General features: G+C 47.2%; 1 protein-coding gene and 1 pseudogene across 1 annotated transcript; both read right to left on the bottom strand.

Moving 5' to 3' along the window:
- Positions 1-11,185: 11,185 nt before the first annotated feature.
- LOC147967526 (uncharacterized) lies at positions 11,186-20,725 on the bottom strand. The gene is made up of 5 exons (XM_087523171.1): positions 20,266-20,725; positions 15,214-15,357; positions 14,903-15,159; positions 11,678-14,842; positions 11,186-11,302 (listed from the first exon to the last, which is right to left on the bottom strand). The coding sequence occupies exons 1-5, from the start codon at positions 20,723-20,725 to the stop codon at positions 11,186-11,188; spliced, it is 4,143 nt and encodes a 1,380-aa protein (XP_087379297.1).
- A 7,808-nt stretch (positions 20,726-28,533) lies between these two features.
- On the bottom strand, positions 28,534-37,122 carry LOC147967525 (uncharacterized; annotated as a pseudogene).
- Between the last annotated feature and the right edge of the window lie 34,750 nt (positions 37,123-71,872).

The following is a 71,872-nucleotide window of genomic DNA, read 5'->3' as shown; positions in this document are numbered from 1 at the left end:
GAAACATGAAGCTGGTGTTATGCTTATTTGAACAATTGACCGGATTAAAGATTAATTTCCACAAGAGCGAATTGTTCTATTTTGGAATAGCCAATGAGGAACAAGAGGCATACAAGCAATTGTTCGGATGTGAATTGGGGGCTTTACCCTTCACTTATTTGGGTATACTGATTCACCATCGTAAACTAACAAACAGAGAATGGAAGAGCATTGAGGATCGTTTTGAAAAAAAACTGGGATGCTGGAAGAGCAAGCTGATGTCTTATGGAGGCCGTTTAATTCTCATTAGTTCGGTCCTCACAAGCATGCCCATGTTTCTTCTGTCTTTTTTCGAGGTACCAGTTGGAGTTCGGAAAAGACTTGATTTCTATCGGTCCCGCTTCTTCTGGCAAAGTGATGATCTAAAGAGGAAGTATAGACTCACGAAATGGGACATTATTTGTAGACCGAAGGACCAAGGGGGTCTCGGTATCGAGAATCTTGAGGTGAAGAACAAATGTCTTCTCAGCAAGTGGCTGTATAAGCTATCTAGTGAGACCGGGGTGATATGTCTCCAACGTATCTATAATTTTTGATTGCTCCATGCTATTATATATTCTGTTTTAGATATTTAATGGGCTTATTTATACACTTCTATATTATTTTTTGGACTAACCTATTAACCGGAGGCAGAAAAAGAATATCAAATGGAGTCCAAACGGAATGAAACCTTCGGGAGCATGATTTTTGGAACAAACGTGATCCAGAGGACTTGGAGTGGACGTCAAGCAATCAACGAGCAGGCGACGAGGCAGGGGGCGTGCCTACCCCCTGGGCACGCCCTCCACCCTCGTGGCTCCACCGACCTACTTCTTCCTCCTATATATATTCACATACCCCGAAAACATCCAGGAGCACCACAAAACCCTATTTCGACCACCGCAACCTTCTGTACCCAAGAGATCCCATCTTGGGGCCTTTTTCGGAGCTCCGCCGGAGGGGGCATTGATCACGGAGGGCGTCTAAATCAATTCCATGGCCCCTCTGATGATGTGTGAGTAGTTTACCTCAGACCTTCGGGTCCATAGTTATTAGCTAGATGGCTTCTTCTCTCTCTTTGGATCTCAATACAAAGTTCTCCTCGATTCTCTTGGAGATCTATTCGATGTAACCTTCTTTTGCGGTGTGTTTGTCGAGATCCGATGAATTATGGGTTCATGATCAAGTTTATCTATAAACAATATTTGAATCTTCTCTGAATTCTTTTATGTATGATTGGTTTATCTTTGCAAGTCTCTTCGAATTATCAGTTTGGTTTGGCCTACTAGATTGATCTTTCTTGCAATGGGAGAAGTGCTTAGGTTTGGGTTCAATCTTGCAGTGCTCGATCCCAGTGACAGAAAGGGAAACGACACGTATTTTATTTTTGCCATCGAGGATAAAAAGATGGGGTTTACATATTGCATGAGTTTATCCCTCTACATCATGTCATCTTGCTTAAGGCGTTACTCTATTCTTATGAACTTAATACTCTAGATGCATGCTGGATAGCGGTCGATGTGTGGAGTAATAGTAGTAGATGCAGGCAGGAGTCGGTCTACTTGTCGCGGACGTGATGCCTATATACATGATCATGCCTAGATAGTCTCATAATTATTCGCTTTTCTATCAATTGCTCGACAGTAATTTATTCACCCACTGTAATACTTATGCTATCTTGAGAGAAGCCACTAGTGAAACCTATGCCCCCCGGGTCTATTTTCCATCATACAAGTTTCCAATCTATTTTATTTTGCAATCTTTACTTTCAATCTATATCATAAAAATACCAAAAATACTTATCTTATTATTATCATCTCTATCAGATCTCACTCTTGCAAGTGGCCGTGAAGGGATTGACAACCCCTTTATCGTGTTGGTTGCGAGGTTCTTATTTGTTTGTATAGGTACGAGGTGACTCGCTGATCTCCTACTGGATTGATACCCTGGTTCTCAAAAACTTAGGGAAATACTTACGCTGCTTTCCTGCACCACCCTTTCCTCTTCAAGAGAAAACCAACGCAGTGCTCAAGAGGTAGCAAGAAGGATTTTTGGCGCCGTTGCCGGGGAGATATATGCCAAGTCAAGACATACCAAGTACCTATCACAACTCTTATCCTTCACATTACATTATTTACCATTTGCCTCTCGTTTTCCTCTCCCCCACTTCATCCTTGCCGTTTTATTCGCCCTCTTTTCCTTTCTCCCTCTCTTTCCATTCGCCTCTTTTCCGCTTGCTTTGTCATTATGGCTAGTCCTTTATCTACTCCTTTGTCTCCCGAGAATGAAGTTTTTAATTTTAAACAAAGGGAGGGAGAAAATCTAAAAGATGCTTGGTACAGAATTTGCAATGCGCAAAATAGATTTACTAGGAAGCAATCTACTTCCGTTATTCTTCACAATTTTTATGTAGGCATCACTCCTTGGAATAGATATATTCTTGATACCATTACCGGAGGAAATTTCTTGGGTAGCCATACTTTTGATTCTTATAATGCTATGATAGATTTGTTTGTCCCACCACCTCTTTTGGTTAATGGAACTATTTTAACTTTGGAACATGTGATGCAATGGCTTGAAATTATTGAAAATAAAGTTGCCACCGTAGAGTTAATTGAAAATTTGGATAGAAAGATCCATAACAAAGTTACCCAATACGGATCTAAGTAGGAGTTGCTCTTAAATTTTTTAAAGAAAAGGGACCTATGGTTAATGAAAAGATAGATCAAGATTCCACTAGAATTGATAAAATTGAGAATATTATTACCAACCTAGGGCCTGCCTTGAAAAACACTCCTCCTAATGCTAAGATTTCCAAATTGATGTATGTTCCTAAAAATAAGGGTGAAACTTCTAGTAAGGGAAATGCGGACCTCAAATCCATAAGTGTTCACCCCAACTTTCTCACTATCCTTAAGGAACCTTTTGCTACAAACGATTTTCTCGATTCATGCCTTGGAGTTTGATAATTAATAAAAATAAAGAAACTACTAGGAGTTGTAGGTGTCTTATTGAAGAATTGCCTACCAAAGATGACAATACCTAGATCTATCTTCGCTGTTATGCCTAGCTAGGGGCGTTAAATGATAGCGCTTGTTGGGAGGCAACCCAATTTTATTTTTATTCCTTGCTTTTTGTTCCTGTTTAGTAATAAATAATTTATCTAGCCTCTGTTTTGGTTGTGTTTTTTGTGTTTAATTAGTGTTTGTGCCAAGTAAAACCGTTGGGAAGACTTGGGGAAAGTCTTTTTGATCTTGCTGTAAAAAATAGAAACTTTAGCGCTCACGAGAATTGCTGCCATTTTTTATTGGAGAGTGATATTTAGTTAATTCTTTTTGAATATGATTAATATATAAATTCCTCACGTCCAGCAATTTATTTTAGAATTTTTGGACTTCCAGAAGTTTGCGTTAGTTACAGATTACTATAGAATGTTCTGTTTTTCGTGTGTTGTTTGCTTATTTTGATGAATCTATGGCTAGTAATGGAGTTTATAAACCATAGATAAGTTGGAATACATTAGGTTTAACACCAATATAAATAAATAATGACTTCATTATAGTACCTTGAAGTGGTGTTTTGTTTTCTTTTGCTAACGGAGCTCACGAGATTTTCTGTTAAGTTTTGTGTTGTGGAGTTTTCAAGTTTTGGGTAAGGATTTGATGGATTATGGAACAAGGAGCGGAAAGAGCCTAAGCTTGGGGATGCCCAAGGCACCCCAAGGTAAAATCCAAGGACACCAAAAAGCCTAAGCTTGGGGATGCCCTGTAAGGCATCCCCTCTTTTGTCTTCGTTCATCGGTAACTTTACTTGGAGCTATATTTTTATTCACCACATGATATATGTTTTGCTTGGAGCGTCTTGTATGATTTGAGTCTTTGTTTTTTAGTTTACCAAAATCATCCTTACTGTACACACCTTTTGAGAGAGACACACATGAATCGAAATTTATTAGAATACTCTATGTGCTTCAGCTTCACTTATATCTTTTGAGCTATATAGTTTTTGCTCTAGTGCTTCACTTATATCTTTTAGAGCACGGTGGTGGTTTCACTTTATAGAAATAATTGATCTCTCATGCTTCATTTATATTATTTATATAGTCCTTTAGAACAACATGGCAATTTGCTTTTAGGCGTAATAAAAAGCTTTCATATAAGTGCATTGAATACTAAGAGAAGTTTGATACTTGATGATTGTTTTGAGATATGGAGATAGTGATATCAAAGTTGTGCTAGTTGAGTAGTTGTGAATTTGAGAAATACTTGTGTTAAAGTTTGCAAGTCCCGTAGCATGCACGTATGGTAAATGTTGTGTAACAAATTTTAAACATGAGGTGTTATTTGATTGTCTTCCTTATAAGTGGCGGTCGGGGACGAGCGATGGTCTTTTCCTACCAATCTATCCCCCTAGGAGCTTGCGCGTAATACTTGGTTTTTGATGAATTGTAGATTTTTGCAATAAGTATGTGAGTTCTTTATGACCAATGTTGAGTCCATGGATTATACGCACTCTCACCCTTTCATCATTGCTAGCCTCTTCGGTACCGTGCATTGCCCTTTCTCACCTTGAGAGTTGGTGCAAACTTCGCCGGTGCATCCAAACGCCGTGATATGATATGCTCTATCACACATAAACCTCCTTATATCTTCCTCAAAACAGCCACCATACCTACCTATTGTGGCATTTCCATAGCCATTCAAAGATATATTGCCATGCAACTTTCCATAGTTCCGTTTATTATGACACGCATCATCATTGTCATATTGCCTTGCATGATCATGTAGTGGACATCGTATTTGTGGCGAAGCCACCGTTCGTAATTCTTTCATACATGTCACTCATGAGTCATTGCACATTCCGGTATACCGCCAGAGGCATTCATATAGAGTCACATCTTGTTCTAGCATCGAGTTGTAATCATTGAGTTCTAAATAAATAGAAGTGTGATGATCATCATTAATAGAACATTGTCCCAAAAAAGGCCAAATAAAAAAAGAAGGCCCAAAAAAATAAAACAAAAATAAAAAGGAGCAATGCTACTATCCTTTTTCCACACTTGTGCTTCAAAGTAGCAGCATGATCTTTATGATAGAGAATCTCTTGTTTTGTCATTTTCATATACTAGTGGAAAATTTTCATTATAGAACTTGGCTTGTATATTCCAACAATGGGCCTCCTCAAGTGCCCTAGGTCTTCGTGAGCAAGCAAGTTGGATGCACACCCACTTAGTTTTTTTGTTGAGCTTTCATACATTTATAGCTCTAGTGCATCCATTGCATGGCAATCCCTACTCCTTGCATTGACATCAATTGATGGGCATCTCCCTACCCCATTGATTAGTCGCGTCAATGTGAGACTTTCTCTTTTTTGTCTTCTCCACATAACCCCCTTCATTATATTCTATTCCACCCATAGTGCTATATCCATGGCTCACGCTCATGTATTGCGTGAAAGTTGAAAAAAGTTTGAGATTACTAAAGTATGAAACAATTGCTTGGCTTGTCATCGGGGTTGTGCATGATGAGAGCATTTTTGTGTGAAGAAAATGGATCATGACCAAACTATATGATTTTGTAGGGATGAACTTTCTTTGGCCATGTTATTTTGAGAAGACATGATTGCTTAGTTAGTACGCTTGAAGTATTATTATTTTTATGTCGATATAAAATTTTTATCTTGAATCTTTCGGATCTGAACATTCATGCCACAATAAAGAAAATTATATTGAGAAATATGTTAGGAAGCATTCCACATCAAAAAATCTATTTTTATCATTTAACTACTCGAGGACGAGCAGGAATTAAGCTTGGGGAAGCTTCATACGTCTCCAACGTATCTATATTTTTTGATTGCTCCATGCTATTATATATTCCGTTTTGGATGTTTAATGGGCTTATTTATACACTTTTATATTATTTTTGGGACTAACCTATTAACCGGAGGCCCAGCCCAAATTGCTGTTTTTTGCCTATTTCAGTGTTCCGTAGAAAAAGAATGTCAAACGGAGTCCGTACGGAATGAAACCTTTGGGAGCGTGATTTTTGGAACAAACGTGATCCAGAGGACTTGGAGTGGACGTCAAGCAATCAACGAGGAGGCCACGAGGCACGGGGGCGCGCCTACCCCCCCGGGCGCGCCCTCCACCCTCGTGGGCCCCTCGTGGCTCCACCGACCTACTTCTTCCTTCTATATATATATTCACATATCCCGAAAACATCCAGGAGCACCATGAAACCCTATTTTCACCGCCGCAACCTTCTGTACTCAAGAGATCTCATCTTGGGGCCTTTTTCGGAGCTCCGTTGGAGGGGGGATTGATCATGGAGGGCCTCTACATCAATTCCATGGCCCCTCCGATGATGTGTGAGTAGTTTACCTCAGACCTTCGGGTCCATAGTTATTAGCTAGATGACTTCTTCTCTCTCTTTGGATCTCAATACAAAGTTCTCCTCGATTCTCTTGGAGATCTATTCGATGTAACCTTCTTTTGCGGTGTGTTTGTCGAGATCCAATGAATTGTGGGTTTATGATCAAGTTTATCTATGAACAATATTTGAATCTTCTCTGAATTCTTTTATGTATGGTTGGTTTATCTTTGCAAGTCTCTTTGAATTATCAGTTTGGTTTGGCCTACTAGATTGATCTTTCTTGCAATGGGAGAAGTGCTTAGCTTTGGGTTCAATTTTGCGGTGCTCGATCCCAGTGACAGAAAGGGAAACGACACGTATTGTATTGTTGCCATCGAGGATAAAAAGATGGGGTTTATATCATATTGCATGAGTTTATCCCTCTACATCATGTCATCTTGCTTAAGGTGTTACTTTGTTCTTATGAACTTAATACTCTAGATGCATGCTGGATAGCGGTCGATGTATGGAGTAATAGTAGTAGATGCAGGCAGGAGTTGGTCTACTTGTCACAGACGTGATGCCTATATACATGATCATACCTAGATATTCTCATAATTATTCGCTTTTCTATCAATTGCTCGACAGTAATTTTTTCACCCACCATAATACTTATGCTATCTTGAGAGAAGCCACTAGTGAAACCTATGGCCCCCGGGTCTATTTTCCATCACACAAGTTTCCAATCTATTTTATTTTGCAATCTTTACTTTCAATCTATATCATAAAAATACCAAAAATACTTATCTTATTATTATTATTATTATTATTATTATCATCTCTATCAGATCTCACTCTTGCAAGTGGCCGTGAAGGGATTGACAACCCCTTTATCGCGTTGGTTGCGAGGTTCTTATTTGTTTGTGTAGGTACGAGGTGACTTGCGCGTGGTCTCCTACTGGATTGATACCTTGGTTCTCAAAAACCGAGGGAAATTCTTACGCTGCTTTGCTGCATCACCCTTTCCTCTTCAAGGGAAAACCAACGCATGCTCAAGAGGTAGCACAGGGCTACATGGGCTCAGATTCTGCGTAATAAGTACCTTCATTCCAAAACTTTATCTCAGGTGACAGTGAGGCCGATGGATTCGCCTTTTTGGAAAGGACTGATGAGAGTTAAATCATTCTTTTTTAATCGGACAAAGTTTGTTATTGGGAACGGTACTTCTACGAGATTCTGGGAGGATACATGGCTAGGGGATACGCCCCTCGAGATTCAATATCCTTCTCTTTATAGCATTGTTCAACGGCGAGATGCAACCATTGAGACAGTGTGTCAGTCCACACCTCTTAATATTCAATTAAGGAGAGCGCTAGCCGGAAACCATTGGGAAGCTTGGCTCCATCTTGTGAGAAGATTGATGGATGTTCAACTAGCTCAACGACCTGATAAGTTGTGTTGGAAGCTAACTAGGAATGGTGAGTTTACGGTCAAATCCATGTATTTGGATGTTATTAACTCTAGCTCTATTCCTAACTCGAAGAATGTTTGGCATGTTAAAGTACCCTTGAGAGTTAGAGTGTTTATGTGGTTTGTACACAAACAAGTCATTTTAACTAAGGATAACTTGATAAAACGCAACTGGAATGGATCCACTAGATGTAGTTTTTGTGATCGGGATGAATCCATCAAGCACCTCTTTCTTGATTGCCCCTTGGCAAAAATTCTTTGACAGTCTGTACACATAGCCTTTAATATTACTCCTCCGACTAATATCAACATGTTATTTGGGACGTAGCTTGATGGGGTTGAGCCCCAAGCTGTGAGACACATTCGCATAGGAGTATGTACATTGTTATGGGCTATCTGAAATTACAGAAATGATTTGGTTTTTAACAGAGCATCAAATACTCATTTTTTGTAGGTTATCTTCCGAGCCACTGCGTGATCCGTATGTGGTCGCTACTCACTCTGACGAAGGCCAGTGAGTGTTTGGTTACTGGGTCTATCCGATGAGAGATGGTAGCACGGGTTATTTTCAAACGGTTTGGATGACGGTCATGTAATAGGATAGGCAATTAGTTTTCCTATCTTTCTCTTGCTAGCCGGTTGTGGCTTTAGTTTTGATCTGTAGCTCTTTTTGAGCTTTTTTTGTACTCTGTTCAGACTTTGAGACGATTGTTGAACTATTTTGCTTGGCAATAAAGGTGGCCGTATGCATCTTTCTGATGCAGAGGCCGGGGTATCCCCTTTTCAAAAAAAAAATTGTTCTTTAAAACCAGGGTCCTTAGCAATCTATCAAACTTGGTGGCAGTTTTGATTATCACTGAGTAAAATAAACTTCAGGTTCCTCTCGGTGAATGTGTTCACTAGAAAAAGAATCTCCTAATTGAGTTCTGGCATATGATCTCTTATAGACCTCAGCAAAACTCTCATATAAAAAGTTTTGATTTTGTCTATGAGAGTTCTGGCTTATCCTAACTTTCCATGACAACCTCAGAACAAAAGTTTTGATTTTCAAAACGTTCAACCGAAAAAGGCTCTCTTTCCGCTTTATATATAAAGCAACAAACATAAAACCAACGATACAACACACCAACACCACACACGCATGCAAGGCATAAAAGAAACACCTCCACACCACACAATACACACATACAAGGCGAGATAGAACGGTGCACAACAACAACGACACTCCAACACAGTCCAAGCTAACAACAATACAATGGCAACCCGCTTGAAGCTGTCAGAGTTCTCCACCATGACAGAGGCATGGTGAAGAGACGAAGCGGCACCCGACAGAAGAGACGAAGAGGTAGACCACAAACCGTGGGCTTCAAGGGTATGGCACTAGAGCGCCAGCACCTTTCGATCCAAAAGGATCAGGTTTTCACCTGGAGCCTACCAGCATGGACTAGAGCCTCTATCACGACTGACCTATCATCTCTAGATTTCAGCAACGGAAAGGCCAGGAGCCCCCTGCCTCCCTCCCTAGATCTCCCCTACCACCACCGACCGGCCACAATCGCGTCGTGCATCAAGCCACCGTCGCCAACCGCCAGAGCACACTTCCAGCCGCCGGATCGAGCAACCAGATGAGGTAGAGAAGGGGATGGTTGTGGCCACCTCCCTAGATCTTGCCGGACCACAATGGGGCAGATTAACTGACCCACCATCAACGCGCCTTCGCCTCCACCGGTCACTGCAGAGGCAGCTGCCGTAGCCCGAGCCACCCCCAGCACGCGCCGCGCAAGGGTGCAGATCTAGCCATCACCGCGCCCGCACACCGCTGCCACACCGGGCTCGCTCGCCACCACCCAGCCCATCACGCCATCGTGCAAACACCACGCGAGCATGTAGCGGCATGGCCTCCGCCCCAAGCCAGCGACGTGTCCCATCCCGGGGGGCTCGGCCCACACCAAAATTGCCGAGAGGGCAAACTAGGAGGCTATGTCGCCGCTGGTCGGGCCTTGCCCTTCCGCGTCCTCTGGCGACAGCGAGGAAGGAGGAGGAGAGAGGAAATGTAGGGTTCATTCTCATCACCATTCTGGTTGCCAAATCCACTCATGAATTTAGAACAAACAGAAGTAAGATCACAATACCAAAGATGGTCGCATAATGTAGCGTAAATGAATATTGAGCTTGCACTTGAGATGTGAGTTATCCTTGCACTTCATTATTGAGATGAACTAGATAACAATTGAGGTACACAGAGATAGTCCACAATAATATGTGAGTTCCAGCTACTACTGAAACTCAACTGCCGTCCATCCTCAAGCATGGTGCGTCATCGTCAATCAATGCGAGGGGTTTCTCCTTGAAAAAAGTCCATTTTAAACCTTAAACTTGTAGAGGTCGAGCGGAATGAATCCGAAAGTCGAAATCCCGGTCGATTGCACCTTGAATTCTGCAATCCTGGTCTAAATCAAACCTTCGGGTCATTTTCCAAATAGGGATTATTGACGTGGCAAAGAATGACCGGGATTGGGGAGGAAATGCCTGCAGCGCACGCGGGTGGGCCGGCCCAGTTCACGGCAGCGCATGCTGCACGTTGTTGCTTCTGTTTTTTCATTTGTTATTTGTTTTTTTTCTGGTTCTTCTTTCTTTTCGTTTTTATTTTTCTATTTCTATTTCTATTTTTTTCTTTTTACAGTTTCTTTTTCCCTATAGTATACAAAGTTCATCGCGTGTTACGAAAATGTTCATTGTTTATTTAGGAATGTTCATGGTATATTACAAAAAAGTTCATCATGCATTATAAAATGTTCATCGTATATTAGAAATTTCTCAATGAATATAAATTGTTCCCTATGTTTTTGAAATTTTTTCAGTGGTATATTGCACAAATGTTTAATGTGTATTAAAAAAATTCAACGTGTATTACAAATGTTCAATGCATATTCGAAAATTGTTCAACACATATATTTATAGTTTTTCCAAAATGTTTATTGTGTATAATTTAAAATGTTCATTGTATATTAAGAAAATGTTCAACGGATATTACAAAATCATGCAAACATAATATTCGCAAATGTTCAAAAGTAGTTCGATACATAATGTTTCGCGCCGTGAATCTATATGTTTTTTTAGAACATAGACGTCAGGGACGTACAGCTTTAAATTAATAAAGCCCTCCACATAGGCAGCGTGCACAAACAGAACAGACCAAACAAATGGATCCGAAGCTAGTCATCCAAGTTCTAAGGCATGCCATAAAAGGCAACGACGGCGAAATAAAGTGCATTACATGGCATAGCCAGCCAGACTAACGAGCGCGCAGGCTCGGGGGAACCCAAGACCAAAAGGACTGCCCATCCCTATGAGGCAGCAAACGGAGGTGACGGGGCTCGAGACGCCGAGTAGACGGAGCGAAGACGTGCGATAGCTTGGCGATGAAGATCAGACTCCTGTTGCCTTCCCAGCGGTGCCCACTGCTGCAAGAATAAGATGCATTTGAAGATTACATCAGCGGGGTGAGAGGGAAATACTCCCTCAATAGTAAACTTGTTACAGATATGCCATAAGGCCCATAACATGGCCGAAGCACACGTCCACATGATCCGATGCAGAGGGCCCTGGATCGATGATAGATATGACACAAGCTCAGAGCGTGCGCGTGGATCCCAATCCACCCCAGCAGCCTCACGGACCGCGCTCCAAGCAAAGCGCGCCAAAGGGCACCGGAAGAACACGTGGTCAGCATCTTCCGCGTCAGCACACAAAGCGCAAGGACCGGAAGCAGGGCCATTGCGCTTGGCTATATTGATAGAGGTAGGAAGGCGATCTTGGCATAGTTGCCATAGGAAGACCTTAATCTTAAGCGGGATTCGCGCCTTCCAAAGCCCCGTGGCTGCCATCGGGGCATGGCCGCGGCACAACTCTCTATACAGGGACTTGACAGTGAACTTGCCAGAGCCCGAAAGTCTCCAAGAGACCACGTCTGTGGAGCCCGATAGCCGCACATTCGCTATCAGAGCCCGCAAGCTCTCCCAATCTTCCAGCTCCGGCCCCAAAAGCTCCCTTCTGAAGTAGATAGGGGGCGGAGTGGCACTAAGAGCCGAAGCAACCAGTTGGTTGGGCTCAACCGCGATGGAATAGAGATGGGTAAACTCCGACCAAAGAGGATGCTGGCCTATCCAAACGTCGTGCCAAAAACGCATGGAGCGGCCGTTATTAACAGTGAACCTCGCACCCCTGGCGAAGTATGGTTTGAGGGATTGGATAGAGGTCCAGAAAGGGGACCCATGAGGTGTTGCCTCAAAGAAATTCCCATGCGGGAAATACTTGGCACGAAGGAGGTCAACCCAGAGGCCGGTCCCTCCCTGGGACAGCTTCCATATCCACTTGCACATAAGCGCAATGTTCATCAGCTTAGAGTTGATGATCCCAAGGCCCCCCTGAGCTTTAGGTCTACAGACGGCTTGCCACTTAACCATGTGGTATTTCCGTTTAGGGCCCGCTCCTTCCCTAAAGAAACGTGCCCGCGGGGTGTCCATTTTCGTGTGGACCCCATCAACCATCAAGAACATACCCATGGCAAACATGGGTAGGGACGAGAGGCTGGAGTTAGTAAGAATTAGTCTTGCCCCTGAAGACATAAATCGACCTCTCCACGGACAAACCCGGTCCGCCACCTTGGTGTTGAGAGGTTCCCAATCAGCAATCGAGCATTTCTTCTCTGCGATTGGGAGGCCGAGATAGGTAAACGGGAACTTCCCAAGTTTGCAATTAAGCAAGTTGGCCACCCGCTCACTTTCGGCCGCGTCCATCCCTATGGACACCACTTCACATTTGTGGAAGTTAATTTTTAGTCCGGACATGAGTTCAAAACACAGTAGGATGGCCTTAACCGTTGCGATAATGTGTTCGTCCGGCTCAAAAAGGAGAAGAGTGTCATCCGCATACTGCAGGTGTGACACACCTCCTGGGATCAGATTACCGACCACTCCCCTGATGTGGCCAGCAGATCGAGCTTTGTCTAGCATGGCGCCCAAGGCGTCCGCCACAAAGTTGAAGAGCAACGGTGAGGCTGGGTCCCCTTGACGTAGCCCCCGCTTGTTGCGGAAGAAGTTCCCTACTTCTCCATTCACCGCAATCGCCGTTTGGCCTCCCGAGACCAATTGCATCATACGGTGAACCCAAACCGACGAAAATCCTCGATCTAGAAGGATTTGTCGGAGAAACTCCCAGTTCACTCGATCGTACGCCTTCTCGAAATCTAATTTCAAAAGAATTGCTGGTTGGCGAGTGCGTTTGAGCGAGTGAACGATCTCTTGGAGGGCCAACGGCCCCTCCAAAATGTTGCGACCACGAATAAAAGCCAATTGCTTCCTACTGATAATACGATGAGCTACCGGAGACAAGCGCGTAGAACAAGTCTTAGAACAAATTTTAAACGGGACATTGATAAGCGCAATAGGACGGAAAAGTCTAATGTTATCTGCGCCCGACAGTTTGGGGATAAGAGAAAGAATCCCAAAGTTAAGGCGAGAGATATCTACTGAGCCACGCATGAACCCATTACACACTTCGAAAATAGGACCTTTGAGCACTTGCCAAAACCTTTTGAACATCGCCACCGGCCACCCATCCGGACCCGGGGCGGTGTCAGTTTTCATCCCAAGGATCGCCTGGTCAATCTCCTGGGGAAGGAAAGCGAGTCCCATGCCTTCATTCTCCTCGTCCGTAACCCGCAGCGCGGGATCCCAAACATCCGACCTCAGCCGAGCCCGGGACTCCTCCCTGGAGCCCATCAACTGGATGTAGAAGTCATAGATGTGGCGGACGATGTCCTGTTGACGCAAAAGGAGCCCCTGCTCAGATTGCAGTCTCAGGATGGCGCATTTACGGTGCCGGCTGTTAGCATAGGCATGAAAATATTTTGTGTTCGCGTCCCCCTTGAGCGTCCACTTGATTCCACCGCACCTACGCCAGTACTCCTCCTCCGCGCGTAGGAGGGCCACAACTTGGGCTTCTACAGCGTAGCGCTGAGCCCAGTCTTGCTCCGAGAAGACCTGTGAGTCCGCAGCAGCGTCCATGCGGGCGAGGTCCGCGACCAAACGCGCTCGGAGCAACTTATCCTCACGGCCCTGGTTGGCCCCCCAGCCTTTGAGCGCCGCACGCATTCCCGCTCCTGCGGCAATCCAGAAATCCATGGGCCCACGCGTGTGTCCGATCCGGGCAACACAAGTCTCCCACTTGGAGAGGAAGATTTGCTCAAATTCTGGGTGCTCAAACCACGCAGTTTCAAAGAAAAAATGAGGTCTTCGTTTTAACCTCTCCTCCCCCGAGGAGAGGATTAGGGGGACGTGGTCTGACCCGATCCTCATTTCAGCGTGTAGGGAGCACAAGGGAAATAACATTTCCCACTCCGCGGACATGAAAACTCGGTCAAGCACTGACCGAACCAGCGTAAGCTGCTTGTTGGTCCAAGTGTACCGAGCGCCCACGCGGGCTACTTCCCTAAGGGCCATTGATGCTATCGCATTATTAAACATGGACACCCTTGTCCAGTTAATAATCCCGTTGTTCTTATCCGCTCCCGAATGGATTAAGTTGAAATCCCCACCGACTATCAGTGGCAAGTTACGCACACCCAAGGCCGCGACCTTCTCCTGTAGTTCCCCCAAGAACTCATGCAAGTGCGAGTGGTTGGCCGGGCCATAAACCACAATGACCTCCCACTCGCGGAGAGTCGTGCGATGGCGGACGTGTGCCGACACAAAGAAACGACCGGCGTCCCAAGCCACCACCTCACAGCAAACATGGCTGATGCCAAGAAGCAGACCCCCCGAGTGGCCCACCGCAGGCACCCAGTGCCATGCAAAGCGTTCGAGCGGATCGATGGCTAGCAGGTCTCGGTGAGAGAATTCGGCCTTGATGGTTTCCTGCAAGCCAACTACGTCGATATCCTCAACGCGAATGAATTCTTTTAGCTGGGTCCGCCTCCCAACATGGCCGAAGCCTCGGATGTTCTAGAAGATGAAACGCATTTAAATTATGCGATTGCGGAGGCGGATACCGCGAGCGGTAACCGCTTTGGCCACTCGCCGTGTCTTGACAGGACCACGGGCCGAGGGGGACGGCGCAGCCCCTGCTGCTGAGTCCACCCGATCGGGCTGCGCATCAGGCAACAGAGAAGCCCCTGCTTCTTCTGCTACTGGCGCAACGCGGGCCGCCGCTTCCTGGGCGAGCGCGGCCTGCGCGATTTCCTTAGAACGGATGAGAGACAAGAGCTCTCGAGCCTCACCCTCATCAGACAAATCAACCCTACTATCCGCTAAAATACCCCCTAGACGCTCATCCGAATAATCATCAAAAATCATAAAACGGGGTAGGGGGTTACCTTCGGTCTCCATGTTCTTCTGGGCCACCAAGAGTTGAGCGCGCCGAAGAGCAGGAAGGTTGCCCTTGGCGCCCTTCGAACGAGAATTTGCCCGCTCCTGCGCCACTGGGGTCGCCACCACCACGTTGGAGCGCCAAGGGCAGCCTGAAACTTTTTCACATAAGCGTCGCAGCCCCAAACTTTTAAGAAATGACAGCTTAGGTTTCTCTAAACCATAGTTCATACGGTGTCATCTCATCGGAATTACGTGGTGCCCCTTTTAAAGTGAATGTGGTTGTCTGTAATGCCTAACCCATAAACTATCGTGGTAATTTGATAAGAGACATCATGGTATGCATCATATCCAATAGGGTGCAGTTATGATGTTCGGACACACCATCACACTATGGTGTTCCAGGCTGTATTAGTTGTGAAACGATTTCCACAATGTCTTAATTCTGTGCCAAACTCGTAATTCAGATATTCATCTCTATGATCATATCATAGATATTTTTATCCTCTTATCACGACGATCTTCCAACTTCACACTGAAATTACTTGAACCTTTCAATAATTCAGGCTCGTGATTCATCAAGTAAATATACTCAACATCTACTCAAATCATCTGTGAAGTAAGAACATAACGATATCCACTACATGCCTCAGCACTCATTGGATTGCACACATCAAAATGTATTACTTCCAACAAGTTGCTTTCTAGTTCCATTTTACTGAAAACGAGGCTTTCAGTCATCTTGCCCATGTGGTATGATTTGCATGTCTCAAGTGATTCAAAATCAAGTGAGTCCAAACGGTCCATTTGCATGGAGGTTCTTCATGCATATACACCAATAGACATGGTTCGCATGTCTCAAACTTTTCAAAAATGAGTGAGTCCAAAGATCCATCAACATGGAGCTTCTTCATGCGTTTTATACCGATATGACTTACGTGGCTGTGCCACAAGTAGGTGGTACTATCATTACTATCTTTTGGCATGAACATGTGTATCACTACGATCGAGATTCAATAAACCATTCATTTTAGGTGTAAGACCATTGAAGGTATTATTCAAATAGACAGAGTAACCGTTATTCTCCTTAAATGAATAACCGTATTGCGACAGACATAATCCAATAATGTCTATGCTCAACGCAAACACCAATCTCGATGGTAGAGGGAGCTTACGATGCTTGATCATATCAACATTGGAAACACCTCCAACACATATCGTCAGCTCACCTTTAGCTAGTCTCCGTTTATTCCGTAGCTTTTATTTCGAGTTACTAACACTTAGCAACCGAACCGGTATCTAATACCCTGGTGCTACTAGGAGTACTAGTAAAGTACACATTAACATAATGTATATCCAATATACTTCTATCGACCTTGCCAGCCTTCTAATCTACCAAGTATCTAGGGTAATTCTGCTCCAGTGGTTTGTTCCCCTTATTACAGAAGCACTTAGTCTCGGGTTTGGGTTCAACCTTGGGTTTCTTCACTAGAGCAGCAGCTGAATTGCCGTTTCAAGAAGTATCCCTTCTTGCCCTTGCCCTTCTTGAAACTAGTGGTTTCACCAACCATCAACAATTGATGCTCCTTCTTGATTTCTACTTTTGTGGTGTCAAACATCGCGAATATCTCAAGGATCATCATATATGTCCCTGATATATTATAGTTCATCACGAAGCTCTAGCAGCTTGGTGGTAATGACTTCGGAGAAACATCACTATCTTATCTGGAAGATCAACTCCCACTTGATTCAAGTGATTGTTGTACTCAGACAATCTGAGCACAAGCTCAACAATTGAGCTTTTCTCCCTTAGTTTGCAGGCTAAGAAAATCGTCGGAGGTCTTATACCTCTTGACGTGGGCACGAGCCTGAAATTCCAATTTCAGCCCTCAAAACATCTCATATGTTTCGTGACGTTTCAAAAAACGTCTTTGGTGCCTCAACTCTAAACCGTTTAACTGAACTATCATGTAGTTATCAAAACGTGTATGTCAGATGTTCGCAACATCCACACACAACGTTCGAGGTTCAGCACACTGAGCGGTGCATTAAGGACATAAGCCTTCTATGAAGCAATGAGGACAATCCTCAGTTTACGGACCTAGTCCGCATAATTGCTACTATCAACTTCCAACTAATTTTTCTCTAGGAACATATCTAAACAGTAGAACTAAAGCATGAGATATGACATAATTTGCAAAATCCTTTTGACTATGTTCAGGATAATTAAGTTCATCTTATGAACTCCCACTTAGATTGACATCCCTCTAGTCATCTAAGTGATTACATGATCCGAGTGAGCTAGGCCGTGTCCGATCAACACGTGAGACGGACTAGTCAACGTCGGTGAACATCATCATGTTGATCGTATCTTCCATACGACTCATGTTCGACCTTTCGGTCTCTGTGTTCTGAGGCCATGTCTTCACATGCTAGGCTCGTCAAGTTAACCCTAAGTGTTTTTGCATGTGTAAAACTTCTTACACCCGTTGTATGTGAACGAAAGGATCTATCACACCCGATTAACACGTGGTGCTTCGAAGCGACGAACTGTAGCAACGGTGCACAGTTAGGGGAGAACACTTCTTGAAATTTTAATGAGGGATCATCTTATTTACTACCGTCGTACTAAGTAAACAAGATGCATAACATGATAAACATCATATGCAATCAAATAGTGACATGATATGGCCAATATCATGTAGCTCCTTTGATCTCCATCTTGGGGCTCCATGATCATCTTGTCACCGGTATGACACCATGATCTCCATCATCATGATCTCCATCATTATGTCTTCTTGAAGTTGTCTCGTCATCGACATGCAAGTCGTGATTCCCTTGACAAGAACATGATCAATCTCATACATCACATATATCATTCATCACATCCTTTTGGCCATATCACATCACATAGCATACACTGCAAAAACAAGTTAGACGTCCTCTAATTGTTGTTTGCATGTTTTACGTGGCTGCTATGGGTTTCTAGAAAGAACGTTTCTTACCTACACAAAACCACAACGTGATATGCCAATTGCTATTTACCCTTCATAAGGACCCTTTTCATCAAATCCGATCCGACTAAAGTAGGAGAGACAGACACCCGCTAGCCACCTTATGCAACTAGTGCATGTCAGTCGGTGGAACCTGTCTCACGTAAGAGTACGTGTAAGGTTGGTCCGGGCCGCTTCATCCCACGATGCCTCCGAATCAAGATAAGACTAGTAACGGCAAGCATATTGAACAAAATCAACGCCCACAACTTCTTTGTGTTCTACTCGTGCATAGAATCTACGCAATAGACCTAGCTCATGATGCCACTGTTGGGGAATGTAGCATAAATTCAAAATTTTCCTACGTGTCACCAAGATCTATCTATGGAGAGACTAGCAACGAGGGGAAGGAGAGTGCATCTACATACCCTTGTAGATCGCTAAGAGGAAGCGTTCAAGTGAACGGGGTTGATGGAGTCGTACTTGTCGTGATTCAAATCACCGATGATCCTAGCGCCGAACGGACGGTACCTCCGCGTTCAACACACGTACGGAAGGGAGACGTCTCCCATGCCTTGATCCAGCAAGGAGGAGGGAGAGGTTGATGGAGATCCAGCAGCACGACGGCGTGGTGGAAGTAGCGGGATTCCAACAGGGCTTCGCTAAGCGCTGCGGGAGGAGGTAGATGTGTCACGGGAGGGAGAGGGAGGCGCCAGGCCTTAGATTGGTTTGCTCCTCCTTTTTCCCCACTATATATAGGGCCAAGAGAGAGGGGGAGGCGCAGCCCTTGCCCCTTCCTCCAAGGAAGGGTGCGGCCAAGGGTGGGGAGGAGTCCATCCTCCCCAAGGCACCTCGGAGGTGCCTTCCCCTTTTAGGACTCTCCCCTTTTTCTCTTCTCTTGGCGCATGGGCCTCTTGGGGCTGGTGCCCTTGGCCCATATAGGCCAAGGCACACCCCCTACAGCCCATGTGGCCCCCCGGGGCAGGTGGCCCCACCCGGTGGACCCCCGGGACCCTTCCGGTGGTCCCGGTACAATACCGATGACACCGGAACTTGTCCCGATGGCCGAAATAGCACTTCCTATATATAATTCTTTACCTTCGGACCATTCCGGAACTCCTCGTGACGTCCGGGATCTCATCCGGGACTCCGAACAATATTCGGGTTACTGCATACACATATATCTTCATAACCCTAGCGTCACCGAACCTTAAGTGTGTAGACCCTACGGGTTTGGGAGACATGCAGACTTGACCGAGACGTTCTCCGGTCAATAACCAACAGTGGGATCTGGATACCCATGATGGCTCCCACATGTTCCACGATGATCTCATCGGATGAACCACAATGTCAAGGACTTAATCAATCCCGTATACAATTCCCTTTGTCTATCGGTATGTTACTTGCCCGAGATTCGATCGTCGGTATACCGATACCTAGTTCAATCTCGTTACCGGCAAGTCTCTTTACTTGTTCCGTAACACATCATCCCGTGATCAACTCCTTGGTCACATTGCGCATATGATGATGTCCTACCGAGTGGGCCCAGAGATACCTCTCCGCTTACACGGAGTGACAAATCCCAGTCTCGATTCGTGCCAACCCAACAGACACTTTCAGAGATACCTGTAATGCACCTTTATAGTCACCCAGTTACGTTGTGACGTTTGATACACCCAAAGCATTCCTACGGTATCCGGGAGTTGCACAATCTCATGGTCTAAGGAAATGATACTTGACATTAGAAAAGCTTTAGCATACGAACTACACGATCTTTGTGCTAGGCTTAGGATTGGGTCTTGTCCATCACATGATTCTCCTAATGATGTGATCCCGTTATCAACGACATTCAATGTCCATGGTTAGGAAACCGTAACCATCTATTGATCAACGAGCTAGTCAACTAGAGGCTTACTAGGGACATTGTGTTGTCTATGTATCCACACATGTATCTGAGTTTCCTATCAATACAATTATAGCATGGATAATAAACGATTATTATGAACAAGGAAATATAATAATAACCAATTTATTATTGCCTCTAGGGCATATTTCCAACAGGCACACCCCAGAGCTTGACCCACACATCTGGCATGATTTCGGCCTTGGGCTCCTCCTGCAGCGCTTCCTTGATCTCCGCCATGATGTCATTGAGGGAAAGGTAGAGTTTTCCGCTTTGCGTCGCCATTCGCAGCATGGCCTTGTTGGGGAAGACGACGGAGAACAGGTCGTCCCCGACGACCGTCACCTGCCAGTCCCATTCCCCCTCAAAGAGGTGAGGGAGCTCCGCCTCCAAGATGGGAATGGACAGCTTGCCGGGCGCCGCTGAGATGAATGCCGCGTCCGCCACCACTAGGGCACGGACCTCCTCACCCTCCGTCTCCACGTAGGGAAGGCAGAAGAAGCCCTCACCGGGGATGGCGTTGCCCATGATCTGCAGCAGCAAAGGCCGCCCGCGCGTGGGACAGTGCGCCGACGTGTGCCCCTCCTCGTGGCAGACGATGCACAAGGGATTGAAGTGGCACATGTTCTAGTAGTGGCCCACTCGACCACATTTGAAGCACTCCGGCCCGTCGGACTCCTCCACTGGGATCGGGGCATCGGCCGAACCCTTCGATGTCGACGGCCCAGCCGCCAGCGGCGACAACGCCGAGCTGACCCCCTTCTGCTTCTGTTTCTTGGCGAGTGGATCCCCAGCCCTCTCGCCGCTCGGAGGAAGGAGGGATTCCTTCCTCTTGAGCTCTTTCTTCTGCTCTATGTAACGCCCCGAGACCGATGTGCCAAGTGTCCTCCAGTTTTTCGTTGTTGTTGCCTTGTCATTGCTTGCGTGTCATGCATTGCATATCATGTCATCATGTGCATTTCATTTGCATACATGTTCGTCTCATGCATCCAAGCATTTTTTCCGTTGTCCGTTTTGCAATCCGGCACTCCTATGTCACCCGGTGTCCCTTTCTACCTTTTTCGTGTGCGGGTGTTAAACGTTTTCGGATTGGACCGAGACTTGCCAAGCGGCCTTGGTTTACTACCGGTAGACCGCCTGTCAAGTTTCGTACCATTTGGACTTTGTTTGATACTCCAACGGTTAACCGAGGGACCGAAAAGACCTTGTGTGTGTTGCAGCCCAACACTCTTCCAATTTGGCCCAAAACCCACCAAAACCCTCTCCATCATCTAGAGCGTTCGATCACGATCGGGTGGCCGAAAACCGCACCTCGTTTGGACTCTCCTAGCTCCCTCTACCTATAAATATGTCATCTCCCCCAAAAATCTCGCGGTTGAAACCCTAAAAATTCTCTCTCGCCCGCCGGACATGTCCGTCCCGGGGCCGGACAGGATCCCGCCGCCGCGCCCAGCCACTCCCAGGCCGCCACCTGGCCTCAGCCGCCGCCTCTCCCGCGCGGGCCCGGGAGGCCCAGGTCCGGCCCCCCAGGCCCGGTGCGCCGCCGCCACCGCCCGAGGCTCTCGCCACCCCGCGCCGCGCTCGATCCCCGCCGCCCCGTCGTCGTCAACTGGTCGCCGCGCTGCCCTGCCGGAGCGCGCCACCGCCGCCATCCAACTCCGGCCATCACCGGCGACGGGCGCCGCGCCGCTCACCGACCCCGCCGGCCGCCTCACGCCTCCCGCGTTCCCAGGCCGCCGCCCCGCGCCGGGATCCGGCCGGATCCGGCGAGATCCGGCCCAGATCCGCCATCTCCGACGAGCTCCACCTCGAGCCGGCCACCGCCTCCCCTGTCTCCGGCGCCAACTCCGGCGAAGGTCCGGCTCCGCCTCGATCTGCGTGCACCCGGGTCCGAACCCTAGATCTGTTTTCGGAGTGGTAATTTCGCTAAGTACCCGAGATTCCCAATTTCATATGCCCATGTTCATCATGTCGTAACTTTGCATCTGTAACTCCGTTTTGCGCATGCAGCATATTAAAATGTTCGTCTCAGAGAGCACATCATTTCATATCATTGCATCATTTTCATTTGAGTTCTTTTTGATGCCCGAAATGCTGTTGGAAGAGTGCTATTTGAGTTTATTATCAGATCTGCTGCTCCAAATAGCTATTTGTCATTTTTGCCATGATTAATGTGTGCATGATATGCTCTTGAGCTCTACATGTGTTTTGTTATATGCTATGCCATCTTTCCAGAGGTGCTATCCATGGTTTTTTGTGATATGTGTGGTGACTAGCACAAGCTTGCAAAGTAGTGCATTCGTTAATGCTGATTTCAGGGACTTAGCAATTCCACTAAGTCCTTAATCTATATTTATCAATATGCCCTATGTTCTTGTTGTTTCCTAGTGATCCGTGCCTCTTTTGAGGATGATCAATAAGGATGTTTTGTTAACCTTGTGGTGCTCTATCTATCCATGTCTTTGTTTGCATTTATGGAGCACCCTAGCTTGAGTCAATCGAGCTCTACTTTTGCTATTTCGTGAATCTGGGCAGATTGTCTACTTGTTAGCGATTTTGTCGAGGATGTTGTTGTTGATCCGTGCATGCTATGTTGTTGTTCTTGCCATGTCTACCTTATATAATGTGTACTCTTGATGGGTGTATGTCTAGTTTGTCATGCCTTACTCTGTAGTGAGTGCATCGAGCTCGTAAACATGCCTAATTGATATCTGATTTGCATGCTCCAGTTTTTCTCTAAGTCTGTAATCTGATTATGTTTTTGCCATGTTTTCAATTGTATTTTCTGATCCCTTTTGGCTCAAGGTCATTAAGGGACTTTTGTTAAGCTCTTTGAGTAGCTCCATACCATGCCTTGCTTTGCCATGTTAAGTTCCTGTAGCATATAATTTTCTTGCTCCAAAGTGTGCTATCTGATCTGAAATTCCAGGCTAGTGTTAATTTCACCAAGTCTGAAATTTGTTTATCAATTGCATTTTTGCCATGCTTGTTTGAACCTGTTAATGGATGAATTGGCCGTAGCTCAGTGTTCATCTTTTGTCAAGCTTCACGAATGGATCCGTGCCGTGTATTTTGTTGCCATGTTTGAGTGTTGTAGAATATTTAACTTGTTGCATTTAGATGGCTACTTGCTGTTGATCGCAGACCGATGCCATATTTGTTTTGCTTGCCATTTCCAAACCGTGCATCCGTTTCCGGTGATCTTTATATCGATTTCAACCGAAATCACCTCACCTTTCCAGTGGCACTCTTGGATTTCCAAGTTGAGGCCAGGTTCTTTCATTCCCTTGCTAATCATGCATATGCATCGCATACCGCATCCCGCATATCATACCATGTTCATGTGTGGTTTGTTTACTATGTTGTGTGCTTCTTTCCGGTGTTTGCTTCTTCGGGTTGGTTCCGGTAACGTCGCGTTTGTGAGGACCCGTTTGTCTACGTTCGTTTGTCTTCTTCATGGACTCGTTCTTCTTCTTTGCGGGATTTCAGGCAAGATGACCATACCCTCGAAATCACTTCTATCTTTGCTTGCTAGTTGCTCGCTTTTTTGCTATGCCTATGCTGCGATACCTACCACTTGCTTATCATGCCTCCTATATTGTTGAACCAAGCCTCTAACCCACCTTGTCCTAGAAAACCGTTGTTTGGCTATGTTACCGCTTTGCTCAGCCCCTCTTATAGCGTTGTTAGTTGCAGGTGAAGATTGAAGTTTGTTCCTTGTTGGAACATGGAGATGTTGTTCCTTGTTGGAACATGTTTACTGGTTGGGATATCATAATATATCTTATTTAATTAATGCATCTATATACTTGGTAAAGGGTGGTAGGCTCGGCCTTATGCCTGGTGTTTTGTTCCACTCTTGCCGCCCTAGTTTCCGTCATATCGGTGTTATGTTCCCGGATTTTGCGTTCCTTACGCGGTTGGGTTATAATGGGAACCCCTTGACAGTTCACCTTGAATAAAACTCCTGCAGCAAGGCCCAACCTTGGTTTTACCATTTGCCACCTAGCCTTTTTCCCTTGGGAGTCACGCATCCCGAGGGTCATCTTTATTTTAAACCCCCGGGCCAGTGCTTGTCTAAGTGTCGGTCCAACCCAGAGCACCGTGCGGGGCCGTCCCTTGGCAACTTGGGTTACGTTGGCTCCCGTACGCTTAGCTTATCCGGTGTGCCCTGAGAACGAGATATGTGCAGCTCCTATCGGGATTTGTCGGCACAGCGGGTGGTCTTGCTGCACTTGTTTTACCATTGTCGAGGATGTCTTGTAACCGAGATTCCGAGTCTGATCGGGTCTTCCCGCTAGAAGGAATATCCTTCGTTGACCGTGAGAGCTTGTGATGGGCTAAGTTGGGACACCCCTGCAGGGATTTGAACTTTCAAAAGTCGTGCCCGAGGTTATGGGCAGATGGGAATTTGTTAACGTTCGATTGTAGAAAACCTGAAGTTGACCTTAATTAAAAATACATCAACCGCGTGTGTAACCGTGATGGTCTCTTTCCGGCGGAGTCCGGGAAGTGAACACGGTGTTGGAGTTATGCTTGACGTAGGTTGTTCTAGGATCACTTCTTGATCATACTTTTATCGACCGTGCTTTGCCTTCTCTTCTCGCTCCCATTTGCGTATGTTAGCCACCATATATGCTAGTCGCTTGCTGCAGCTCCACCTCATACCTTTACCTTACCCATAAGCTTAAATAGTCTTGATCGCGAGGGTGCAAGATTGCTGAGTCCCCATGGCTCACAGATTACTTCCAAAACCAGCTTGCAGGTGTCGATGAGCCCGTGCAGATGACGCAACCAAGCTCAAGGAGGAGCTCGAGGAAGATCTTGTCCTTTATGTTGTTTCGTTCTAGTTGATCAGTAGTGGAGCCCAGTTGGGGTCGATCGGGGATCTGTGTAGCATTTGGGGTAGTCTTCTTTTTATTTTGGTTCCGTAGTCGGACCTTGATGGTATTTGGTTGATGTAATGCTTTATTCATGTATTTGTGTGAAGTGGTGATTGTAAGCCGACTATGTATCTCTTTCCCTTATGTATTACATGGGTTCTGTGAAGATTACCTCACTTGCGACATTGCTTTCAATGCGATTATGCCTCTAAGTCGTGCTTCGACACGTGGGAGATATAGCCGCATCGAGGGCGTTGCACTCTAGGCCACGGCGCCGGTATTCCTCCTTCTTCTTCCTTTTGCGCTCGCGCTCCTCCATCTTTTTCCTCTCTTGCTCCGCGAGCCACCAGGGAGGCGGCGTCCCCCAGCCCGCCTCCTCCGCCGGAGGCGCCGGCATCTTGGAGAGTGCCTTTGCCCTCAGATCTTGCTCATGCTGGCGCTTGGCCGCCGGGATCGGAGGCGACATGGGTGGCTTCTCCACGCGGCGGGATCCCATCCTCACCGCGGTTGCGAACGAGCAGGTGAGTGGGGGGGGGGGGAGGGAGGGACGGAGCGGAGCAGACGACGAGCGAGATGCCCGAATCGCCGCACCTACGAGTGGGATGCGGAAAACCCTAGCGACAGATCTAGGGCACCCTTTGACAGCCATAGCCACCTATTAATAGGCGGAAGCGGCCGCGCATCCACCATCGCGTTGGGCCCGGGCCTCAACTCTTGCGGGCGTAAGGCCACCGGGCCAGGCTGACTAGGCCCAAGCGCTGAGGAGCGCTCCTGCGCCCCCACTGGCGAAGATGCGAACGGGTCGGCCAATGGGCCCCCCAGCCCACGCGCTGGCAGACTGGGCCAGTCCAATAGGCCCAGCAAGGGAACCAGCCCGGGCGACGACGGCACCGAAACCCTAGTCAGGGTCCGCTCCTTCCTGGTAGGAGCAGCCCCGCCGCCGACGCCGACCCCTGTCGACGCCGGCGAGCTCACCGAGCCCGAAGGCGGCGCAACCAACACCAGATCAAGGCGTCCCTCCTCCGGCAGGACACGCGAACGGCCCTCAGGGCCCGCATCCACGCCCCTTGGCGGTCGCCAGATCCGCGACGCTAGGCGGCGCCCGCCATGCCCACCAGGGGCGAACGCGCGCCGACGACCGGCCATGAGAGAGCCCCCCAGCTCCTCCGCACGGGCGACAAAGTCACCCACCGAGCACGCCATCGGCGGCCTCGGCGCAACACCATCACTCACCTGACTACTTACCTGAACGGACTCCTCCTCTTCATCGTCGGAGTCGCCACCCCCCACCCCCCAGCGCCCAGAACCTGCTTCCAGAGGGGGACGGGCCAGGGGGCCGCCCGCTGGGCGAGACGCACCACCGAGCATGCCCCACCGCAGGACGCACCGCCGTCCATCCCTCCGCTGTCGCCCGCGGAGTCGCCCCCCTGGTCGCCAGGTCGCACGGGAGCCGTTGGGTCACTCATCCTCTAATTTTTGATCAGTTCGTGAATCTATATGTTGGACTTAGTGGTTCAGTTGGCAAGTTCCAACAACTAACATAACTGAGGTCGCGAGTTCGTGTTGCTCCAGCATAACTTTTCCAGATTTTTTTTGCGTGCCTACTGTTCAATAGCTACAAATGGGCTTGTTTTTATATACTTTAAAATAATTCGAGCAATCAAAAAAATATTTACAGGATTTGAAAACAAAATGGAAATTTGAATTTCTTTTCATAGGTTTCAGATAAGGTTCACGAATTTAAGAAAAAACAGAAAATTTAAAATAAAAATATAAAGGAAAGAAAAGAAAAGGAAGAAAAAGGGAACAAGTGAACACAACGCAAGTGGTGTCCTGGTGGTTTGTTGATTCGATCGACAACAAGTGATTTTCTGTTCGAGCCACCACCGCGTGCTAATTTTTTTAAGGAAGAAAAACTAAAGCGGGCCGGTTCAGCGGGGAGAGGGTGTGCGCCTTTTGGAATTTTTGTTATCGAAAGAAAAATTAATCTAACGGGCCAGCCCAACAGACGAATCCCAGTTCAAACGATGTCAGGGTTTGATTTAGACCGGAATTGCATAATTTAGGGTGCAATCGACCAGGATTTTGACTTGGGGGTTCATTCCGCCCGACTTCTATAAGTTCAAGGTTTAAAATGAAATTTTTTTCCTTTCTCCTCTGCTGCTCTATCTAATGTTGAAACCACATCAAGCCACGTCACTGGCATGACCAGAAGCATTGTATTAAACACGCAATACTCAAATTCATCAGGAGGAAACTCAGAATACATAACATGCACCTATACGCGTGTGCGTACATGGAGAAAACCACGAGCAGTTACCCATATGACGACACATCAATCACCTCACAACAACAAGTAGCTGGTCCAAAAGATTCACTCAATTACTTAGTAAGGGCAACTCCAACCGGCTGACCCAAATGGACACACAACATGTGGCTTTTCGTTCGTTGGGTTGGCCAGGCGGACACCAGCATCTGGCATTGTGTGCCGGGCTGTAGGTGCACTCAACAAGGCAGACACATTTCAACATTTTTAAATTTAAAATACTTCACATTGCCACCAAAAATCCCGGTTTACAATAATTGAAATTTAAAAAATTTATCAAAAAAATTGGAATTAAAATATACATAAATAAAACCCTAGATCAAGTTGTGGCCGTCGCCCCCGTCAATCATCTGGTTGAATGTTCATCCGGTTTGTGCTTTCATTGTGTTATCAAGTCTGCCAACTACGTTCCTGCAGTCATTTACCAGCCATTAGCAATTTCCCGATTCCTCCATAACTACGAGAAAATGATTATGTTGTTCTGCACTAGAATATGTATCGTTGTTACATAAGTGGAATTCTAGCATTCCCTCCTTTCGTCTATGAGAACGTGTCCGAGGGAGGCAGGAAGTGACACTAGCTCACTTGTTTTAACGTATTCTCTTTCAAGAGCAGGCACGAATGTAATCCGGTTGGATTCATAACTGAGAAGAGCAGTCCATCAAGTTCCAATCGATCTGATTGAACATCATCCTCGTTTGTGGAAGCCTCATCTCCTACTACATGGCGTCCTTGGCGCCACAGACAATGTTTCTTGTAGTGAAATGATGCCTCAGGGCCCTCTGCATCTTGTGTTCAGAAGGTTGGATGCCGTTGTAAACTTCCCAATGTCTTCCATGTCTACAAGTAATCAAACAACGGCAAGGCGAATGGAAATATACTTTTTTTTGCGGGGAGGCGAATGGAAATATACAAGAAAGTGTTCAGAGCTAAAAGCATATACTAAAAATAATAGAGGAGGAAAAACTACAAAGCAATTGGCAGTATAGAACGAAATGCTTTGGATGATGACATAGACCAACAATACCATAGGAGGAACTTGATATATAAGGGGAAATGATCCGGGTCCTCAGCCTTCATGATGAAATAAGTAAGGTAGATGGCAAGGACTCAGTTAGATGTATATACAAGGGTACTGAATCGGACACAGAGCAAACTCAATCAAGCAATAGTTCCCAGGTTTAATACTTCGAGGTACAATAACAACAAAAACAGCACCAAGCAGCTGCTGCTTATTTGACGTTCTGCCACAAGCTCATGGTTACTTAAAGCCTCGTTTTGGTAGCTCTGGTTTACATCAATCCTCGCATCGATCATCACGCAGTCGGCCAGTTACAGATTCATGGCAGGAACTCACATCCAATGCCTAGTTTACATGTATATTAAGACCACCTCTTACTCGGTAGTTTTGATATGGTTAGGTCCGTATCATTGAATCCATCCATAACAGCCTTCGCGGAGTGAAATTCTGCTCTCACGGTTAGGCTGGGAGGTGCAAACAGAAGTAAGACAACAAGCAACATTTTTTTTTCGAAAAGGAAGACAACAAGCAACATAGAACGTGGTATATACCAACGATGAAATAAGTTACCTGTTTTAGACAACTATGCACGGCATGCCAATGCGCTCAACTGCGATGATGCTGCGCTAGCTACCCGCAACAAGGATGCAGTTTTGCACATTGCATCCTACATATTTCAGCCCAAGTTCGTAGCGTGGCTATTATCTTCTCGGAACTGAGAGTCGTGATTGAACAGTCAATTCCAGGCATATTACTCGAGTGCAAGAAAATAATGCTTAATCCGCAGATAGTAACCTTTTGGACGTTGTGTTCATGTGGGCGCTGAGTTTTAGAAGTAATGCAACCTCTTTTGCTATCCTCTGCTTCTCCGCAGAAGGTGCCACGACCCAGCATGTGGAAATAAGTTTGGACGACAATAGCACTATTAATTATGAACAAGAATGCAATTGCTCTAATTAGTAATGCTCACCAGCCTTTTGTTCATCCAAACTGGGGGCAACTTTTTCACCAAGACCAAGCTGTTGGCCAATAAGCCACGGTGTGCACGGCCTGCGTGTGCGCGGGCGTGAGCCAGTCTAGCCGGGCACGGTCGGTGGCCGCGTCGGGTCCGTGGCGTGTGCGTGCGTGTGTAGCACGGGGTGTGGTATGTGCCAAACAAAGTCCGAGTTGCAGAAAATAGAAGAGGTCGTGCATGCGGCCAAGGCGCCGTTCGTCGGCGTGGCGCCGTTTGTGCGGCAAGGCGTTTGTGTGCCGGAAAAATAGTATGATCATTCTTCCACCTTCGTCTGAGCGAGCGAGTGAGAGAGAGAGAGAGAGAGGGAGAGTTGGTCCTGGGTCTTCCAAACATTTGGTATCAGAGCAAGGTTGTGGGGGTGATCGCCGGCGGCCATGGCGCTTGTCCCGCATGGCACTAGCATCGGTGGCGCGCTGTCGTTGCCGGTCCCGCCATTGACGCCGGTGAACTACGCCTCCTAGGCGATAACGTGGAGGCAATCCTTGATGACCAGGGGCTGTGGGGCGTGGTTGCGCTGGCATAGGGCGTGGCGATCGACGCCGGCAAGAGCAAGACGGCATGGACGATGCTGCTGGGCACGCTGTCAGAGGAGTTGTTGATGCTGGTGGCGATGAAGCCCATGGCGAAGGAGGTATGAGACTCCCTCAAGGTGTGTTTCTTCGGCTCCAATCGGGTGAAGGCTACACGGCTGGTGATGCTGCGCGACGAGTTCAATCGCCTGCGGATGGACAACGGCGACGAGATGGATGCGTACGCCGGCATGGTCAGCTGCATGGCGGCGAGGTACGCCGAGCTCGGGGCAACACTCGACGAAGCGACGATGGTCAAGAAACTCCTCGACACCGTGCCGGACTAGCTGTGCGCCGTGGTGGCCTGCATCGAGCAGTTTTGCGATGTCGAGGAAATGCCGTTCGAGGAGCGGACATGGCGGCGTACCCAGAGCAGCGGCGGACACGACGACAACCAACAGCTACTCATTGCAGCGCAGTGGGCGGCGCGACGACGATAGCAAGGTGCAGGCAGCTTCGACGACGACAATGACGACGGTGGCAACATGGCGTCAGGAGGTGGAGGGTAGCCCCGTGGCCACTGCTACAACTGCGGGCAGCACGGCCATTTCTGGCGCGACTGCACAAAGACAAGGAAGCAGGAGGCGGCGGAGCGAGCTCTCCTGGCGGACGTCGCGGGGCCGGCTCTCCTCTAGGCCATGGCTCAGGGGTTGAGTGTTGGCCAATAAGCCACGGTGTGCACGGCGTGCGTGTGTGCGGGCGCGAGCCAGGCACAGTCGATGGCCGCGTTGGGTCCGTGGCGTGTGCGTGTGTGTGTAACATGTGGAGGTGGTATGTGCCCATCGTAGTTCGAGTTGCAGAAAATAGAAGAGGCCGTGCGTGCGGCCAAGGCGTCGTTCTCGGCGTGGCGCAGTTTGTGCAGCAAGGCGTTCGTCCGTCGGAAAACTAGTGTGCTCCTTCTTCCATCTTCGTCTGAGCGAGTGAGTGAGTGAGAGAAAGAGAGAGAGAGCTGGTCCGGGGTTTGTCCCAACACAAGCTACCCATAAAGGCTTCTTTCAAGCTCCTCTTTTCCAGCAATGTTTATTTTTTTACGTTCTATCAGGCCTAACTTTTCAACTATTGATCTGCAGTGAGAAAAGATATCTACATACAATGTTTACTGGATGTCATTACCATGATCACAGTTCCATGCTTATTTTGTGACAAAATGCAAGCATTGACATGGCTGCCAAACCTTGAAGTCTTCTCTCCATTTCTGCCATATGTTGCCAATATGGCTACGGGCACAACCTCAGTAAGGGCATCATCGATGAACCTTCGTATGAATTTCATACGCAATATCAGACATCAGGTAACTAAATTTCCAGGATAGTCATTCATAGAGGAAATAGAGAGCACATAAAAAATGAATATATAAGATAGTAACAGGGACATAAATTATTTATTGACAGCATGATGAATGTGTTAGAACATGCAGAAACTTGTAATTATATGTGTTATGATATGACTACAATCACTTATTATCAAAGTTCAAAATGGAGCCACCAAACCAAGCATTCACTTAGGCGTGCCTACGCATGAGGCGCTGCCATAATGCCTCGCTTCAGGCCTGTAGAACTAAGATTAGGCATGCTGAAAGATCGTGGATGTCGCCTAGAGGGGGGGGGGTGAATAGGCGTTTTAAAAATTACGGTTTAGGCTTGAACAAATGCGGAATAAACCTAGCGGTTAATTTGCCAAGCACAAAACCTAAAACAACTAGGCTCACCTATGTGCACCAACAACTTATGCTAAGAAAGATAAGCAACCATGTGATAGCAAGATATATGACAAGAAACAATATGGCTATCATAAAGTAAAGTGCATAAGTAAAGGGCTCGGGTAAGAGATAATTGAGGCACGAGGAGACGACGATGTATCCCGAAGTTCACACCCTTGCGGATGCTAATCTCCGTTTGGAGCGGTGTGGAGGCACAATGCTCCCCAAGAAGCCACTAGGGCCACCGTAATCTCCTCACGCTCTCGCACAATGCAAGATGCCGTGATTCCACTAAGGGACCCTTGAGGGTGGTCACCGAACCCATACAAATGGCAACCCTTGGGGGCTGTCAACGAACCTGTACACTTTGGCAACCCTTGGGGGCGGTCACCGGAATCCGTCAAATTGCTCGGGGCAATCTCCACAACCTAATTGGAGACCCCGACGCTTGCCCGGAGCTTTAGACTGCAATGATCGAGCTCCGAACACCACCAACCGTCTAGGGCACCCAAGCACCCAAGAGGAACAAGCTCAAGGGTACCAAGCACCCAAGAGTAATAAGCTTCTCAACTTGTAACTTCCACGTATCACCGTGGATAACTTAAACCGATGCACCAAATGCAATGGCAAGGGCACACGGAGTGCCCAAGTCCTCTCTCAAATCCCACCGAAACAACTAGTGCTAGGGAAGAAAATGAGATGAAGAACAAGAAAGAAAACACAAAGCACTCCAAGATCTAGATCCAAGGGGTTCCCCTCACATATAGGAGAAAGTGATTGGTGGAAATGTGGATCTAGATCTCCTCTCTCTTTTCCCTCAAAAACTAGCAAGAATCCATGCAGGGATTGAGAGTTAGCAAGCTCAAAGAAGGTCAACAATGGCGGAAGAACACGAGCTCTAAGGATAAGGTTCATTGGGGAAGAAGTCCCCCTTTTATAGGAGGGGGAAAATCCAACCGTTATGTGCTCAGCCCGCACACGAGCGGTACTACCGCTCAGGTGGAAGAAATAGGGATAAGGAGCAACAAAACATGAACCTTGGGGCGGTAGTACCGCAGGAGACAGCGGTACTACCGCTGGGTTAAGCGGTACTACCGCTCCCTTCGGCGGTACTGCCGCGCAGAACGAAGGGTAAAGGGAAAAAGGGTTACCACTAGTGCATGAAGAAGCGAGGTGACCTTTTTCACGACATAGGTAGCAACGTCTACTCTTCACTTTCTTCTCACTTGATTTCTCAACTTGAGAAGCATTAGCTTGAGTCTTCTTGGGAAGATGCCTTTCTTCAACTTGAGGTTGAGCATGAGAATGCACTTGTATCCGCTTCCCTTGTTGCTTGTCACTAATGGCCTTCTTCTTCAAAGGGCAAGATCTAACATGATGACCTTCAATTTTGCACTTGAAGCAAATGATCTTGGCCGAATTCTTGACTTGTTTTGGCCCTTCTTTTTGTTCACCTTGGACTTCTTCTTCTTGTTGGAGTTGAATCCAAGTCCACCTTTGTCATTGGGGGATTTTTGCACACTCAAGATATTTTTGAGTGTGAATTTCCCTTCATGACTCTTTTCCAAGTCTTTCTTCAAAGAAGTGACTTGGGCCTTGAGCTCTTTGATTTCCTCTACATGGTTAGTCTCAACACAAGTACTAGAGGAAGTATAAGCTTCAACGTTAGAGCAACAAGGCAAGGAAAGCAATTCATCACAAGATGTACCAATGTTATACATGGATGAATTGCAAGGACTAGCACAAGGCAATATAGCATTTTGACCAAAAGTAGTGCTAGTATCCACATGAGGCTCACTAGATGTTACCTTAGCAAGCATGGCCTCATGAGCTATCTTTAGCACATTATGGGATACTAGAAGATCATCATGAGAGCTTGTGAGCTTTACATGATTTTCTTCCAATATCCCATAGTTGCTAGATAGCAACTCAAGTTGAGCCCTTAGCTCAATATTCTCCTTTAATATGGATGCTTCACAAGAGATAGAGTTAGTAGCACAAGCATCATCATTAGCAACAAGAGGAGAAGACAACTTGGCAAGCTCTTCTGAATATGAAGCTTTAAGTTGAGCATGAGACTCGGTGAGTTTGATGAGCTCACTCTTAATGACCCTTGAGCCATTTTTGAGGTGCTCAAAGTCCTCAAGGATTTTAGCATGCGCAACTTCAAGCTCCTCATTTTTAGTTTCAAAATCATTGGCCACCTCAAGAGCTCTATCACGAGATTCCCTCACTATAGATAATTCTAGAGCAAAAGTCTCCTCAAGAGATTCCTTGGTGGTTTGTTCAAGTTCAAGAGCTTGAGAGAGGTCTGCAATCTCATTTGCGTAATCACGCTCATGAGCTTCCATTTTATCAATGGTGACCTCATGCTCCTCTAGATGAGATTCCAACTCCTCAATGTATTTCTTGCCTTCAATGGAAATAGACATGATTTCCATGAAGTTGGAACGAGCAAGTTTATTTTTGTGAAGAGCTTTAAAAATCATTTCCCCCTTAGTTTTTAAGGAGGCAACATTATCATTCTCTTCATCATAATCAACATCATCATCACTCTTGCCATCATCACAAGATATATTGGGATTAAAAGTGGGAGATACCTTTGAAGCCTTGGCCATAAGGCAAAATGCAATAGATGATGATGAAGGATCCGTTGAAGCACCATTCAAGACCACATCTTGTTCCATGGGGTGTTGGGTTTCCTCTACATTGTTAGCACAACAATTCGAGGACATATATGCATTTTTATCATGGCAATAAGACATAGTAAACATATCATCCTGGGATTTAGTCAAGCAATTTCTACATGATATGCGAAGACTATCAACACAAGCATGTGAAACATTTGGAGTGCTCGAAGTGTGAAAGCCCAAAGAAGGAGCATTGCAATAAGATAGTGATGAAGGATCATCCACAATAAACATACTATCAACATTGCAATGACCAACACTACTCACCATATCATTACCTTGTGGCAAGCCACATGTAGGTGAAGTAGAAGAAGTTGAGAAGACTATACGGCCAGATGTGGAGGGGGAACAATCATCCCCACAAAACTTGGACACGCCATATTTATCTTGAAGCTTTGTCCACAACTCATGAGCATCCCGGAACGGCATGAGTTGAAATATAACTACATTGCTCAAAGCATCGAAAAGCATATTAGAAGCTTGAGCATTGAGATAAGAGTTTTTCTCATCCTCTAAAGATAATCTTTGGGGATCCTTCGGAGGAGAAAAACCCATATCTACAATTCGCTCTAAATTTGGGTCCATGACCCTAAAGAGATTAAGCATGCGAATTACCCAAACATCAAAATTTGTGCCATCGAAACTAAGAGTATCAGAGAATCCTAATCCCCTAGTCGACATCCTTACTCTCTAGGCGGTCAAGCCCTATAAAGAGAGACGAGGCTCTGATACCAATTGAAAGATCATGGATGTCGCCTAGAGGGGGGGGGGTGAATAGGCATTTTAAAAATTACGGTTTAGGCTTGAACAAATGCGGAATAAACCTAGCGGTTAATTTGCCAAGCACAAAACCTAAAACAACTAGGCTCACCTATGTGCACCAACAACTTATGCTAAGAAAGATAAGCAACTATGTGATAGAAAGATATATGACAAGAAACAATATGCCTATCACAAAGTAAAGTGCATAAGTAAAGGGCTCGGGTAGGAGATAACCGAGGCACGAGGAGACGACGATGTATCCCGAAGTTCACACCCTTGCGGATGCTAATCTCCGTTTGGAGCGGTGTGGAGGCACAATGCTCCCCAAGAAGCCACTAGGGCCACCGTAATCTCCTCACGCTCTCGCACAATGCAAGATGCCGTGATTCCACTAAGGGACCCTTGAGGGCGGTCACCGAACCCGTACAAATGGCAACCCTTGGGGGCGGTCACCGAACCCGTACACTTTGGCAACCCTTGGGGGCGGTCACCGGAACCCGTCAAATTGCTCGGGGCAATCTCCACAACCTAATTGGAGACCCCGACGCTTGCCCGGAGCTTTAGACCACAATGATCGAGCTCCGAACACCACCAACCGTCTAGGGCACCCAAGCACCCAAGAGGAATAAGCTCAAGGGTACCAAGCACCCGAGTAATAAGCTTCTCAACTTGTAACTTCCACGTATCACCGTGGAGAACTCAAACCGATGCACCAAATGCAATGGCAAGGGCACACGGAGTGCCCAAGTCCTTCTCTCTCAAATCCCACCGAAGCAACTAATGGTAGGGAAGAAAATGAGAGGAAGAACAAGAAAGAGAACACAAAGAACTCCAAGATCTAGATCCAAGGGGTTCCCCTCACATAGAGGAGAAAGTGATTGGTGGAAATGTGGATCTAGATCTCCTCTCTCTTTTCCCTCAAAAACTAGTAAGAATCCATGGAGGGATTGAGAGTTAGCAAGCTCAAATAAGGTCAACAATGGGGGAAGAACACGAGCTCTAAGGATAAGGTTCATTCGGAAGAAGACCCCCTTTTATAGGAGGGGGAAAATCCAACCGTTATGTGCTCAGCCCGCACACGAGCGGTACTACCGCTCCACGAGCGGTACTACCGCTCAGGTGGAAGAAACAGGGAAAAGGAGCAACAAAACATGAACCTTGGGGCGGTAGTACCGCAGGAGATAGCGGTACTACCGCTGGGTTAAGCGGTACTACCGCTCCCTTCGGCGGTACTGCTGCGCAGAACGAAGGGTAAAGGGAAAGAGGAAACCGGGCGGTACTACTGCGGAGGAAGGGCGGTACTGCCGCTAAGGAGCGGTACTGCCGCACAACTGCCGCAGCGAGGTACCGCACAATCCGACATAGAAAAAGACCCCTCAAATCGACGCGGTAGGGACCTGGTAAGCCAGCGGTAGTACTGCCGCGGAGTCACCGCCGGTACTACCGCTGCGGAGCGGTACTGCCGCTTGTGACCCCTCAGCGGTACTACCGCTGGGTACCACGGTACTACCGCCGGGACCCTGACAAAAACCACACTCAAGAAAACAAGAACTGCCATAACTTTTGCATATGAGCTCCGAATTGAGAAAACTCAAGCTTGTTGGAAACAAGACGACGAGTAGCATCAAAACAGCGACTCCCAAGGATCGCCTGGTCAATCTCCTAGGGAAGGAAAGCGAGTCCCATGCCTTCATTCTCCTCGTCCGTAACCCGCAGCGCGGGATCCCAAACATCCGACCTCAGCCGAGCCCGACTCCTCCCTGTAGCCCATCAACTGGATGTAGAAGTCATAGATGTCGCGGACGATGTCCCGTTGACGCAAAAGGAGCCCTTGCTCAGATTGCAGTCTCAGGATGGCGCATTTACGGCGCCGGCCGTTAGCATAGGCATGAAAATATTTTGTGTTCGCGTCCCCCTTGAGCGTCCACTTGATTCCACCGCGCCTACGCCAGTACTCCTCCTCCGAGCGTAGGAGGGCCTCAACTTGGGCTTCTACAGCGTAGCGCTGAGCCCAGTCTTGCTCCGAGAAGACCTGTGAGTCCGCAGCAGCGTCCATGCGGGCGAGGTCCGCGACCAAACGCGCTCGGAGCAACTTATCCTCATGGCCATGGTTGGCCCCCAGCCTATGAGAGGATTAGGGGGACGTGGTCCGACCCGATCCTCGTTTCAGCGTGTAGGGAGCACAAGGGAAATAGCATTTCCCACTCCGCGGACATGAAAACTCGGTCAAGCACTGACCGAACCGGCGTAAGCTGCTTGTTGGTCCAAGTGTACCGAGCGCCCACGCGGGCTACTTCCCTAAGGGCCATTGATGATATCGCGTTATTAAACATGGACACCCTTGTCCAGTTAATAATCCCGTTGTTCTTATCCGCTCCCGAACGGATTAAGTTGAAATCCCCACCGACTATCAGTGGCAAGTTACGCACACCCAAGGCCGCGACCTTCTCCTGTAGTTCCCCCAAGAACTCATGCGAGTGCGAGTGGTCGGCCGGGCCATAAACCACAATGACCTCCCACTCGCGGAGGGTCGCGCGATGGCGGACGTGTGCCGACACAAAGAAATGACCGGCGTCCCTAGCCACCACCTCACAGCAAACATGGCTGATGCCAAGAAGCAGACCCCCCGAGTGGCCCACCGCAGGCACCTAGTGCCACGCAAAGCGTTCGAGCGGATTGATGGCTAGCAGGTCTTGGTGAGAGAATTCGGCCTTGATGGTTTCCTGCAAGCCAACTACGTCGATATCCTCAACGCGAATGAATTCTTTTAGCTGGGTCCGCCTCCCAACGTGGCCGAAGCCTCGGATGTTCCAGAAGATGAAACGCATTTAAATTATGCGATTGCGGAGGCGGATACCGCGAGCGGTAACTGCTTTGGCCACTCGTCGTGTCTTGACAGGACCACGAGCTGAGGGGGACGGCGCAGCCCCTGCTGCTGTGTCCACCCGATCGGGCCGCGCATCAGGCAACAGAGAAGCCCCTGCTTCTTCTGCTACTGGCGCAACGCGGGCCGCCGCTGCCTGGGCGAGCGCGGCCTGCGCGATTTCCTTAGAGCGGATGAGAGACAAGAGCTCTCGAGCCTCACCCTCATCAGACAAATCAACCCCACTATCCGCTAAAATACCCCCTAGACGCTCATCCGAATAATCATCAAAAATCGTAAAACGCGGTAGGGGGTTACCTTCGGTCTCCATGTTCTTCTGGGCCACCAAGAGTTGAGCGCGCTGAAGAGCAGGAAGGTTGCCCTTGGCGCCCTTCGAATGAGAACTTGCCCGCTCCTACGCCACTGGGGTCGCCACCACCGCGTTGGAGCGCTTGGCCGTGGAGATGGGCACCGCCTTGGTCACCTCCGCCCGAAGCGCGTCGGAGGGAGGAGGGGGGGCCGCCGGCGAGGGCCCGCCAACCGGACCCCCAGGAGAAGCCAACGCCATCACCACCGGCCGGAGCAGGGCAGCCGTGCCCGCACAGACCGAGGGTGGGCTCGCTGGCGGCACCGGGGGAGTCTTGCGGCCCGCCATCTTCTTGTGAAGCCGCACCCCGCCGCTACCCAGGCCGCACGCAAAGATGGGGGAACGCGACACAAGAGCGCGCAGCCCACCCACATCCGCAGCCACCGGGGAGACGAGCATGGAGCGGCCCTCCGAATCACACGAAGCCGATATGCCCTTGTCGAGGTCGAGGCCGAGGGACATGTTGGAGCCATATTGATTGAATCCCGTCTCGTTGCTGCCCACGACCACTTGGCGCTCCTCCAGATCCTTCGCGGCCCCCGCAGCCGGGGCCATGGCCTCGGAAGCCTTGTCCTTGAGGCCCAGCTTGTCCCAAGTCGCGGTGTCGATGGAGTCATCACCCATGCTCGCATCCTTGTCCTTGTCCTTGTCCATGTCATCCGGCCCCTTGTCCGTGCTTGCAGGGGGAGGGGGAGGGGGGGACCACCCTGCATGCCACCCGCCTCGGCCTCCAGCCGAAAGGTGAAACCCTCGCTGTTGAACCATACTTGGACGTACCCTTTGAGCTTGGCCGGGGAGCAACACGCAAAGCGCATCCGCACAGGACCCGGCCCCGCCAACGACGCCTTGTCCACCTCCATCGGGCGTCCAATCATCACGGTCCCTTCCATGAGACGATCCACGCGGCGGTGCTTGGGCGGCACACCCCAGAGCTTGACCCACACATCTTGCATGATTTCGGCCTTGGGCTCCTCCTGCAGCGCTTCCTTGATCTCCGCCATGATGTCATTGAGGGAAAGGTAGAGTTTTCCGCTTCGCGTCGCCATTCGCAGCATGGCCTTGTTGGGGAAGACGACGGAGAACAGGTCGTCCCCGACGGCCGTCACCTGCCAGTCCCATTCCCCCTCGAACAGGTGAGGGAGCTCCGCCTCCAAGATGGGAATGGACAGCTTGCCGGGCGCCGCTGAGATGAACACCGCGTCCGCCACCACCGGGGCACGGACCTCCTCACCCTCCGTCTCCACGTAGGGAAGGCAGAAGAAGCCCTCGCCGGGGATGGCGTTGCCCATGATCTGCAGCAGCAAAGGCCGCCCGCGCGTGGGGCAGTGCACCGACGCGTGCCCCTCCTCGTGGAAGACGACGCACAGGGGCTTGAAGTGGCACATGTTCTGGTAGTGGCCCACTCGACCACATTTGAAGCACTCCGGCCCGTCGGATTCCTCCACTGGGATCGGGGCATCGGCCGAAGCCTTCGACGTCGATGGCCCAGCCGCCAGCGGCGACAGCGCCGAGCTGACCCCCATCTGCTTCTGTTTCTTGGCGAGTGGATCCCCAGCCCTCTCGCCGCTCGAAGGAAGGAGGGATTCCTTCCTCTTGAGCTCTTTCTTCTGCTCTATGTAACGCCCCGAGACCGATGTGCCAGGTGTCCTCCAGTTTTTCGTTGTTGTTGCCTTGTCATTGCTTGCGTGTCATGCATTGCATATCATGTCATCATGTGCATTTCATTTGCATACATGTTCATCTCATGCATCCAAGCATTTTCTCCGTTGTCCGTTTTGCAATCCGGCGCTCCTATGTCACCCGGTGTCCCTTTCTACCTCTTTTCGTGTGTGGGTGTTAAACATTTTCGGATTGGACCGAGACTTGCCAAGCGGCCTTGGTTTACTACCGGTAGACCGCCTGTCAAGTTTCGTACCATTTGAACTTCGTTTGATACTCCAACGGTTAACCGAGGGACCGAAAAGACCTCGTGTGTGTTGCAGCCCAACACTCTTCCAATTTGGCCCAAAACCCACCAAAACCCTCTCCATCATCTAGAGCGTTCGATCACGATCGCGTGGCCGAAAACCGCACCTCGTTTGGACTCTCCTAGCTCCCTCTACCTATAAATATGTCATCTCCCCCAAAAATCTCGCGGTTGAAACCCTAAAAATTCTCTCTCGCCCGCCGGACATGTCCGTCCCGGGGCTGGACAGGATCCCGCCGCCGCGCCCAGCCACTCCCAGGCCGCCACCTGGCCTCAGCCGCCGCCTCTTCCGCATGGGCCCGGGAGGCCCAGGTCCGGCCCCCCGGCCCGGTGCGCCGCCGCCGCCGCCCGAGGCTCTCGCCTCCCTGCGCCGCGCTCGATCCCTACCGCCCCGTCGTCGTCAACTGGTCGCCGCGCTGCCCGGCCGGAGCGCGCCACCGCCGCCATCCAACTCCGGCCATCACCGGCGACGGGCGCCGCGCCGCTCACCGACCCCGCCGGCCGCCTCCCGTGTTCCCAGGCCGCCGCCCTGCGCCGGGATCCGGCCGGATCCGGCGAGATCCGGCCCGGATCCGCCATCTCCGACGAGCTCCACCTCGAGCCGGCCACCGCCTCCCCTGTCTCCGGCGCCAACTCCGGTGAAGGTCCGGCTCCGCCTCGATCTGCGTGCACCCGGGTCCAAACCCTAGATCTGTTTTCGGAGTGGTAATTTCGCTAAGTACCCGAGATTCCCAATTTCATATGCCCATGTTCATCATGTCGTAACTTTGCATCTGTAACTCCGTTTTGCGCATGCAGCATATTAAAATGTTCGTCTCAGAGAGCACATCATTTCATCTCATTGCATCATTTTCATTTGAGTTCTTTTTGATGCCCGAAATGCTGTTGGTAGAGTGCTATTTGAGTTTATTGTCAGATCTGCTGCTCCAAATAGCTATTTGTCATTTTTTCCATGATTAATGTGTGCATGATATGCTCTTGAGCTCTACATGTGTTTTGTTATATGCTATGCCATCTTTCCAGAGGTGCTATCCATGGTTTTTTGTGATATGTGTGGTGACTAGCACAAGCTTGCAAAGTAGTGCATTCGTTAATGCTGATTTCAGGGACTTAGCAATTCCACTAAGTCCTTAATCTATATTTATCAATATGCCCTATGTTCTTGTTGTTTCCTAGTGATCCGTGCCTCTTTTGAGGATGATCAATAAGGATGTTTTGTTAACCTTGTGGTGCTCTATCTATCCATGTCTTTGTTTGCATTTATGGAGCACCCTAGCTTGAGTCAATCGAGCTCTACTTTTGCTATTTCGTGAATCTGGGCAGATTGTCTACTTGTTAGCGATTTTGTCGAGGATGCTGTTGTTGATCCGTGCATGCTATGTTGTTGTTCTTGCCATGTCTAGCTTATATAATGTGTACTCTTGATGGGTGTATGTCTAGTTTGTCATGCCTTACTCTGTAGTGAGTGCATCGAGCTCGTAAACATGCCTAATTGATATCTGATTTGCATGCTCCAGTTTTTCTCTAAGTCTGTAATCTGATTATGTTTTTGCCATGTTTCCAATTGTATTTTCTGATCCCTTTTGGCTCAAGGTCATTAAGGGACTTTTGTTAAGCTCTTTGAGTAGCTCCATGCCATGCCTTGCTTTGCCATGTTAAGTTCCTGTAGCATATAATTTTCTTGCTCCAAAGTGTGCTATCTGATCTGAAATTCTAGGCTAGTGTTAATTTCACCAAGTCTGAAATCTGTTTATCAATTGCATTTTTGCCATGCTTGTTTGATCCTGTTAATGGATGAATTGGCCGTAGCTCAGTGTTCATCTTTTGTCAAGCATCACGAATGGATCCCTGCCGTGTATTTTGTTGCCATGTTTGAGTGTTGTAGAATATTTAACTTGTTGCATTTAGATGGCTACTTGCTGTTGATCACAGACCGATGCCATATTTGTTTTGCTTGCCATTTCCAAACCGTGCATCCGTTTCCGGTGATCTTTATATCGATTTCAACCGAAATCACCTCACCTTTCCAGTGGCACTCTTGGATTTCCAAGTTGAGGCCATGTTCTTTCATTTCCTTGCTAATCATGCATATGCATCGCATACTGCATCCCGCATATCATACCATGTTCATGTGTGGTTTGTTTACTATGTTGTGTGCTTCTTTCCGGTGTTTGCTTCTTCGGGTTGGTTCCGGTAACGTCGTATTTGTGAGGACCCGTTCGTCTACGTTCGTTTGTCTTCTTTATGGAATCGTTCTTCTTCCTTGCGGGATTTCAGGCAAGATGACCATACCCTCGAAATCACTTCTATCTTTGCTTGCTAGTTGCTCGCTTTTTTGCTATGCCTATGCTGCGATACCTACCACTTGCTTATCATGCCTCCTATATTGTTGAACCAAGCCTCTAACCCACCTTGTCCTAGCAAACCGTTGTTTGGCTATGTTACCGCTTTGCTCAGCCCCTCTTATAGCGTTGTTAGTTGCAGGTGAAGATTGAAGTTTGTTCCTTGGTGGAACATGGAGATTTTGTTCCTTGTTGGAACATGTTTACTGGTTGGGATATCACAATATATCTTATTTAATTAATGCATCTATATACTTGGTAAAGGGTGGAAGGCTCGGCCTTATGCCTGGTGTTTTGTTCCACTCTTGCCGCCCTAGTTTCTGTCATATCGGTGTTATATTCCCGGATTTTGCGTTCCTTACGCGGTTGGGTTATAATGGGAACCCCTTGACAGTTCGCCTTTAATAAAACTCCTCCAGCAAGGCCCAACCTTGGTTTTACCATTTGCCACCTAGCCTTTTTTCCCTTGGGAGTCACGCATCCCGAGGGTCATCTTTATTTTAAACCCCCGGGCCAGTGCTTGTCTAAGTGTCGGTCCAACCCAGAGCACCGTGCGGGGCAGTCCCTTGGCAACTTGGGTTACGTTGGCTCCCGTACGCTTAGCTTATCCGGTGTGCCCTGAGAACGAGATATGTGCAGCTCCTATCGGGATTTGTCGGCACAGCGGGTGGTCTTGCTGGACTTGTTTTACCATTGTCGAGGATGTCTTGTAACCGAGATTCCGAGTCTGATCGGGTCTTCCCGCTAGAAGGAATATCCTTCGTTGACCGTGAGAGCTTGTGATGGGCTAAGTTGGGACACCCCTGCAGGGATTTGAACTTTCAAAAGTCGTGCCCGAGGTTATGGGCAGATGGGAATTTGTTAACGTCCGATTGTAGAAAACCTGAAGTTGACCTTAATTAAAAATACATCAACCGCGTGTGTAACCGTGTCCAATTGAAAGATCATGGATGTCGCCTAGAGGGGGGTGAATAGGCGTTTTAAAAATTACGGTTTAGGCTTGAACAAATGCGGAATAAACCTAGCGGTTAATTTGCCAAGCACAAAACCTAAAACAACTAGGCTCACCTATGTGCACCAAAAACTTATGCTAAGAAAGATAAGCAACTATGTGATAGCAAGATATATGACAAGAAACAATATGCCTATCACAAAGTAAAGTGCATAAGTAAAGGGCTCGGGTAGGAGATAACCGAGGCACGAGGAGACGACGATGTATCCCGAAGTTCACACCCTTGCGGATGCTAATCTCCGTTTGGAGCGGTGTGGAGGCACAATGCTCCCCAAGAAGCCACTAGGGCCACCGTAATCTCCTCACACTCTCGCACAATGCAAGATGCCGTGATTCCACTAAGGGACCCTTGAGGGCGGTCACCGAACCCGTACAAATGGCAACCCTTGGGGGCGGTCACCGAACCCGTACACTTTGGAAACACTTGGGGGCGGTCACCGGAACCTGTCAAATTGCTCGGGGCAATCTCCACAACCTAATTGGAGACCCCGACGCTTGCCCGGAGCTTTAGACCACAATGATCGAGCTCCGAACACCACCAACCGTCTAGGGCACCCAAGCACCCAAGAGGAACAAGCTCAAGGGTACCAAGCACCCAAGAGTAATAAGCTTCTCAACTTGTAACTTCCACGTATCACCGTGGAGAACTCAAACCGATGCACCAAATGCAATGGCAAGGGCACACGGAGTGCGCAAGTCTTTCTCTCTCAAATCCCACCGAAGCAACTAATGCTAGGGAAGAAAATGAGAGGAAGAACAAGAAAGAGAACACAAAGCACTCCAAGATCTAGATCCAAGGGGTTCCCCTCACATATAGGAGAAAGTGATTGGTGGAAATGTGGGTCTAGATCTCCTCTCTCTTTTCCCTCGAAAACTAGCAACAATCCATGGAGGGATTGAGAGTTAGCAAGCTCAAACAAGGTCAACAATGGGGGAAGAACACGAGCTCTAAGGATAAGGTTCATTGGGGAAGAAGACCCTCTTTTATAGGAGGGGGAAAATCCAACCGTTATGTGCTCAGCCCGCACACGAGCGGTACTACCGCTCAGGTGGAAGAAACAGGGAAAAGGGCAACAAAACATGAACCTTGGGGCGGTAGTACCGCAGGAGACAGCGCTACTACCGCTGGGTTAAGCGGTACTACCGCTCCCTTCGGCGGTACTGCCGCGCCGAACGAAGGGTAAAGGGAAAGAGGGTTACCACTAGTGCATGAAGAAGCGAGGTGACCTTTCTCACGACATAGGTATCAACGTCTACTCTTCACTTTCTTCTCACTTGATTTCTCAACTTGAGAAGCATTAGCTTGAGTCTTCTTGGGAAGATGCCTTTCTTCAACTTGAGGTTGAGCATGAGAATGCACTTGTATCCGCTTCCCTTGTTGCTTGTCACTAATGGCCTTCTTCTTCAAAGGGCAAGATCTAACATGATGCCCTTCAATTTTGCACTTGAAGCAAATGATCTTGGCCAAATTCTTGACTTGTTTTTGGCCCTTCTTTTTGTTCACCTTGGACTTCTTCTTCTTGTTGGAGTTGAATCCAAGTCCACCTTTGTCATTGGGGGATTTTTGCACACTCAAGATATTGTTGAGTGTGAATTTCCCTTCATGATTCTTTTCCAAGTCTTTCTTCAAAGAAGTGACTTGTGCCTTGAGCTCTTTGATTTCCTCTACATGGTTAGTCTCAACACAAGTACTAGAGGAAGTATAAGCTTCAACGTTAGAGCAACAAGGCAAGGAAAGCAATTCATCACAAGATGTACCAATGTTATGCATGGATGAATTGCGAGGACTAGCACAAGGCAATATAGCATTTTGACCAAAAGTAGTGCTAGTATCCACATGAGGCTCACTAGATGTTACCTTAGCAAGCATGGCCTCATGAGCTATCTTTAGCACATTATGGGATACTAGAAGATCATCATGAGAGCTTGTGAGCTTTACATGATTTTCTCCAAAATCCCATAGTTGCTAGATAGCAACTCAAGTTGAGCCCTTAGCTCAACATTCTCCTTTAATATGGATGCTTCATAAGAGATAGAGTTAGTAGCACAAGCATCATCATTAGCAACAAGAGGAGAAGACAACTTGGCAAGCTCTTCTGAATATGAAGCTTTAAGTTGAGCATGAGACTCGGTGAGTTTGATGAGCTCACTCTTAATGACCCTTGAGCCATTTTTGAGGTGCTCAAAGTCCTTAAGGAGTTTAGCATGCGCAACTTCAAGCTCCTCATTTTTAGTTTCAAAATCATTGGCCACCTCAAGAGCTCTATCACGAGATTCCCTCACTATAGATAATTCTAGAGCAAAAGTCTCCTCGAGAGATTCCTTGGTGGTTTGTTCAAGTTCAAGAGCTTGAGAGAGGTCTGCAATCTCATTTGCGTAATCACGCTCATGAGCTTCCATTTTATCAATGGTGACCTCATGCTCCTCTAGATGAGATTCCAACTCCTCAATGTATTTCTTGCCTTCAATGGCAATAGACATGATTTCCATGAAGTTGGAACGAGCAAGTTTATTTTTGTGAAGAGCTTTAAAAATCATTTCCCCCTTAGTTTTTAAGGAGGCAACATTATCATTCTCTTCATCATAATCAACATCATCATCACTCTTGCCATCATCACAAGATATATTGGGATTAAAAGTGGGAGATACCTTTGAAGCCTTGGCCATAAGGCAAAATGCAATAGATGATGATGAAGGATCCGTTGAAGCACCATTCAAGACCACATCTTGTTCCATGGGGTGTTGGGTTTCCTCTACATTGTTAGCACAACAATTCGAGGACATATATGCATTTTTATCATGGCAACAAGACATAGTAAACATATCATCATGGGATTTAGTCAAGCAGTTTCTACATGATATGCGAAGACTATCAACACAAGCATGTGAAACATTTGGAGTGCTCGAAGTGTTAAAGCCCAAAGAAGGAGCATTGCAATAAGATAGTGATGAAGGATCATCCACAATAAACATACTATCAACATTGCAATGACCAACACTACTCACCATATCATTACCTTGTGGCAAGCCACATGTAGGTGAAGTAGAAGAAGTTGAGAAGACTATACGGCCGGATGTGGAGGGGGAACAATCATCCCCACAAAACTTGGACACGCGATATTTATCTTGAAGCTTTGTCCACAACTCATGAGCATCCCGGAACGGCATGAGTTGAAATATAACTACATTTCTCAAAGCATCAAAAAGCACATTAGATGCTTGAGCATTGAGATAAGAGTTTTTCTCATCCTCTAAAGATAATCTTTGGGGATCCTTCGGAGGAGAAAAACCCATATCTACAATTCGCTCTAAATTTGGGTCCATGACCCTAAAGAGATTAAGCATGCGAATTACCCAAACATCAAAATTTGTGCCATCGAAACTAAGAGTATCAGAGAATCCTAATCCCCTAGTCGACATCCTTACTCTCTAGGCGGTTAAGCCCTATAAAGAGAGACGAGGCTCTGATACCAATTGAAAGATCATGGATGTCGCCTAGAGGGGGGGGGGGTGAATAGGCGTTTTAAAAATTACGGTTTAGGCTTGAACAAATGTGGAATAAACCTAGCGGTTAATTTGCCAAGCACAAAACCTAAAACAACTAGGCTCACCTATGTGCACCAACAACTTATGCTAAGAAAGATAAGCAACTATGTGATAGCAAGATATATGACAAGAAACAATATGGCTATCACAAAGTAAAGTGCATAAGTAAAGGGCTCGGGTAAGAGATAACCGAGGCACGAGGAGACGACGATGTATCCTGAAGTTCACACCCTTGCGGATGCTAATCTCCATTTGGAGCGGTGTGGAGGCACAATGCTCCCCAAGAAGCCACTAGGGCCACCGTAATCTCCTCACGCTCTCGCACAATGCAAGATGCCGTGATTCCACTAAGGGACCCTTCAGGGCGGTCACCGAACCCGTACAAATGGCAACCCTTGGGGGCGGTCACCGAACCCGTACACTTTGGCAACCCTTGGGGGCGGTCACATGGTCCACTTGAGCTAGATGATGAAGACTAGATGATTGCTCCCCCATAGTCCACTATGGGTGAGCCACTCTTCGGCACATCTTCACAAGTCCATTGTCACCACAATGGCCGGCAAGCTTCAAGCACTTGATCTCTTCGCGATGATCCACTTGAACTTGCACACGGCAATCTTGATGACGATCACCACTTGATGTCATCCTCTCCATGGGTTGAGTGATATCTTCCTCTTGACACAAGCCCATGAACACGTACCTAACTCCACGTAGAACTCTCACATAGACCATGGGTTAGTACACAAAGCACAATGGACAATGCTTACCAAACTATGGGATCACTTGATCCCTCTCGGTACATCTTCTACGCTTTGTGAGTTGATCAACTTGATTCACTCTTGACGTAGTCTTGATCAACCTTGAATCTTTCCAACTCTCTTCGTTTGGATGATGTCTTGAAGGTAAACATGAATGATCACACAATCTTCTTCTTCAAGACATGCTTGCAATAAGCTCAACTCTCAAATGACCAATCTTTGGATAATTCCTTGAATAGCACCTTGGTCGACACAAACTCTCCTTCAAACCAACACATGTACTCCAAGAAAAGCCTATGGACAAAACCTTCAAATATAACTCAAGGCAACCATTAGTCCATAGAGATTGTCATCAATTACCAAAACCAAACATGGGGGCACCGCATGTTCTTTCACATGCGGAGATGGCGTGAAACTGGATTCACGAGACATTGGGGAAGAGAAGAAAAGAAGCGGGCAAGGGGCTCGGGATAGAGGGAAACACCAAATCGCAGTGCATATTTTAGGGTTAGGGTTCTCTCCTCGTGCCACCGGCTAGCGGATCATAGACTTCTCCTCCCGCCACCGGATAATGGACTGGGAGCTTCTCCACCTAGCGCCGCCGACTACCAGACTCAGGTCTCCTTCACCTCATGCCCCCAAGCACTACTTCTCTCCCACCTTCGATATAGTGCTCTTGCCGCCTCCTGGTGAGCTCTTTACCTCTCTTCTCTTCTTCTTGTCAAGCCCACGCCCCTCTCGGCCTCATGTTGGATTTTCATCCTCTTGTCATTAGCTTCAATGGATATACTAATCGTTGACTTCTTCTATGTGGTCTTGAAGTTCCTCCTAATCCACCTCTCATTGTTAGCAAGTTCTTTGTAGCAATGGTGCAATGTAAAGCCCTTACCACCGTTCTTCTTGTTGTGTTGCTTGTATAGCTATTGGATGATAGGCCCATACACCGAGATTTACGCTCCACTTGGTGGTGAATGGTTGAATTGATCAATACAATCGGGCCAATGATTGCATTGCTTTTGGATGGCGCCCCAATGGAACCCAAGAGAGGCTTGAGTGCGGCTTGATGGGACATCCACGATGATGCCATAGCACTTCTCTATCCTACCCCAAACTTCTCTTTTTATTGATCCGTGTCAACTGATGCATCAAGTGACACATTCATCCAAGAATGACACAAAGCAATGTCTTTTGATTAGTAATGGTTGTGTGTCCTTGATCTCTTCATGTGTTTCCAGGGGATCATCGCCCTCCTCCTCCTCCTCCTCCTCTGCTTCAGGATCAGCATGCTCCTCGGCCTCTTCTTCTAGAGCAAGCATCAAAACACCATAGTGTAGAGCATCAAGGCCAAGCATGCGTGACTCCTCCAACTGAGGCAAAAATTCGGTCGCAACAACAACAGCGTGCTCATCACTATTGCATCGGCCGAAAAGAGAAGGCACACAATTTTACCTCTTCCACATTTCACCGACCACTCACTACCAGAATCAAGTACGTTGCTGACGGCCCAGGGCCGTCGGCATAGGCCTATGTAGACGGCCACCGTCGGCATAGCCCCGTCGGCAACTCATACGTCGGCATATCCCAGGGCGGTCGACGGTGTCCGTACCACCGTCGGCATACACACACTGTCGGCAACATTTTCCACCTGACGACCGTCGACGGCGCCGCCATTAAAGGTGTGCGAATTATACGCTGACACGTGGCAGCTCCTGGGCAACCGTGGCGTGGAGCTACGCCGACGGTTAGACCATCGACATAGGTATGCACTGTTTTTATTTTTTATGTTGCATTTCACTTCAAATAAACATCATATATATCATAATCTATTGAATATCCTGCCTAAAATCCATATATAATTTGTGTATGTTTAAGATTATATAAATTAGATTTAAATTAATCAAATCTAAAGTAAAAAAAAAGCAAAACGAGAAACATATAATGTATATGCTGAGAGCTTCTCCACCTAGCGCCACCGACTACCAGACTCAGGTCTCCTCCACCTCATGCCCCCAAGCACTACTTCTCTCCCAACAGATAATGGACTGGGAGCTTCTCCACCTAGCGCCGTCGACTACCAGACTCAGGTCTCCTCCACCTCATGCCCCCAAGCACTACTTCTCTCCCACCTTCGATATAGTGCTCTTGCCGCCTCCTGGTGAGCTCTTTACCTCTCTTCTCTTCTTCTTGTCAAGCCCACGCCCCTCTCGGCCTCATGTTGGATTTTCATCCTCTTGTCATTAGCTTCAATGGATATACTAATCCTTGACTTCTTCTATGTGGTCTTGAAGTTCCTCCTAATCCACCTCTCATTGTTAGCAAGTTCTTTGTAGCAATGGTGCAATGTAAAGCCCTTACCACCGTTCTTCTTGTTGTGTTGCTTGTATAGCTATTGGATGATAGGCCCATACACCGAGATTTATGCTCCACTCGGTGGTGAATGGTTGAATTGATCAATACAATCGGGCCAATGATTGCATTGCTTTTGGATGGCGCCCCAATGGAACCCAAGAGAGGCTTGAGTGCGGCTTGATGGGACATCCACGATGATGCCATAGCACTTCTCTATCCTACCCCAAACTTCTCTTTTTGTTGATCCGTGTCAACTGATGCATCAAGTGACACATTCATCCAAGAATGACACAAAGAAATGCCTTTTAATTAGTAATGGTTGTGTGTCCTTGATCTCTTCATGTGTTTCCAGGGGATCATCGCCCTCCTCCTCCTCCTCCTCCTCCTCTGCTTCAGGATCAGCATGCTCCTCGGCCTCTTCTTCTAGAGCAAGCATCAAAACACCATAGTGTAGAGCATCAGGGCCAAGCATGCGTGACTCCTCCAACTGAGGCAAAAATTCGGTCGCAACAACAACAGCGTGCTCATCACTATTGCATCGGCCGAAAAGAGAAGGCACACAATTTTACCTGTTCCACATTTCACCGACCACTCACTACCAGAATCAAGTACGTTGCTGACGGCCCAGGGCCGTCGGCATAGGCCTATGTCGACGGCCACCGTCGGCATAGCCCCGTCGGCAACTCATACGTCGGCATATCCCAGGGCGGCCGACGGTGTCCGTACCACCGTCGGCATACACACACTGTCGGCAACATTTTCCACCTGACGGCCGTCGACGGCGCCGCCGTTAAAGGTGTGCGAATTATACGCCGACACGTGGCAGCTCCTGGGCAACCGTGGCGTGGAGCTACGCCGACGGTTAGGCCATCGACATAGGTATGCACTGTTTTTATTTTTTATGTTGCATTTCACTTCAAATAAACATCATATATATCATAATCTATTGAATATTCTGCCTAAAATCCATATATAATTTGTGTATGTTTAAGATTATATAAATTAGATTTAAATTAATCAAATCTAAAGTAAAAAAAAGCAAAACGAGAAACATATAATGTATATGCTGACGGCATGGCTGTCGGGATAGAGAGCCCACGTGGTTTTTGCTGTATAAAAAAGTGTACAATCTATGCCGACGACGTCCGTTAGGGCCCTCGGCATAGTGGTGACGACGTCAACCCTCCTCTGTACCTGGGTCGGCGGACCCACCTGCATGTCGACGGCGGATCTATGCCGACGACCCCCGTAGGCATCATGGAAGATATGCCGACGGCCCTCCTACGCCGACGGCCCTCGTCAGCATAGATGGAGGTTTGGCGACAGCTTTTGTACGCCTACGGCCTTTGCAAGGCCATCGACATAGCACCATCTATGTCGACGGGGGCCGTCGGCGTAGAAAAAGCTGTCGGCAGCGGCCGTTATTCTGGTAGTGACTTGGCGGCCACGGACCTCGACAACAGTTGCAGCGGCCAGAGACGCCAGACAAGGGGGCATAGGGGTGGCCTGAGACGGGGTGCGAGTGACCGAACGAGTATGAGGTGCTAGAGTCGCTTTCTTCTTCTTCTTCGCTACTGCCTCAGCGAGCACCTTCATGGCTGTTGTCGGCATCCTCGCTCGCTTGCCGCTGGCTAGATCGAGAGGAGGGCAGCCTAACATCACCGGGGCCGCTGCAGCCTTGCCACCGCCCTAACTTCTGGCCTTGGTTGATGGAGCGGCAGTCCAAAGCATGTTTTTGGACCCCAATCACTTCCTTGGTGTGGGTGGAGGCAGTGCGCCGGCAAGGCCTTCTCCAGGAATTCGGGGCCCTGGTGCGAAAAGTAAAATGAGGCCCCAAAAACATATAATAATTTAAGCATAATTACTTAACTATATAATTTTAATTTATGTTATTCCGTACAATGTTTAGAAAATTCTCAAGTATCAATGCAAAATACTAAAACCAATATTCTCACCTCATGCTCTATTGGAAAGTGTCATCCGTCTTGTGTTCCTTGAATGAAGTCTTCATAATTAATCTTCACCAACATATCATTTGAGCGAATTCTATTAAATGATAAAGAAAACCTTCTAGAGAACTTGTCATAAGAACCATGCTCCATATATTCTCTTTTAGGGCCCTTTTGCAGCAAAATATCAATCTTTTTAGGATCAAGTCTATCCCAATTTCTAGGATCAAATATATCAGGCGAAACATAATTATTCATGTCATCTGATTAGGGTCATGATCTTCATCAGCAATATTGCCATCACTACCTTCGTCAATTTCTGTAGCGGTAGCCTCAACCGCATGTGCATTATCACCATGACCATGATCACCTTCATGAATTTCTGCAGTGATAACTCTACCTCTACTACATTATCATCATGACCATCATCAATATTAGCATCTAGATTTTGATTTTCAGAATTAGTTTGAGGTTCTTCCACAACAAATTTATCAAGGACACCCCTTTGAGATTGAGCATCTTCTAATTTCTATTTCTTCTTACACTTTAAGGCACCAGAATCATACTTTCTTCTAGAACTAGAATGCATGATTTTTTCTGTTTATGAACCAAACAAAAATAATATCATTTCATTTGAACTGATGAACTCACATAAATTATAGTCTTGTAACTTGTATAGATAGTTAGAATAAGACAGAACCTTGATTTTGGACTTGGACGACAGGACGAGCAACTATTGATGATGGTCACAGTAGTGTATCAATGCATCTGAACTTCAACAACTACACAAAAAATTGTGTCAAAACCTCTTAGTAAAATCTTAGTACAACTTTGCAATTTGTATTAAAATTAAAGAAAAGAGGAGGAGCGTAGGGCACCAGTTGCGGTTGGCCGTTGGCCTTCTGTTCGCCGGCGCAGCGGCGTTCGACGCTCGCAAGTCCCATGCAGTTCCGCTTCTGCCCGTCGCCTGGCTGCAAAGCGATCTCCACCGAGCCGCCGATTCAGTCGTCCCAAAAAGATCGATCGCGCCGCCGCAGAGAAACGAGATGGAAAGCGAAGAGGGATTAGGGAATAGAGAACGGCAGAATACATACACGTACTGCGCTGGGGCTGTCCTTTCGTCTACGATCGTTTGGATCGATCCACGCGAGGATGGGCAGCGCATATGGGTCGAGGCCTTGAGCGGACCAGGCCCAGGATGGTCAAATCGAGTGTTTTCAGCCTTCAGGTGACACAAGAGGCAACGTAGTGCCCAAAACTGATTTTTTTTTCAGACTACGCATACAGGTGTATGGACCCTGATCGGGGGCCCTAGGATTTTGGGGGCCCTGTGCAAGTGCACAGCTCGCACAGGCCCTTCAACGGCCCTGGCCGGTGGGTGGCGAAAGGGTCTTGCGGTTCTATTCTGGCCAGAATCGTCGGCATTGGTGGCAGCGTGTTGAGAATGGGCGGTGGCGGCGTGAAGCGGTGCCGCTCGGGTGAGAGAGGGAGGGCCCCGAAAGTTTTACCCTAGGAGGCGTTGGTGGATTACATTTGAGAAGCTTGTGCTGCATTTGGTGACTGACTCTTGTAATTTTTACTTCTCTAACGGTTTCAGAGATCTGCTAGGTGTGGTTAACTCCTCGTAATGATTTTAAGGTGAGAGATGCTCTTACATTCTTACTTTATGGAATGGACAATTCCTTTCGATAGGAAATTTGGCAGCGACGAACCCTATTTGCTTGTTGCTTTTCCCTCCGCCCCTTATCCCCGCTCTCAATCAATATACGCGTTTACTAGAAGGGACATTGTGGGCTCATGGAGCCATCCATCTGTTCCTGTGATGGTTTCCGTGTGGCAGCATCGATCTAGTGCGATCGGCGCTGCATTGCTGTGTTCGGTCATTCGTGACCCTGTATCGAACTCTTTTCCTTTTGTTTAGTTGATGTACTTGCATCTTTTGTCACCCTCTGTTTGGTATTTTCGAACCTTGTATGTAAACTCTAGGGCTTCAGTCTAATGCCGGGCATAAGCCTTCTTAAAAAGAAAGGTCGGCTTCAATTTCCCACGAAAAAAATGTGGGCTTTAATTGTTCTTTACAGCCTATGTTCTGGTTACTGAGCGGTAGTTTTTGTTATCAGTTGTTAAGCATATTTTTCCAACATCTCTTGGTGAATGTGAAACCACAAGTTTGCAATAGTATGAGCACAGGAGAACACGATTAAAACTGTAAAAATCGGGGTTTGCAACTGAATAGAAACGTCCCATTTTCGTGGTACAGTTCAGGGAAGAATCATAGGCTAGTCTCCCATGCTTGCTTGACCTGAGCTGCATGATAATGGAGGCATTGGCAGGGAAATAGTAGCAATTGGTTGTTAGAAGTATATTTACGGTTTAAGATAAAGATAAGATAGGTTTAACTTGCCCTCTACTCCAAGTCTCTCTCTCTCCATTGTATCTTATATATACCCCATACACGGGTCAGATCAACACAACACAATATTATCATCCTACAATTTTCTACATGGTATTAGAGCAGTTAGTCTCACGACGCTGATCCTAAAATCTTCCACCACTTCAACAGCGCGCCGCCCCCGGAGAGATCCTCTCCTCGGGGGCGCGGCACTCGATCAATCAAAGATTAGATCGTTCTTGTAGTTTAGATTCAATTTCGAGTTCCCCATCATTAGATCCATAGATCAATTCTCTGCTTGATTAGTTTCCAGTAGCCACAAATAAATCCGGACGACCCTCAAATTCTGGTGGTGCAAGATTCGGCGGCGATCACGGTGCCACGGCCATCTCCATCGCGCTCCGCCGCATGTGGCCGGCTTCAAGATCCAAACTCCATCAGCGAGCGACATTGAGAACTCCATCGACAGAAAAAAAGGCAACGACAGATTGCTGGGCACGCGGCGGACACGTACGTACGCGCTGGAGCAAGCATGGGGCGCTGGCGTTCCAAAGACACAGGAATGGCCGGGCGCTGGAGCAGCTGGCCGATGCAACCGCTGGGCACGCGTGGCCCATGCAGTCCGGTGGAGCGACGCCACGCGCTCACGCGGCCAAGCCCTCGACACCAATCGCGCCGTCTCCAACTCCGATAGATCGCGGGAGGGATCCGAATTTTCCAGATGGCTCGACTCCATGTTGCGTGCGACTGCACCGAGCCCAGCCAACCTGCCGCGACGGGAACCAACGCCATGCACGCTCGGGCTCTACATCGTCAAACTGCCGCGGGCGGATCAGATGGTGATCTGTCTTTCGTGCTTAGAACTGGCCATGTCGGCCTGTGGGCCTACAAGCATGGGCAGAGTTCTTTTCGGCGAGGTGGTAGTCGGGGTGCTGTCCACAGTTAGGGTTCGTCCTTGTGGTGATCAATCCAGCCTGCGGCGGCGGCCTCACTACAGATTGCGGTGGCTACCGGTCTTTGTGAGGGTTCATCCCTTCAAATCCGATGGTTGTCTTCGGTAGTGAGATGGAATCTATGAATGACAGCTTGACACAAAGGGGGTTGTGCAGCGGCAACGGTCGCAAATCATGTGTACGTAGCTGTTGGGATAGCAGAAAAGTGGTGCTGACAATATTTGACTGGCTTTGATGTGGTGCTACTTAAGCACCCGTTCTCGAGCTCCGGGGTGAAGGCATTGCTTAAATATGCTCGAACTGACACTTCAGGTTGATAAATTAGAATTTGGCTTTCGATGGTTGGATTCGGTGACGGCGTCGTTTGAGTGTCGCTTCCTTTCTGAAGGCGTTGTTGTTGAAGACATCATCCTCCTTGTCACGTCATGAGATGATTGGTGCAGATAAGGTCATTGTTGTAATTTCTCGACGCGGATTTGATCACTTTGGGTTTTTTTCCTAGCGTACACGTATCTTTGATTTTATACGACTTTACTATTTGTTGCTGTATTGTGTGTGCATTAGTGTTGATTGTGTACATCATAACTATGTAAAGGCTGGGTACATGTGTATCGACGCACGGCTGCCAGCGAGAGAAAAGCTATGAATTAAATTGCTGCATTAACCGCTTGTGAAGGAAATGTGGCAGAAGCAAACAACATGCACTCAGGGGTCCTTGTGAATTACGATGACCTTCGGTGGCCTAGACGCCTGACAGTACTAGCGAGGCTCAGCGGCGGTCCACCCTCTCAAGCATGTCACGTCGACACCGGGCAATGCGAGGGAGCTCTCCTCCGATGCTCCATCTCGTGCAGGGCGATGAAGCACCACGTCTTGGTCTGTTTGTGGAGACCAACGTCTCAACAATGGTCTGCTTTTGGCAGCGTGCTGATGCATGCTGTGCCAACGCGATTGCAGTCATCCCGATGCCTCACATGCCTACGAGAGATAGACTAGCAACACAGGGCTTGCACGGGGAGATATGAGATGGTGTTGCTGGACCCAGGAGAAGTTTATATAGACTGACAATGTCAACGGAACAATCTGGAATAATATACATGTTAAGGAATTCAGACTCACAACTAACAACAAGCAATAAGTAAAGTAATACTCCCTCCGTCCTAAAATAAATGTCTCAAACTTAGTACAACTTTATACTAGAGCTAGTACAGATTTGAGATAGTTATTTTGAGACCGGGGGAGTAGATGGCAAGGAATTCCTCGGACAAAAGGTAGATGAATTGGGCACAAAGTAAAACCATTCGGTACTTTGGTAGCTGGCTTATCCTAACTTTCCGCCACAACCTCAAATCAATAATTTTGAGTTTTGAGACATTAAATTGAAAAAGAATCTCGCCGTGCTTTATATATAAACAACGACCAAGATACAATCAATGATAAGAAAACATGCCAACACCATACATGCACCCAAGATACAAAACAAACACACCGACACCACAACACAAACATCCATGGAAGGATACAATAGTGCACAAGAACAGCTACACAACTCCAACACACTCCAAGCAAAGAACAAGTCAATGAGAGCCCGCTTGAACCCGTCAGAGTTCTCCACCATGATAGAGGCGTCATGAAGAGAACAAGATGTGCCTAAAGAACCGTGGGTGCCAAGACGACACCTTCAAGAAGGGTACGACCCCGGAGCTTCGCCACCGTCCGATACAAAAGGATCATGGTTTTCACCTAGAGCAATCCGAAGAAGGAGAGTAGCCACGGCGACACCTTCATGAAGGGAATGATGCCCACAGCCGTCACCGTTGTCGGCCTAGTCCAAGCCAGACAGGGATTACATCCAGCACACACTCTCACCTCCTAGACCACCAGCGATCGTCCGTCACCGGGCACCACGCCGCCCGCATGGCCATGGCTACATGCGCACACCGGGAATGCTTCTTTTTCTACCACTGAAAGCAAACCCCTTGGGAGGTACATGGGCTAGCCTGTTAGATCTGAGAAAGGGAAGGACGCCAGCAGCCGCAAGCCACGCTATGGCCACCACCCACCACCCACCGTGCACTAGGGCCTCCGTCACGACCGACCTGGCATCTTTGGATTTCAGCGATGGAAAGTCCAGGAGACCCCTAACTCCCTCCCCGAATCGCCCCTACCACCACCGACCATCCGCAGATGCGCCATGCATTGAGCGGCCGTTGCCAGCCCTTAGAGCCTGCCTCCGCCGGACCTCAGAGGGGAAGGCTGCACTCGTCTCCCCAGGTCTGGCCAGAATAGAAGGAGGAGAGTGGATCGCACCACCACCTCGTCGCTGCCTCTAGTGTCCATTGCTGAGGTGGCCGACCATGGCCCAAGCTGTGATCAACGTGCGCCACCAGGGTGCAGATATGGTCGCAGTCGTGCTCGCAGACCGCTCCCACACCCGGCTCACCAACCCACCATCCAACCCATCACGCCACCGCGCAAACACCACACCAACACATAGCAGCGCCCCCGCACACTAAGTCACCGCCGCATCCCATCCCAGGGGGCTCAGGCTGCACCAAAATCGTCAACGGGGGAGATGAGGTGGCTCCGCCACCATCATAGGCCATGCTATGCCGGTGGTGTGTGAGGAGGAGGGGTATGTGGCAACAGACTCATCACCATGCGGGGGCAACGCGGGAGGAGGGGGGAGAGGTACCGGGTTCATTCTCATCATTGTTCTGGTTGCCAAATCCACCCATGAATATAGAACAAACAGAAGTAAGATTACAACATTAAAGATGGCTGCATAATGTAGTGTGAATGAATATTCACAGCAAAATCAATTTTTCCGATAAAGGGCAAAGTTCTAATATCAAGAAGTTAACAATGACACCCAGACTCAGGACAACCAAATTTGTTCACCGGCGTCAAACTATTTTGTATATCTAGACATCAAGAAATACGCTTTGGTACAATGATGCAAGAATGCTAGATTGTTGGCCTTGGGCTCAAATTTTATTTACTTGAGATAGCTTGTCGAGAGCGATCTATACAATGCTAACTTGGCCTGGTGTGTTATAACTGCACAACGCAGGCTCGATTTGGTATACGAAGCTAGCTAGGTCGATTGATCAAATCGGTCAATTTGGTGCTGCTCGTCAATTCTACCCGCTGAGATAACTAACAGTATGAATGCAACTTTACCATGTGATAAATCGTCATTAGGCAACAAATAAATTAGTAACTTGATGTTGTGGCAGTACATTTCGAAGCACAAACCAGCGTGAGGTTACACTTGTAGCTAGCTTTCTACACCAAGCTTGTCTTTACATAAAGACTCATTTTTGGGTTTGATCATAAATTGATAATCTGGTGGGATATGAAGAGGCATGTAATATATTTTGGTAACTAAGCACCTAGTGGGATATGATCGTCACCATTGTGTCCATTATTTCAAGTAAGTACATCCGATCATTCACCGCCATCCTAGCGATTTCCCAGTCCCTCGCCTGCCTATGATAGATGGCTAATGCCATTGTCCATGAGAATATGTATTGTGTGCTATATACAACAATCTCTTTTGTGAATGATATTCTCTTTTGAGAATATGAATATGCCATTGTCCATGAGTAGATGGATATACCCAGTGTGTATTATGTGCTATATATGACATTCTGTTTGGTTTGCAGACATCAAAGTAATTTATGTGATAGACACACGCTTAGCACAAACATAAGATTGTATAGATAGAAGATCACTTTGATTAGGCCAACACACTCTTCTTACATTGGAAACTTTGTTACATCTTGGATCAACCTCTTGGACAAGACACATAATGATTTAGCATGCAACCTGCTAACCCATGCCATTATGAATAAACAACATACTCCTCCAATATGTACAAGTCCTAGGTGGACTGGATTCACAACTGAATAGAACGGAAGAACAAGTTTTAGTTTCAAAGAAAGAACGCCACCCTTGTTTGTCGGAGCCTCATCTCCTACCGCATGGCGTCCACGATACTGCAAACAATGTTTCTTGTACTGAAATTATGCCTGAGGGCCATATCTGTCTTGTGTCTACAAGTCTGGATGTCCTTGTACACTTCCCAATGACTTCCATGTCTACATGTAATCAAAAAGTGACAAGGCGAATGGCAATAAACAACGAAGCGTTCAAAGCTGACGACATGGACCAAAAGTATGAGAAGAGGAACAACTACAAAGTAAGTGGCCTTATAGAACGAAATGCTTGGGATGACGACATAGGCCAACAATGCTAGAGGAGGTACTCAGCATAAATATGAGGGGAAATGAACCAGATCATCGGCCATCACGATGCAATAAGTAAGGCCGATGGTGAGGACTAAATAAGATGTGTATATATAAGGCGCTGAGTCACACACATAGCAAACTCAAGTGAGTAATAGTTCAGAAGTTCAATACTTCGCAAGTATAATAACAACAAAAGCAACACAAAGTTGCTGGTGCTTATTGTAAATTTTTGCTGCAAGCGCAGAATTACATAATTCTTCATTTTGGTAGATCAAGATTATATTAAGTCGTGTTTCAATCATCAAAGTCGGTCAGTTACAGACTGATGGCAGGGAACTCACATCCAATGCCTAGTTTACAAAGGTATTAGGACCACCTCTTACTCAGTAGTTTTGATACTGTTAGGTCCGTGTCAACGAATCCATCCATGACGGCCTTCGCGGAGTGAAATTCTGCTCTCACGGTTAGGCTGGGAAGGGAAGACATAACTAAGATGACAAGCAACATAATTCAGTATTGGCTAAGCATACCGAAGATGGCATCAGTCACCTGCTTTCGGACAACTATGGACGGTATGCCAATGCGCTCAGCTGCGATGACGCTCGGTTGGCTACCCGCTACAAGGATACATTTTTCCACATCGCATCCCACATATTCAGCCCCAGCTCGCAGCGTGCTACTATCTTCTTGGAACTGAGAGTCGTGACTGAACAGTGAATTCTAGATATATTACTCTAGCCCAAGAAAAATAATGCTTAATCCAAAGATAGTAATAACCTCTCAGATGCTGTGTTAATGTCAACGCAGAGTTTTAGAGGTGATGCAACCTCTTTTGCTAACATAGATAGAAGTACACTATGATTAGACCAACACATTTTTCTTACATAGGAAGTTTTTGTTACATACTCCTAAAAGTTGTATGAACCTCTTGGATGGACATGTAATGGTTAAGCATGCAACCTGTTAACCATGCAATGACATAATTATGAATACAATATTCTGGAGGAGCCCATCAAGTTCCTAGACTCCTAGTTGGTCAGATTAAACCACATCCTCGTTTGTGCCCTCATCTCCTACTACATGGCGTCCTTAGATCCGCACACAATGTTTCTTGTAGTGAAATGATGCATGAAGGCCACATGCACCTCGTCTTCAGAAGCTTGGATGTCGTTGTATACTTCCCAATGTCTTCCATGTCTACAAGTGATCAAACAATGGCAAGGCGAATGGCAATATACAGTGAAATGTTCAGGGCTCACGACATAGACTAGAAATGCTAGAGGAACAACTGCAAAGCAATTGGCAGTATAGAATAAAATGTGTGGGATGATGAGATAGACCAACAATACTATAGGACGAACTTGGTATATAAGGGGGAATGATCCAGATCCTCAGCTATCATGACGCAATAAGTAAGGCAGATGGCAAGGACTCAATTAGATGTATATACAAGGGCACAAAATCGGACACAGAGCAAACTCAATCAAGCAATAGTTCGAAAGTTCAATACTTCGAGAGTACAATAGCAACAAAAACGGCACAAAGCAGCAGCTGCTTATTGTAATTTTCTGCCGCAAGCTCAGCATTAGATAAAGCCTCATTTTGCTAGCTCAGGTTTACATCAAGCCGCGTTTCGATCATCACGCAGTCGGTCGGTTACAGATTCATGGAAGGAACTCACATCCAATGCCTAGTTTACATGTATATTAAGACCACCACTTACTCTGTAGGTTTGATATGGTCAGGTCTATAGCACCGAATCCATCCATAACGACCTTCGCGGAGTGAAATTCTGCTCTCGCTGTTAGGCTGGGAGGTGCAAGCAGAAGTAAGACAACAACAACGTAGAACGCGGTATATATTGAAGATGAAATTAGTTACCTTCTTCGGAAAACTTGGCACAGGACGTTTAATACCTCGTCTATCAGACGGACGGACAGATGTTTAATACCTCATCTATCTGATTTATCAGGTTTGCTCTTTGAGTCCTTTGACTCATTTTGCTAAGAGTCTGTCTAGGGCAGATCTAGTTCTTCTGATATTTTTTATTCTATGAGCAACACTATAGATGTTACCGTCAAAGTAGATCCTTTGAACGGTAATGTATATAATGTTGAACTCTTCCATGCATCGATCCTAGCAAAACCCATATGCTAATCTAGTACTGGTGGATTACTAAACTACTCATTATGTAGTGTGAACATTTATGCATAATCTTAAGTGCGTGCTGTTTATATTGAATTTCTTAAATTGTTTTTTCCAAAACACAGTCATGTCAGCACAATTGTTGTCGTGGCTGCAAATTTTTTATTTAGCATGCCTACGTTTTCAGTGGCGGGCACTCCATTAAGCTCGCCACTGCAACAAGGATAAGTAGTGGTGGCCACGTAAACACAGCCCGCCGCTGCAAATATTCTACTATTGGCGAGCAAACTCCACCACTCGCCACTGATGAGGCTGTACCAGTGGCGAGCGCCTTCCTGCCACTGATGTGCTCATAGTAGTGGCGGGAGGTCAGTGGCGGATGCCCCTGGGAGCCTTGCTGCCACTGCTGGGCTTTTCCCACCCGTCACTGCTAGGCATTCCTGTAGTGGCGAACGGCGGAAGGGTCTTGGTGCGGGCGGCGGCGGGGTGGCAGAAGGGTCTTGTGGTTCTATTCCAGCCCGTATCGAGGGCATTGGTGGCCGTGTGGTGAGAATGGGCGGTGGCGGTGTGCCGCTCGGGCGAGAGGGGGAGGGGCCCCAAAGTTTTACTATGGGAGGTGTTAGTGGAGTATATTTGAGAGAGTTGTGCGGCCAACTCTTATAATTTTTACTCCTTTAACGGTCTGAGAGATCTGGTAGGTCCCGTTAATTCCTCGAAATGAGGACTTTAAGGTTAGACATGCTCTTATATTCTTACTTTACCGAATGGATAATTCCTTCAGATAGGAAATTTGGGAGCGACGAATCCTATTTGCCGCCCGACCCTTGTCCCCACTCTCGATCAATATACGCGCTACTAGAAGGGACTTTGTGGGCTCGTGGAACCTTCCATCTGTTGCTGCGATGGTCTCCCAGGGGAAGAGTTGACCTAGTGCGATCGGCGTTGCATTGTAGTGTTCTGTCATCCATGACCTTATATCAAAATCTATTCCTTTCGTTTAGTTGTTATACTTCCTTCTTTTGCCACCCTCTGTTGGGTATTTCTGAACCTTGTACGTAAACTCTAGGGCTTCAGTCAGGCTGGGCATACGCTGTCTAAGAAAACAAAAAAAAAAAACAGTCAGCTTCAATCTCGCACAAAAAAATGTCGGCTTTAATTGTTCTTTACGACCAGAGTTCTGGCTACTGGGAGGTAGTTTTTATCATCAGTTGTTAACCATATTTTTCCAATACCTCTAGGTGAATGTGAAACCACGAGTTTGCAATAGTGTGGGCACAGCAGAAAACAATTTAAACTGTAAAAATCAGAGTCTGTAACTGAATAGAGACGGTCCCTTTTTGTGGTATGGTTCGGGGAACAATCATATGCCCGTCTCCCTTGCTTGTTTCATTGACCTGCTGACATGGAAAATAATGTAGGATTGACAGTGAAATAGTAACAGTTGGTGTTTCAAGCTTCCAGCTTTTTTCAAAACTCAGCCCCTGTCCATCGGCAAGCATGACACGTCGGCACCAGTCAGTTTCCTCTGATGCTTCATCCTCTCATGGCCTATAAAGAAACTGTCACCAGTGTATGGATCGACACCAGCCTCTGAACTAAGATCTGATCTTGGCAATGTGCTTTCGCTGAGATCTGAGATGTAATAATCCTGATGCCTCGCATGCCTACGAGTGAAAGACTAGAAGAAAATGGTTGCATTGTGAGATATGAGAAAATATATGGTGTTGCAGGAGAGGCATATATAGACTGACAATGTAAAGGATATTTAAACTTCGAGCTAACATCAAGCAGTAAGTACACTAGATGGCGAGGAATTCGCGGGATGTAAGGTGGGCGAACTGGACACATAGAAAATCAGTGAATACTTTCTTTTAGATCACCGTTCAATACTGAGGTAGCTAACTTATTGGAACATTGTACAACTACCTCACATCAAACCTTTGACTTCTAAAATGGTTACGTCCTTGTTGCCAAATCAATCCATCACTTAGAGCAAACATAAGTAATATCACAACATCAAAGATGGTCGCATAATGTAGTGTGAATGAATGTTGACAGAGAAATCAGTTAACCTGCTTCCAATCACCAGGTACATAATGACTTCAAGCTCACACGCTCTACTAGATTGAGAATGACCTATAAAAACGCTAAAGGAAGTTGGTGTGTACGTCCTACTCAAAGCAGGCTCGATTTGGTATGCGAAGCAAGCTAGATGGATTGATTAATTTGGTGCTGCTTGATGATTCTCGTCGCTCAAAGAACCAACAATATGAGCTAGCTAAGGCCAATACAATCGCCGGAGTTGAATGTTGTGTTACCAAGTGATAAACTTTTTTTTGGAACGAAGGCTCAAGAAGAGCCCGGCTTTGAATTAACAAAGCCATCAACCGGCCAGGATTACAAGGACAACCACTTAAAACGCAAAGAGAAGGGAACCGAGCGACGGATACAAGGAACTCAAGCAAAACAACTCAAGGCAGCAACAAATACATGCTGCTACCAACACCCTACTGGACGACCTACACCAACAGAACAAAACTAGGGTCTTGGGAGGAATGCACCGCCGCGCAAGCTTCGTGATCACAGCCACCCTCGGATCCAGCCATGGACCAGACCACCATCTGTTACTGCCTCTGCAAAGGGCCCCTACCCCTTCATCCTGGCTCGAAGGATGCCGTACCGGCAGACGACGGCTCGGTTCACCCCAGAACCCAAATGGATGGCCTCCAAGCTGCTAGGAGAAGAGACTAGAGCAGGACTGCAAGCCCAGGGCACACTTCAAACAAGCACCATCGTCCTCTGCGGCTCAGCCGCACCAAAGGGCGAGAGCTGCCGGCCACAGTCGCAGAAGCAAGGGAAGCAGCGAAAAGTAGAACAAAGGCCAGCGCTGGATTCGCCGGAGCACCATGCTCCCACCCAAAGGTATATCGTTGTCGCCGAAGAGGGGAACCCGATCCCCTCTTGCCCAGGCTCGTGGGCGTCGACCCACCGGCGACCTCGTCAGGGACCCTCCAGCCAGCAACCTATGAAGAAACCAAGCTGTCTCCCGCCACCATCACGTCCACAACCAAACTCTCTCGCCGCCCCTGCAATCCCCGGACGGTGCCTCCAAGAAGGAACACGGCACGGACGTGCCGTCGCCGCCCGAAGCAGGGGACCTAGGTTTTCACCTAGCAGGGGACGGAAGGAGGGGGGGGGGAGGATCCACACCACAGCCTCCAAGGAGGGGAACGACGCCCAAGGCGTCGCCTTTGGTGTGACCGCCGCGCCGGCCAGGGGTTTCCCCCGGATCCAACCCCGCCCGACGAGATCCACGCAGCCAACAACTGAGAGCAGCGGCCTAAGCCACCAGGACCCAGATCTGGCCAAGGAAGGAGCAGATCGGGGCGGAGGGGATGGACTTCATCAGTGGCATACCTGCGGGGAGGGATGCACACCAGCGACCGTCGACCGCCGCCACCTCGTCACCCGCGAGACCGAGGAGGCGCCTAGCTCGCACCGGCAGGGCGGCCCGCCGCCAGGACCACCCCACCCTCACCTGTCGGGGCCGCCGCCCCGCGTGCCGAGGCCCTGCCCGAGGCGAGCAGCCGCCGAATCCCCGCCGCCACCTTCATCGGTGTCGAGCGCGCGCGCCGGAGCACACCTCAGGCGGCGGCGGAGAGGAAGGGGGGGGGAGGAGGGGGGTGCGGCTGTGGCGGCTAGGGTTGCCCCCGGGTCGCCTCGGAGGAGACGACGCGCGCGGGGGGGGGGGGGGGGGGGGGGGTCTTGGCAGCGTCACCAAGTGATAAACTGCCATGAGGGGTTATGCTTGTAGCCACATTTTTAATGCCTCATTTGCAAACTTGTTTAGATGGAACACATGAAGGTACAACTGTTATAGTGCATATTGTGGTGAACTACACTAATGAATCCAATGCAATATTATTGTGATTGTCGTCACCATTCTGTGAGCTATGTACCTCCTATAGTAATGTATGGATGCCTCTCTTGCCTATGAGTAAATGATATGTCATTGCACATGAGAATATTTATCGTGTACTCTCTATATGTGCATGCCATTTAGTAGATTCGTAGACTATTTCAAATGTTATACTGCAAACTCATATAACACATCAATCACCTTGCAGCATGTATTTGCTAGTCCAAAGGATTCATTCCATCAGTTAGTAAGTTCCTGGCCAACATACTGGCTCTTGAGATCATTTCCAGCCCTTTGTAGGCTGGTCATCCTACTGTATTGCCATCAAGAACACATGAGAAGAAAAAAGACACTGGCTAAAGATAATTATACAGATACCAGTCAATCGTCCGGCTACAAACACGTAACTCACAACTTGCTATCCAGTGCCTCATTTGCAAACTAGTTTAGGTACAGTACATGATGCACTTGTAATGCCTGTTGTGGCTAGTTTAGAAAATAAACTCCTGCTTGCATCGTCGTTGTGTTGTCAAGTTTTTCAACTACATATCCCCGGTCATTTACCATGCCACTAGAAATTTCCCGCTAACTCGCATCGCTAGGATTAAGTGATATGTTGATCTGGACGAAGCTATGTATCGTTGCTACATAAGTGGAATTCTGGTAAAAGCAAAACTTGGCCCCTTTCATCTATGAGAACGCATCTGAGGGAAAGGCAGATGAGTCAAGAACTCAGTATCATGGATGAGGGGGAGCACTGATAAATATATATTAGCTGAATGTATGATTCATACTATCAACGATTATTTGGTGTATACATAGTAGATACTTTATTTATAAGAGACTATTTGTATCCAGTGGCTTATTTGCAAACGAGTTTAGATAGGTGGATAATGATGTTCCTATTGTAATGCATTTTGTGGCTAGCCAAGGAAATGAACCCAGTGGGATACGATTGTCATTGTGATATCTTGTCTGTCAATTATGTATATGTGCTCTCTCGCCATGTACTGTACTACTTGCAATTTCCTAATGCTTCCCATGCCCATGAGTAGATGGCATACCATTGTGCACAAGAATATTTATCATGTGCTACACATGTGGAATCCTTGTAGGGAAAGGCCATTGTGTCGAGAAAATCAATACCATGCATGAGAAGGAGCACTAACAAATATGTATGATTCATACCATGAATGACTATTAGGTGTATGGGGGAGTACAACTGCAGTAAGTAATGCTAGGCTAATTGTTCAACTGTATTCTCTTTTGTTAGCAGACATCAATGTAATTAAGGTGACAAAGACACACTTAGCACAAAATGAAAGATAATATAGATATAATTCACTTTGATTAGACCCGCACACTCTTACATAGGAATATTTTGGTACACACACCTATGACTTGGATGACCCTCTTGGATAAGACGCGTATGATTTAGCATGCAACCTGACATCCCATGCCATTACGAATAAGCAACTGAATAGATCAGACAGTGAAGTTTCAGCTTCAAAGATAGAAAGCCACCATGGTTTGTGGTAGCCTCATCTCTTACTGCACGGCGTCGATGGCACTGCAGACAATGTTTCTCGTACTGAAATGATACCTGAAGGATATATATGTCTCGTGTTCGCTAGGTTTGATGTTGTTGTATACTTCCCAATGCCTTCCATGTCGACAAGCAATCAAACAGCGAAAAGGTGAATGGCAATATAATATACAACGAAATGCTCAGGCCTCTAGCATAGACCAACAATGCTAGAGGAGGAACTCGGTATAAATATACGGGGAAATGATTCAGATCCTCAACTATCATGATGCAATAAGTAAGGTAGATGGCAAGGACTCAGTCAGATGTATATATAAAGGCGCGGAACAAACTCGATCGAGTAACAGTACAAATGTTCAATACTTCACGGGTACACTAACAACAAAAACACAACAAAGCGGCTGGTGCTTATTGTAACTTTCTGCCACAAGCTCACATTCATATAGCCTAGTTTTGGTAGCTCAGGTTTACATCAAGATACGTACCAAATCATCAGGCAGTCGGCCGGTTACAGACTCATGGCAGGGAGCTCACACCCGATGCCTAGTTTATAAAGGTATTAAGACCACCTCTTTATTCAGTAGTTTTAATATTGTTACGTCTGTGTCACCAAATCCATCCATCACGACCTTTGCGGAGTGAAATTCTTCTAAAGCGATTTGGCTAGGAGGGGCAGACAGAAGTAAGATAACAGGCAATATAATTAAGTACTGACTAAGCATATTAAAGATGAACGTTAGAGTTATAAACGTGATTGAGTTAGAGATAAGGAGATAGAGATAGAATTAGTTTAAATATATCATATCTTGTTTCGTACTCCAAGCCTCTACACCTCGTGTACTTCTATATATACCCATATGAGTCAGATCAAAACAACACAAATGTTAGTCATCCTATATTTTTTACATGCACGGTATTAGAGTGGTCTGTCCAACTTCCTCAATCTTAGGACCTTCCACCACTTCCACAGGGTGCAACCCCCGGGGAGATTAATCTCCTCTCCCCGGGGGCATGGCACCCGATGAATCAAGATTAGATCAGTTCTCTAATTTAAATTAGAACAACTTCGAAATTCCATCCAGTAGATTTTCTTTTAGCCATCAAATAACTCATAGCCCTCCTATTCTAGTGAAAATCAATGCAAGTTTCATAAATGGCGGGGATCACGGTGGCACTGTGGGATCGACCTGGCGCTGCTGGATGCGGCCGGTTTCAAGATAGGAACTCCAGCAGCACACGCCATCTTCTCCAAGCGAAAGACTTCATCCATCTGCATCAACATGAGTTTTCGTGACGCACACTCGACAACGTCCTGGGCGACCACGCGACTCATCAGCATTGCCGACGCGATCACGCTCAGATCCGAGAAGTCGGCACCCGCCGACCTCGGACCACGGCAGGGTGGAACCGTCGTATGCAGATCTCCCGTCCAAATGTACATCACGCACAACAGCGTAGCACGTGCTCGGCTTCAAGCCGGCCTCCAGGACCACCCGGTGTCTCCAAGGAATCGGCGAACGCAAGCGAGCACGCGGGCGCCGTCGAAGGGCACGGCTCAAGACCTATGCACAACAGAGCATGCATGCCCTACGAAGCTTCACCAACACCGCGCTGTGCGTGTACATCCCAGCAACTCCGACGCGGGGATCGACTTCAGCCGGGTTCCACGGGTACGCGGCGCTTCCAACAGCACCGACGGGATCCGGGTGCTTTAGCAACATGTACCACGTCCGCTCACTTGCGCGCGGGATCTGAGGAACGGTGCGCGGGAGCTGCCCCATCTACACCGAGCCGCCGACCTGCACCCCCATCGAAGAGCGATGGACTCCCTCCATTGAGCTGAGGATCTACATCATGTTGTATGACATCGTCTAAAAAAGAACATGGTCGAGTACATCTACGAGAAGCGACATCAACATGCATCATCCCTATTCATACGTCTACCTCCGTCCCGAAATACTTGTCAAAAAAAAGATAACAAAAATGTATTTAAAACTAAAATACGTCTAGATACATCTATTTCTCCGACAAATATTTCCAGACACATGGAGTAAAAAATTAGAATGCTATCTTCTATACTGTCTCATCGTTTCTTCCCTCATTTCTCTCACACTCACAATCATTATTTGTTTTCACACATCCTCTTAGAGCATCTACAGCTGGGCGCCTCAAACCCCCCTCAAACGACCGGACGGATGACTTGTTAAAAAAAAAGCGACCCAGACACATAGTATGGACCGACAAAGCTTGATGAAATGATTCAAAAAAAAGCCTAGCAGCCCGCCACCAAAGTGATATGGACTGTCATTGTGAATTTTCTCTACTTATACCCACAGAAGATAGAATATTCTTCTTTGCGTATAAGCCGAGAAGATACATAATCACAGTCCATACCCATCAGTGCAATAATGACTGAAGCTTATCGTATTTGGACGACGTGGCTACTTAAGCTGGTCGTGTTGCTTCTCACGTGGTGAGGTGGGAGTAAACCACTGAAAATGTCTCGTCGATCAATTGGTAGACGAAGAGTCATATCTTTGACGAGTGCATTGGAATTCCTATTTTAAAAAAAAAGAAGAAGAAAAATCTACCGAGTTTCCGCCGGCCGAAACTTGGCAAAGAAAGATTGCCATCACGGCTCCGTCGCCTGTTGTACGGTATTGCCCACCTGTCAGACTTTACCTAGTTTTTTCCATCGAGAACTCAACAAACTTAAGATATTGCAGAGTTGTTTCTGTCGCCGCGTCGTTTTTCTTTGGAACTAGGTAAAGTCAGAGCTCTGACAAGTTGCTTCTCACTGCCGACTCTAATTTGAATCGAACTCAGCAGACATGAGTTTGCCGAGTTTCCGATAAAACGAACTCGGTGATGGTCACAAAACTAGTTTCTAGTAGTGGAGGGTCATATTTGTCTCGTGTTCACATGGTCTGATGTCGTTGCATACTTCCCCATGCCTTCCATGTCTACAAGCAATCAAACAGCGACAAGGAGAATGGCAATATAATATACAACGAAATGCTCAGGCTGACAACGTAGAACAATATCGGTAGAGGTGGAACTTGGTATAAATATACTGGGAAATGATCCAGATCCTTGGCTATCATAATGCAATAAGTAAGACAGATGCCAAGGATTCAATAAGATTATATATAAGGGCACTGAATTGGACACTGAGCAAATTCAAGTGAGTAATAGTTCAAATGTTCGTTAGTTCAATGTGTAATTTTAATATGCTCCCTCTTACCCCTCTTTTCACATGAAAAGTAAGAAGGTAAACGTTGATCATACCATTAGTTAATCAAATCAATGGCTTAGATGTATTAGACTAGTCACAATGGAAGTAACATAGGTAGTAACATCACACATATCTAGATAAAATAGATGATGTGACAAGCAATAAATGAAGAAAGAGAGGCATGTAGTAACATACCTAGTTACTACTAGTATGAGTAACATCACACATATCAAGGCAAGAGATGAGTCTATATCATAATAAATGAAGTGTTGCATGTTACTACACATATGTTACTCCCCACAATAAAGGTAGTAACATGAGCATGTTACTACTCTATGTTACTACCCATTGTGGCTAGTCTTATGTACTCTTACCTCTCATGTAAAAGGGGAAGGTAAGAGGGTCCATGCGAAAAAACATGTTTTTTCCTTCCTGACATGCATAAATTTGCTTCTTGTGAAGGCATATATTTGTTTCCCATGGAGGCACGTGTTTGCTTCCGCGAGAGACACATATGCGCTTCTCGGAAAGAAGGAAAAAAATGCGAGAGACATATATTTGATTCTTGTGGAGGCATATATTTGCTTCCGCGAGCCTCTCGGAAAGATCAAAACAGATTTTTTTTTCTATTCTTCCTTGAGAGGCACAAATTTGCTTCTCGTGGAGGCACATGTTTACCTCCGCAAGATGCATAGATGTGCCTCTCGGAAAGAGAGAAAAAACACTTTTTTCTTCACATGAAGCACATATTTGCTTCTCGTGGAGGCATAGATTTGCCTTTGCAAATCGTGCTTCCAGCTCGGTTTTTCGTTCTTCCATTTTTTATGAAAAAAGTTTGCCAAAACCTATTCACATGAGATCTAGTTTCGTAGATCTCAACACGAGAAATCCAACAATGAAAATGGTTCACGATTTGGACGCACTAACAGATAAAATGTTTTGAATAAACAAATCTACAAAGAAGGCAAAACTCAGAGGTTGCGACATGTGGCGCACATCACAACTTGAAAAGTTGGGAGTGATCTTTGCATATGGTACTGCTTAGTTAGTGATCTGGCCTAGCAAAACGCCTGAGAATAAGACGAAAAGAACATAGCAGCCCACAAGCAAACCCAACTCATGAGGCCTCATATGTGTATCTCAGTCGTTCCTTTTATGCATGTTCCATACATTGCTTTCCAATCGCTCAGGATACCGCCTACTTCAACAGT

The sequence above is a fragment of the Triticum urartu genome, chromosome 5A, assembly GCF_056163025.1.
Source record: "Triticum urartu cultivar PI428250 chromosome 5A, HENAU_Tu73, whole genome shotgun sequence".
Lineage (NCBI taxonomy): Eukaryota > Viridiplantae > Streptophyta > Magnoliopsida > Poales > Poaceae > Triticum > Triticum urartu.
Note: the sequence above shows the minus strand (reverse complement) of the source record. Positions and strands in the feature narration are given on the sequence as shown.

What these genes read in the sequence shown, in the direction of transcription:
- LOC147967526 (XM_087523171.1), bottom strand. Translation starts at nt 20,725, where the DNA reads ATGTGCCACTTCAATCCCTTGTGCATCGTCTGCCACGAGGAGGGGCAC. An exon ending in CACGGCGAGTGGCCAAAGCG is followed by an intron (nt 14,843 to 14,902) that starts GTTACCGCTCGC and finishes TTCATCTTCTAG; the next exon opens with AACATCCGAGGCTTCGGCCA. An exon ending in GAATCCCGCTTAAGATTAAG is followed by an intron (nt 11,303 to 11,677) that starts GTCTTCCTATGG and finishes TTATTCTTGCAG; the next exon opens with CAGTGGGCACCGCTGGGAAG.